The sequence below is a fragment of the Myodes glareolus genome, chromosome 9, assembly GCF_982192425.1.
Source record: "Myodes glareolus chromosome 9, mMyoGla1.1, whole genome shotgun sequence".
In the NCBI taxonomy this organism is placed as follows: Eukaryota; Metazoa; Chordata; class Mammalia; order Rodentia; family Cricetidae; genus Myodes; species Myodes glareolus.
Window position 1 is genome coordinate 75,437,183 of NC_142034.1, and position 72,089 is coordinate 75,509,271.

General features: G+C 40.6%; 3 protein-coding genes across 3 annotated transcripts; all 3 read right to left on the reverse strand.

Annotated features, from left to right (window-relative positions):
• Positions 1-28,588: 28,588 nt before the first annotated feature.
• On the reverse strand, positions 28,589-29,581 carry LOC125401545 (olfactory receptor 2Y1B-like). The gene has a single exon (XM_048435860.3). The coding sequence runs from the start codon at positions 29,522-29,524 to the stop codon at positions 28,589-28,591; it is 936 nt and encodes a 311-aa protein (XP_048291817.3). The 5' UTR covers positions 29,525-29,581.
• A 10,268-nt stretch (positions 29,582-39,849) lies between these two features.
• On the reverse strand, positions 39,850-40,916 carry LOC125401546 (olfactory receptor 2Y1B). The gene has a single exon (XM_048435861.3). It carries the CDS (start codon positions 40,894-40,896, stop codon positions 39,949-39,951), a length of 948 nt encoding a protein of 315 aa, XP_048291818.3. The 5' UTR covers positions 40,897-40,916; the 3' UTR covers positions 39,850-39,948.
• A 5,018-nt stretch (positions 40,917-45,934) lies between these two features.
• Positions 45,935-47,251, reverse strand: LOC146892895 (olfactory receptor 2Y1B). The gene has a single exon (XM_085694883.2). It carries the CDS (start codon positions 47,161-47,163, stop codon positions 46,216-46,218), a length of 948 nt encoding a protein of 315 aa, XP_085551009.2. The 5' UTR covers positions 47,164-47,251; the 3' UTR covers positions 45,935-46,215.
• Between the last annotated feature and the right edge of the window lie 24,838 nt (positions 47,252-72,089).

Below are 72,089 nucleotides of genomic sequence, written 5' to 3' on the forward strand. Positions count from 1 at the left end.
GAGTTCCACGTTTCTACACTCAAGCCAGGGACACCACAGAACCTTGCATAACTGCTTAATGCAAGGCCTAATATTTTCTGATTTTGTCTGTGGGTGCTGAAGTACCACTGAGTCATTGCTCACCCACAATTCCAACGAAGAAACTACCGCACTTGCTTCTTTTGATACTGTCGGCATCAAAGGTGAGGGGAGACCCACATGGCACAGTCACCTAAGAGCCAGGGAGAATCACCTGCTATTTCAGACCTGACTTCCTCTGTAGGTGGAGAGCTTGACAGAGAGCGACTGTCCTGGAGAGCTTGTGACAATACGCGGTTTCTTCCTTCAGCAGGGGAGGTTGCTGAGCTTCATAACTCGGGGTGAGGAGCCATCACCTCCACTGTTCTTCCTCACTCAGCCCAAGTCAGACTGGGAAGCTGTTATACCTCATGTCAGCTTTTGTTCCTAACACCGAGCCCTTCTATTCTGTCCTGGGGCATCACCTCCTTTAAAAATCACGAAAGTGAGAGTTGTTTATGAGTTAAGTCCCTAGAGACCTGCATGCCCCGTGAGGACATTAAAATCAGCTGATGGACTCCCAAGACCTGAATTACAGGCCTCAATGTTCCCTACTCCCCATACACTGTTCAAATATAACTGATCATTATTTAGTATCCTCAATACATAAATTCCAAAGATCAGGACATGCTAGACCAAAGTTGCCTTATTTAAATCAACGAGAGCTGAACAGCTGCTGCATCTCCCTTAGAAAGAATATGCTATGTCTCCACTGAATCACCCCTGTTTCTGGCTACACAAACCTCCATCCTGCAGGCATTCTTTCAATCCTGAAATTTTTAAATTATTTACTGCACTTCCTTCTTCTTCTTCTTCTCCTTCTTCTTCTCCTTCTCCTTCTCCTTCTCCTTCTCCTTCTCCTTCTCCTTCTTCTTCTTCTTCTTCTTCTTCTTCTACTATTTCTTCTTCTTCCTCTTCTCTCTCTCTCTCTCTCTCTCTCTCTCTCTCTTTCTCTCTCTTGGTATGGAGGTCAAAGGACAACTCTCAGGAGTGTACTCTCTCCTTCTACCACGTGGGTCCGAGGGATTGGATGCAAGCACATTTATCCTCTGCTCCCGATCCTGAGTTCTTAAGAAGAGGACAGACGGGAAAGACTGGGGAATCTAGGGCAACATACCAGATTTGGCAGCAAATTTTGAAGTCCTTGTCCAACTCACAGAACTCTGAATCTGTATACAAATGTTGTCACGCAGCCTGCTCTAACGTCTCAGGGAAGTGAACCACCCCCTTACATAATTTTCAGCTCTTCCATTATAAACTGTCCTTTGAGATTCAATATTCACCTTGATTTTTCCCTTCTCTATCACAAGGAAACTCATCTTCACCATACAAAGCAGCTTCTCAAATATTGAGGGTATGATGTTTTTGAGAACTCAACTTCATATGGTATAATTTATGTATAAAATAATATAGACATTTTGTGCATGAGTCCTGTGAACTTCACTTTTTAAAACAATGTATTTAAGCGGATCTTTATGAAAATAATAGAGGAACTTAAACAGGAGGTGAAAATCAGCCGTAAAGAAATGGGAGATAAGTATAACAAAAAGATTGAGGAAATGAGTAAAGAAATGGAAGAGAAATATACCAAAAGGTTTGAAGAAATTAGTAAATCTGTAAATGAAATCCTGGAAAACCAAGAAAAAACAATCAAACAGGTAATGGAAACAGTTCAAGAGTTGAAAACTGAAATGGAGTCAATGAAGAAATCACAAGCCGAGGGCCGGCTGGCTATGGAAAATCTAGGTAAACGAACAGAGACTTCAGAATCAAGCATAACCAACAGAATACAAGAGATAGAAGAAAGAATCTCAGACTCTGAGGACACCATAGAGAAATTAAACGCTCTGACAAAAGAAAACAGAAAATCCAACAAATTCTCATCACAAAACATTCAGGAAATGTGGAAAACAATAAAAAAACCAAATCTAAGAATAATAGGGATTGAAGAAGGAGAAGAATTGCAGATCAAAGGTCCAGAAAATATATTCAACAAAATTATAGAAGAAAACTTCCCCAACCTAAAGAACGATATCCCTATGAAGGTTCAAGAAGCATACAGAACACCGAATAGGCTGGATCAAAAAAAAAAAACCATCCCCTCGCCATATAATAATCAAAACACAAAACATTCAGATTAAAGAGAGAATATTAAGAGCTGCAAAGGAAAAAGATCAAGTAACTTATAAAGGTAAACCTATCAGACTTACACCAGACTTCTCTATGGAAACCATGAAAGCCAGAAGATCCTGGATAGAGGTACTGCAGAAGCTAAGAGACCATGGATGCAAGCCCAGACTACTTTACCCAGCCAAGCTATCGTTCACTATCAATGGAGAAAACAAAATATTCCAGGATAAAAACAAATTTAAACAATACATCGCTACAAATCCAGCCTTACAGAAAGTATTAGAAGGCAAATCACAACCCAAGGAATCCAACATTCCTCACAATGCCTACAATAACTCAGGCATCTAGCGACCCTTCACAAGCAGAACTCATAGAAGGGAAAAACATACACTCCACTACCCCCCCCAAAAAATAACCGGAGTCAACAACCACTGGTCATTAATATCACTTAATATCAATGGACTCAATTCACCTATAAAAAGGCACAGACTTAGAGATTGGATACGAAAACAGAATCCAACATTCTGCTGTTTACAAGAAACACACCTCAACCACAAAGACAGACATCTACTCAGAGTAAAGGGCTGGGAAAAGGTTTTCCAAGCAAATGGACCTAAGAAACAAGCAGGTGTGGCCATTCTAATATCTAACAAAATTGACTTTAAACTAAAATCTATTAGAAGAGATAGAGATGGACATTTCATACTCATAACAGGAACAATTCATCAGGAGGAAGTCTCAATCCTGAATATCTATGCCCCTGATATAAAGGCACCCACTTATGTAAAAGAAACACTTCTAGAACTCAAGGCAGTCATCAACCACACGCACTAATAATAGGAGACTTCAACACACCTCTCTCACCAATGGACAGATCAATCAGACAGAAACCCAACAGAGAAATAAGAGAATTATTGGAGGTATTGACTCAAATGGACTTAACAGATATCTATAGAACATTCCACCCAAATAGGAAAGAATATACCTTCTTCTCTGCTGCCCATGGAACCTTCTCAAAAATTGACCACATACTTGGTAACAGAGCAAACTTCCACAGATACAAAAAAGTATTAGTAACCACCTGTGTCTTGTCAGATCACCATGGATTAAAGTTAGAATTCAACAACAATGCTACACCCAGGAAGCCAACAAACTCATGGAAGTTGAACTGTCAACTATTAAATCACCCCTGGGTCAAGGAAGAAATAAAGAAAGAAATTAAAGTCTTCCTTGAATTTAATGAAAATAAAGACACAACATACTCAAACCTATGGGACACTATGAAAGCAGTGCTAAGAGGAAAGTTCATAGCACTAAGTGCCCAATTAAAGAAAATGGAGAAAGCACACATTGGAGACTTAACAGCACACTTGAAAGCTCTAGAAAAAAAAGAAGCTGATTCACCCAGGAGGAGTAGAAGACTGGAAATAATCAAACTGAGGGCTGAAATCAACAAAATAGAAACACAGAAAACAATCCAAAGAATCAATGAAACAAAAAGTTGGTTCTTGGAGAAAATCAACAAGATCGACAAACCCCTAGCCAAACTAATCAAACGGCAGAGAGAGAACATGCAAATTAATAAGATAAGAAATGAAGAGGGGGACATAATCACAGACACAGAGGAAATTCAGAGAATCGTCAGATCTTACTACGAAAGCTTATATGCCAAAAAGTTGGAAAATGTAAAAGAAATGGACATTTTTTTAGATACCGTCTAAAGAGGATATGGAAGAAGGTGAGGGTGCAATCTTATACAGCCGTTTTGCAAATCAGTAAGGCAATATCTCAAAAAATTGGGTATCAATCTACCTAAAGACCAAGCTGTACCACCCTTGGTCATATACCCAAAGGACATGTGTGTCTCTGCCTCTGTATGTGTTTCTTGTGATTTTTCTTTAGTTTTTTTTCTCCTGTTTGTTTTGTTTTATCCTGTTCCATTTTGTTTGTTTTAGTTGCCTGTTTGTTTCATAATGACAAAGAGAGAGAAAAGGGTGGGTTTGGGTGGGTGGAGAGATTACAAAGATCTGGGAGGAGTTAGGAGAGGGGAAACTTTAATCAGGATATATTGCTTGAAAAAAATCTATTTTTTATTACTTTATAAACATACCAATCAAAATTTCCACTTCTTCCCCTCATTCCACTTCCCTCCCACTTCCCCCCCCCCTCCAGTCCTAAGAGAGAACAGAGTACCCTGCCCCGTGGGAAGTCCAAGTCCCTCCCCACTACATCAAAGCTTAGGAAGGTGTGCATCCAAATAGACTAGGATCCCAAAAAGCCAGTACATGCAGTAGAGACAGATCCCAGTGCCATTATCATTGGCCCCTCAGTCTGCCCCAATTGTCAGTCACATTCAGAGGGTCCAGTTTGATCTCATGCTCATTCAGTTCCAGTCCAGCTGGAGTTGGTGAGCTCCCATTAGATCAGGCACACTGTCTCAGTAGGTGAACCAACCCCTCGTGGTCCTGACTTTCTTGCTCATATTCTCCCTCCTTCCACTCTTAAACTGGACCTTGGGAACTCAGTCCAGTGCTCCGATATGGGTCTCTGTCTCTGTCTCCATCCATCACCAGAAGAAGGTTCTATTGTGTTACCCTAATGTAACATGAGGGGCTGGCTTGTTGGTGTATCTGTTCCCGCCCAGTACCCCACAGCTGGCAAGTCCCAGAGAAAATCAATCACACAGAGATCTCTATAGGTTATAAAGATGATTGGCCCATTAGGTCAGGCTTCTTATTAGTCCTAGTAACTTATGTTATCCCATTATCCTTATCTACATTAGCCACGTGGCTCAGTACCTTTTCCAGTGGGGCAGCTTACATTTTTCCTCTCCGGTGGTCTGGGCAGAACTGCGGAGGGAGCTTCCTGCTTTCCAGAATACTCCCAGTCTCTTCGCCCTGCCTCTACTTCCTGTCTGGTTGACCTGCCTATACTTCCTGCCTGGCCAATCAGCGTTATATTAAAACACATAATTGACAGAATACAGACAATTCTCCCACACCACCCTAAGATATTTTATGCTATTTGTGGCTATTGTGAAAGGATGTTTCTCTGATTTTTCTCTCAGCTTCTTTATCCTTTGTGTATAGGAGGGCTACTGATTTTTTTTAGTTGATCTTGTATCCTGACACATCACTAAAGGTATTTATAAGCTGTAGGAGTTCTCTGATAGAGTTTTGGGGGTCACTTATATACACTATCATATCATCTGCAAATAATGAAAGTTTGAATTCTTCCTTTTCAATTTGAAACCCCTTGATCTCCTTATGTTGTCTTATTGCTATTACTAGAACTTCAAGGACTATGTTGAAGAGATATGGAGAGAGTGGACAGCCTTGTCTTGTTCCTGATTTTAGTGGAATGACTTTGAGTTTCACTCCATTCAATTTGATATTAACTGTTGGTGTGCTGTATGTTGCTTTTATTATATTTGGATATGATCCTTGTATCCCTAACCTCTCCAAGACCTTTATCATAAAGAGGTGTTGAATTTTGTCAAATGCTTTTTCAGCATCTAATGAAATGATCATATGGTTTTTTCTTTCAGTTTATTTATATGATGGACTACATTGATAGATTTTTGTATGTTGAACCAGCCCTGCATCTCTGGGATGAAGCCTACTTGACTGTAATGAAGTATTTTTGATGTGTTCTTGGATTCAGTTTGCCAATATTTTATTGAGAATTTTTGCATCGATGTTCATGAGTGAGATTGATCTGTAATTCTCTATCTTTGTTGAGTCTTTGTGTGGGTTTGTTATTAGGGTAACTGTAGCTTCATAAAAAGAGTTTGGCAATGATTCTTCTGTTTCTTTTATGTGAAACACCTTGAGGAGTATAGGTATCAGCTCTCGGAATTTCTGGTAAAACTTTGCATTAAAACCATCTGGTCCTGGGCTTTTTATGGTTGGGAGGGTTTTTTATGACAGCTTCTATTTCCTCACGACTTATAGGTCTATTTAAATTGTTCACCTGGTCTTAATTTAATTTTAGTATATGGTATTTATCTAAAAACAAGTCCATTTCTTTTACATTTTCCAACGTTGTGGCATATAGGCCTTTGTAGTAAGACCTAATGATTTTCTGAATTTCCTCAGTGTCTGTTGTTATGTCCCCCTTTTCATTTCTGATCTTGTTAATTTGCACATTCTCTCTCTGCATTTTGATTACTTTGGATAAAGGTTTGTCAATCTTATTGACTTTCTCAAAGAACCAGCTCTTTGTTTCATTGATTCTTTGGATTGTTTTCTGTGTTTCTATTTTGTTGATTTCAGCCCTCAGCTTGATTATTTCCAGTCTTCTACTCCTTGTTGGTGAGTATGTTTCTTTTTTTTCTAGAGCTTTTGGGTGTGCTGTGAAGTCTCTAATGTGAGCTGGGTTTTTTTTCCCACTTATTGCTATGAACTTTCCTCTTAGCACTGCTTTCATAGTGTCCCATAGGTTTGGGTATGTTGTGTTTCTTTTTCTTTGAGTTCAAGGAAGACTTTAATTTCTTTCTTTATTCTTTCTTGACCCAGGGGTGGTTCAGTAGTTGATCATTCAGTTTCCACAAGTTTGTAGGCTTTCTGGGGGTAGTATTGTTGTTAAATTCTAACTTTATTCTATGGTGATTCAATAAGATACAGGTGGTTACTACAATTTTTTTGTATCTGTGAATGTTTGCTTTGTTACCGAGTATGTGATCAATTTTCAAAAAGGTTCCATGAGATACTGAGAAGAAGGTACATTCTTTCCTATTTGGGTGTAATGTTCTATAGATGTCTGTTAAGTCCATTTGATTTATTACATCTGTTAGTTCTCTTATTTATATGTTAAGTTTCTGTTTAATTGACCTGTCCATTGGCCAGGACAACTACCATTATCTTCTACCATTAGTGTGTGAGATTTGATGTGTGAGTTGAGTTTTAGTAATGCTTCTTTTACATATGTGGGTGCCTTTATATTAGGGGCATAAATATTCAGGATTGAGACGTCATCTTGATGAACTGTTCCTTTTATGAGTATAAAGTATCCTTCTCCATCTCTTCTGATTGATTTTAGTTTGAAATCAATTTTGTTAGATATTAGGATAGCCACATCTGCTTGTTTCTTAGGTCCGCTTGATTGAAAAACCTTTTCCCAACCCTTTACTCTGAGTAAATGTCTGTCTTTGTGGTTGAGGTGTGTTTCTTGTAAACAGCAGAATGTTGGATCCTGTTTTCGCATCCATTCTCTTTTTTTTTGAGTAAATTTTATTAAATTATAAAAGTTTCCAATTTCTGCCCCTCTTCCCAACACCCTTCCACTCCCCCCACTCCCTCTCCTCCTCCCTCTTCATCCCTTAGGGCAGTCAGGGTTTCCTGCCCTGTGGGAAGTTCAAGTTCCTCCCCCCTCCCTCCAGGTCCAGGCAGGTGAGTATCCAAACAGACTGGATCCCCAAAATCCAGTATATGCAGAGGAAACAAGTCCCAGTATCATAGTCAATGGCTTTTCAGAAAGACTTCGGGCCAGCCACATTCAGAGAATCCGGTCAAATTCCGAGAATCTGGTTAGATCATGTCCTCGTTCAGTCCCAGTCCAACTGGCCTTGGTAAACTCTCATTAGATCCGTTCCCTTGTATCAGTGGGTGATAGCATCCCTCGCAGTCCTGATTTTCTTTTTCATGTTCTTCCTCCTTCTGTTCCTCATTTGGACCTTGGGGGGCTCAGTCCGGTACTCCAATGTGGGTCTCCGTCTGTATCGCCGTCCTTCGCCAGATGAAGGATCTATAGTGATAAGCAAAATATACATCAGTATGGTTATGGGCCACGGTCGGTTCAGGCACCCTCTCCTCTGTCCAGAGAACAATCTGGGGATCTCTCCTTGGACCTGGGATCCCATATATAATCAAGTCTCCTGTAAACCCTAAAATGACTCCCTTAGTTGAAATATATTCTTCCCTGATCCCATATTCATCCTTCCTCACTCTCCCCCTCCCAGGCCACCGAGCTTTCCCCATTCCTCCCCTACTCCCTTCTCTCTAATCCTCTCCCCTTCCAACAACCCTCCCCCTCCATGCACCCGAGGTTACCTGGGACTCTTGTCTATTTCCTACCTCCTGGCGGATAGGTAAATAATCTTCATCAGGTTCGTCTTCTTATTTAGCTTCTCTAGGATCACGAATAATAGGCTCAAAGACCTTTAATTATGGCTAGAATCCACTTATGAGTGAATACATACCGTGTTCCTCTTTTTGGGTCTGGCTTACCTCACTCAGTAAAGCGTTTTCTATTTCCATCCATTTGCATGCAAAATTCAAGATGTCATTGTTTTTTACCGCTGAGTAAAACTCTAGTGTATATATGTTCCACACCTTTTTTAACCATTCTTCTATTGAGGGGCACCTAGGTTGTTTCCAGGTTCTGGCTATTACAAATAGTGCTGCTATGAACATAGTTGAACAAATGCTTTTGTAGTATTTTGGGCATCTCTTGAGTATATTCCCAAGAGTGGAATTGCGGGGTCCTGAGGGAGGTTGACTCCCAGTTTCCTGAAAAACCACCACACTGATTTCCACAGTGGTTGCACAAGTTTGCATTCCCACCAACAATGGATGAGTGTTCCCCTCATTCCACATCCTCTCCAGCATAGGCTATCATTGGTGTTTTTGAGTTTGACTATTCTGAAAGGTGATAAGATGATACCTCAAAGTTGTTTTGATTTGCATTTCCCTGATCGCTAAGGAGGTTGAGCATGACCTTAAGTGTCTTCTGGCCATTCAAAGTTCATCTGTAGTGAATTCTCTGTTCAGTTCAGTACCCCATTTTTTAATTGGGTTAATTAGAGTTTTATTGTCTAGTTTCTTGAGTTCTTTGTATATTTTGGAGATCAGACCTTTGTCTGATGAGGGGTTGGTGAAGATCTTCTCCCAGTCAGAAGGCAGCCTTTTTGTCTTACTGACAGTGTCCTTTGCTTTACAGAAGCTTCTCAGTTTCAGCAGGTCCCATTTATTCATTGTTACTCTTATTGTCTGTGCTACTGGGGTCCTACTTAGGAAGTGGCCTCCTGTGCCTATATCTTGTAGACTACTTCCCACTTTGTCTTCTATCTGGTTCAAAGTGGTCAGATTAATGTCGATGTCTTTAATCCATTTGGACTTGAGTTTTGTGCATGGTGATAGATATGGATCTACTTTCATTTTTTTACAGGTTGACATCCAGTTATGCCAGCACCATTTGTTAAAGATGCTTTCCTTCTTCCATTGTATACCTTTAGCTCCCTTGTCGAAAATTAGGTGTTCATAAGTTTGTGGGTTAATATCTGGGTCTTCTATTCAATTCCATAGGTCGACTTCTCTGTTCTTATGCCAATACCAAGCTGTTTTCAATACTGTAGCTCTATAATAGAGTTTGAAGTCAGGGATAGTAATGCCTCCAGAAGTTCTTTTATTGTATAAGATTGTTTTGGCTATCCTGGGTTTTTTGTTTTGCCATATAAACTTGATTATTGTTCTCTCAAGGTCTGTGAAGAAGTTTGATGGGATTTTGATGGGGATTGCATTGAATCTATAGATTGCTTTTGGTAGAATTGCCATTTTTACTATGTTGATTCTCCCAATCCAAGAGCAGGGGAGGTCTTTTCATTTTCTGGTATCCTCCTCAATTTCTTTCTTCAAAGACTTAAAGTTTTTGTCAAATAGGTCTTTCACTTCCTTGGTTAGAGTAACCCCAAGATATTTTATGCTATTTGTGGCTATCATGAAAGGTGATGTTTCTCTGATTTCCCTCTCTGCTTCTTTATCCTTTGTGTATAAGAGGGCCACTGATTTTTTGGAGTTGATCTTGTATCCTGCCACGTTACTAAAGGTGTTTATCAGCTGTAGGAGTTCTTTGGTAGAGTTTTTGGGGTCACTTACGTAAACTACCATATCGTCAGCAAATAACGAAAGTTTAACTTCATCCTTTCCAATACGAATCCCCTTGATCTCCTTATGTTGTCTTATTGCTATTGCTAGAACTTCAAGCACTATATTGAAGAGGTATGGAGAGAGTGGACAGCCTTGTCGCGTTCCTGATTTTAGTGGAAAGGCTTTGAGTTTCTCTCCATTCAGTTTGATGTTAGCTGTCGGCTTGCTGTATATTGCTTTTATTATATTTAGGTATGATCCTTGTATCCCCAGTCTCTCCAACACCTTTATCATAAATGGGTGTTGAATTTTGTCAAATGCTTTTTCAGCATCTAGTGAGATGATCATATGGTTTTTTTCTTTCAGTTTATTTATATGATGGATTACATTGATAGATTTGCGTATGTTGAACCAGCCCTGCATCTCTGGAATGAAGCCGACTTGATCATAATGGATAATTTTTCTAATGTGCTCTTGGATTCGGTTTGCCAGTATTTTATTGAGAATTTTCGCGTCGATGTTCATGAGTGAGATTGGCCTGTAATTCTCTTTCTTGGTTGTGTCTTTGTGTGGTTTTGGTATTAGGGTAACTGTAGCTTCATAAAAGGAGTTAGGCAATGACTCTCCTGTTTCTATATTGTGGAATACGTTAAGGAGTATAGGTATTAGCTCTTCCTGGAAGTTCTGGTAGAATTCTGCATTGAAACCATCTGGTCCTAGGCTTTTTTTGGTAGGGAGATTTTTGATAACAGCTTCTAATTCTTCGCGACTAACAGGTATATTTAGATTGTTCACCTGTTCTTGGTTAAACTTTGGTATATGGTACTTATCTAAAAAAATGTCCATTTCTTTTACATTTTCCAACTTTGTGGCATATAAACTTTCATAGTAAGATCTAATGATTCTCTGAATTTCCTCTGTGTCTGTGGTTATGTCCCCCTTTTCATTTCTGATCTTATTAATTTGCATGTTCTCTCTCTGCCGTTTGATTAATTTGGATAGGGGTTTGTCAATCTTGTTGATTTTCTCCAAGAACCAGCTTTTTGATTCATTGATTCTTTGGATTGTTTTTTCTGTTTCTATTTTGTTGATTTCAGCCCTCAGTTTGATTATTTCCAGTCTTCTAGACCTCCTGGGTGAATCAGCTTCTTTTTTTTCTAGATCTTTCAAGTGTGCTGTTAAGTCTCCAATGTGTGCTTTCTCCGCTTTCTTTAATTGGACACTTAGTGCTATGAACTTTCCTCTTAGCACTGCTTTCATAGTGTCCCATAGGTTTGAGTATGTTGTGTCTTTATTTTCATTAAATTCAAGGAAGACTTTAATTTCTTTCTTTATTTCTTCCTTGACCCAGGGATGATTCAGTAGTTGACTGTTCAACTTCCACGCGTTTGTAGGCTTTCTGGTGTTCGAATTGTTATTGAATTCTAACTTTATTACGTGGTGATCCGACAAGACACAGGTGTTTACTAATATTTTTTTGTATCTGTGTAAGTTTGCTTTGTTACCGAGTATATGGTCAATTTTTGAGAAGGTTCCATGAGCTGCAGAGAAGAAGGTATATTCTTTCCTTTTTGGGTGGAATGTTCTATAGATATCTGTTACGTCCATTTGATTCATTATCTCTAGTAATTCTCTTATTTCTCTGTTGAGTTTCTGTTTTATTGACTTGTCCATTGGTGAGAGAGGTGTGTTGAAGTCTCCTACTATTAGTGTGTGTGGTTTGATGACTGCCTTGAGTTCTAAAAGTTTTTCTTTTACATAAGTGGGTGCTTTTATATTAGGGGCATAGATATTCAGGATTGAGACTTCCTCCTGATGAATTGTTCCTGTTATGAGTATGAAATGTCCAGTTTCTGTCCTTCCCAGTACCCCAACAGCCGGCAAGCAACAAAGAAAAATTACACACAGGACTCCATAAGGTTATAAACTGATTGGCCCATTAGGTCAGGCTTCTTGTTAACTCTTATAACATATATTACCCCATTATCCTTATCTATGTTAGCCACATGGGCTCAGTACCTTTCTCAGTGTGACAGCTTACATGTTGCCTCTTCGGTGGTCTGCGCAGGAGTGCTGAGGGAGCTCTGCTTCCAGAATACTCCCAGTCTCTTTGCTCCACCCCTACTTCCTGTCTGGCTTTCCCGCCTATACTGCCTGCCTGGCCAATCAGCGTTTTATTAAAATATGATTGACAGAATACAGATAATTCTCCCGCACCATTTCCCTCTCTTTTTTTTTTAAACAAAGGAAAAATACCCATAATCCATTTGTTGGGAATGTGGGCGTAGTATTTCAGGCTACTTCCTGCTGGTTGGGGGCGCTGATAGTCTTAAGGGGACCTAAAGAAAATTTAGAGTTATAGTCAAGTCCTGACTGAAGTATCCTGGGAGTCTTGATCATCTCAGGCAGCAGTCTTGAATCAGTTCTGGATGTAGAACTCTGTCATCTGGGCCATCTGTTCCTGTCGATTTCTCAGGTGGCCTCCCTTGGTCAAAGATGATTTTTCTTAACTCTGAATAAATCCATAGCCTCTCATTTTCTGTGGAAACAAAAGCAGAATCTCTTCTCCAAAGTAACATACCTTTTGACTTCAGTTTTGAAGCCAAGGTATTTTCAAAATGTCTATCTTGGGTTAGTTCAGCAGCATTTATAAACAAATGTCTTTTGGTGACTGTTGCTCCTTCCTCAGCATTCAAACAATTAAAAGAGAGCATAACACACAGTATCAAGATTCTCTGTGTATTTTCCATCTTTATGCAGCTTTATTTTACTTCTATTTCTTTTATTTTTACTTTTACTTTTTGAGACAGGCTCTCTGTATATCTTTGTCCTGGAATAACTCTGTAGACCAGGCTGTCCTTGAACTCAGAGATCCTCCTGTCTCTGCCTCCCCAGTGCTGGGATTAAAGGTGTATGCTACCACACCTTGAACTCACAGAGATCTGTCTGTCCCTGCCTCCCAGGCATTGGGATTAAAGGTGTGCACTACCACACCTTGAAGTCACAGAGGTCAATCTCTACCTCTGTCCCTTGAAGTCACAGAGGTCAATATGCCTCTGCCTCCCAGGCATTGGGATTTAAGGTGTGTACCACCACACCCAACTATTCTCTTTCTTCCTTTTTTTTACATTAAGAACTTTAACTTTTAGCCTGCATATATTTTTAACACACTGTAAAATATTTAGAGGTTTTCTTCCTCTTTGAATCTCTCTTTACTGTATATCTCTCTTTTTCTGACCACATGAGCCTTTAATTTACTAAGCAATATGGAGAGCAGTGGCTTTGACGGCTAAATCCTCGTGGCTGAGGTACCAGCCAGAGCTATGTTTACTGCCACAACTCTATGGCGTTTCAAGGTCCTTGCTAGCAAGCAAGCTGCAGCATTCTGCTCACAGACCACACTCAGTCGGACTGCCTGCCTGAAAGAGTCAGAGATTGCCCTGGCAGGACAGCCCAGAAAGCCGGCATTTTAAAACAGCGCAGCGTTTTTCCTGCTACGACTGAAAACCGAAAAGCATGCGTTCAGCTTTTCATCAATACCATTTAAGTGTTTCGCGGCAGGACCTCTTAAAGGAGCTACAAAGTTTTGCAGCTAAAGCTGAGTTAGGAAGCCTCTCTTAGATGAGAGCATTTGCTTGCCTCTAGCAAGCAGAACAGACCCGAGAAATTGCTGCCACCAAGAAACCATGCAATGCTGTTATTTTGTTCTAGAATTACTTCCCAAGCTGTCTCAAGCTTTATGTGGATACAGTTGTCCACACGTTGGCGCCATATGTAGTATGAGGGCTGGCTTGTTGGGGTTTCTGTCCCACCCAGTACCCCAACAAGCCAGCAAGTCCCAAGGAAAAATCACGCACAAGACTCCATAAGGTTATAAATTGATTGGCCCATAGGGTCAGGCTTCTTGTTAACTCTTATAACTTATATTAACCCATTATTCTGATCTATGTTAGCCATAATGGCTCCATACCTTTTTGAGCTGGGCAGGTTACATGCTGTCTCTTCGGTGGTCTGTACAGGAGTGGCTGAGAGAGAGCTTCTGTTTCCAGAATACTCCCAGTCTCTTTGCTCCACCCCTACTTCCTGTCTGGCTTTCCCGCCTATACTGCCTGCCTGGCCAATCAGCGTTTTATTAAAATATGATTGACAGAATACAGATAATTCTCCCGCACCACATCTCCATTTCTTCTGATTGATTTTAGTTTGAAGTCAATTTTGTTAGATATTAGAATGGCCACACCAGCTTGTTTCTTAGGTCAGTTTGCTTGGAAAACTTTTCCCAACCCTTTACTCTGAGTAGATGTCTGTCTTTGTGGTTGAGGTGTGTTTCTTGTAGACAGCAGAATGTTGGATCCTGTTTTCTTATCCAATCTCTTAGTCTGTGCCTTTTTATAGGTGAATTGAGTCCATTAATATTAAGTGATAATAATGACCATTGGTTGTTGACTTCGGTTATTATTTGTGTGTGTGTGTGTGTCTTAGAGTTTGTGTGTTTCTCTTCTTTGAGTTATGGTTGTGAAGGGTCGCTAGATGTCTGAGTTATTGTAGGCAGTGTTGGCAATGTTGGATTCCTTGGGTTGCGATTTTCCTTCTATTACTTTCTGTAAGGCTGGATTTGTGGCTACGAATTGTTTAAATTTATTTTTAGCCTGGAATATTTTGTTTTCTCCGTTGATAGTGAACGATAGCTTGGCTGGGTAAAGTAGTCTGGGCTTGCATCCATGGTCTCTTAGCTTCTGCAGTACCTCTATCCAGGATCTTCTGGCTTTCATGGTTTCCATAGAGAAGTCTGGTGTAAGCCTGATAGGTTTACCTTTATAAGTCACTTGACCTTTTTCCTTTGCAGCTCTTAATAGTCTTTCTTTAATCTGTATGTTTTCTGTTTTGATTATTATATGGCGAGGGGACTTTTTTTTGATCCAGTCTATTCGGTGTTCTGTATGCTTCTTGGACCTTCATAGGAATATCATTCTTTAGATTGGGAAAGTTTTCTTCTATAATTTTGTTGAATATATTTTCTGGACCTGTGATCTGCAGTTCTTCTCCTTCTTCAATCCCTATTATTCTTAGATTTGGTTTTTTTTTTTATTGTGTCCCAGATTTCCTGAATGTTTTGTTAAGAGATTTTGTTGGATTTGCCGTTTTCTTTGACCAGAGCATTTATTTTCTCTATGGTATCTTCAGAATCTGAGATTCATTCTTCTATCTCTTGTATTCTATTGGTTATGCTTGATTCTGTAGTCTCCGTTCATTTACCTAGGTTTTCCATATTCAGCCGGTTTTTGGTTTGTGTTTTCTTCATTGCTTCCATTTCAGTTTTCAATTCTTGGACTGTTTCCTTTACCTGTTTGATTGTTTTTTCTTGGTTTCTCAGGGTATCATTCACAGATTTACTTATTTCTTCAAACTTTTTGTTATATTTCTCATCCATTTCTATACTCATTTCTTCAAACTTTTTGTTATACTTCTCATCCAATTCTTTAAAGGAGTTATTCATATCCTGTTTATGGGACTCTATTGCTTTCATAATGGCATTTTTTCCACTTCTTCTGGGTTAGAGTGTTCAAGTCCTTCTATTGTAGGGTTATTGGGATCTGGTGTTTTCATGTTGTTTTTCAGATTGTTGGAGGAGGTCTTGCCTTGGCGTCTGCCCATCTCTTCGTTCAAATGCTCTCTATTGGAACTTCTGGTAGCAGGTCAGGTTCCCTTGTTGGGCAGGGAATTCACTGATAGAATGCCTACCTTTCCTCAGGCAGGCTATTGAAGCACAGGCACTCCCTCTTTCCGGGATGCACCTTCAGAGCAGGCCCAGCGTGCAAGGCAGCTGAGCTGGGGAAAAATATGGCTCCAGTGGGAAGTGAGAAATATAGGAATTTGTACCTGGATGGAAGCTGGGATGGCAGGCGGGAGAGCTTAGCAGGGTGGAGCCAGCACTGCAGGGTGACCTGGGAGTCTATGGGGTCGGGGAAAGTCTGAGCTCCTCCTCGCCGGGCCCCTGCCGTGGGCCCGAAGCAAACTCACCCCTCTGATGGCCCTCTGGATGGAAGCTGGGATGGCTGGCGGGTGGAGTTTCTGTCTTATGTCAAGAGCCATGATATGAGACAGAAAGAAATATGAGTTTAGAGAACATCTTTGCTTTTCTTCATATCTATCATACTTTTCATTGAATATATGTTTGTATATGTCTATATAATTAATGTTTAAGTTTTCCACAATGAACAATGAGTTTTTCGTGCACTGACTTTTGAAGTTTCCAGGAAGAAGATGGGACCCCCATAACAACAACTCCATTTGGTTGATATGACGTCATGATACTGATAGTGCTACTACAAGTCCTGTTTTGGGTATCAGCTGCACAAATGATTCCAACTTGGTTAGCTGAAATGGTGCGCATCTTGTACAACATTCTGGCCAGACCTCCACAAAATACTCAGAGACTGTTTGCAATTTTAAAAGACATTGACCTTGAAATTTAACCATCATTTTACTTTCACAGGATCCTCCAGAAAGAACCATACCCCCATGACAGCTGGAAGTAATTCTAGAGGACGATGTCCCCTCTCTCAGCAAAGTTTGTCCTCAGGTTTAGGAACAATATTTAGGGATTGATTATAATTAGTATACGGTTGAGAGTTGGGAAAGGAATTTTATAAGCTCGGGGATCTTTTTGGAAAAAAAAGGGGGATAATTGGATAGATAATAATGGTATTTGGGAGTTATTGTTTATAGATAATTATATCGGCGTATATTGAATATTGTATGTATGCATGCTTCTACCTGTTTAAAACATTTTTTATGTATTGATATATATTGTATTGATATATGTATACCATATTGCAGTGTACATTTCTACCTCTGATTAAGATACTCATATATTGTTTATGTATTGATATTTATTGTTTACATTTGGAGGTCATTGTCCTCATTTATTGCACAGTTGTTTATTCTCTTAGTCTTTAAGTTAGATACATGTTAAGAATTGTAGATCAATAGTCATCTATGTCTGTCATATTTATGGTTAGACTAATCAGGTTCTTTAGATACATAGAGATTATATATAAATAGTCTTCAACCTCTTCGAATACCTGTAGAAAATGGCATTTAATTTAATCTTAGAGTTCTGTGTAGTGAGACACAATCACTCCTGGCAACACCGACCTATTCCCGAGAGATTGTTGAGCACCAAAGACATTCCACTTGGAGCTTGTCTTCTTGACAAAACTGGCCTCTGGGTAAGGAACTGCCCATACCTCAACTACTGACAAATACACAGTATCCAGAAATGGATAAACAGAACTGTTAAATCTTGCCAAGACAGGGTAAGACGGTTTTGAAAAATCTCTTGCCTGTTAAAATCCAGAAATGGATAAAATCCAGAAATGGATAAACAGAACTGTTAAATCTTGCCAAGACAGGGTAAGATGGTTTTGAAAAATCTCTTGTCTGTTAAAAATAATCTGTCAGTTATTCTAGGCCTTAGTCAAAGTTGGTTGCTTCAACGCTGCAAACAGGTCTTTGGTGATTGCCCAGGTAGCCAGTTGTCTCTGTGATTTGTTGCATGTTTTGGAAGTTCTTTGATTGCACTTCCTAATTACTCAGGTAACATTATTTCTCTTCTTGGATCTTCTATGGGGTTGAAGACTAGATAAATGTAGCTACTTTCCTCTCATGACTTGGCCAAGTTATTTATTATACAAGACTTTAGCTAGTTGGAATAGGATATTTGTACTTATTGTATATAATTGTGTAGGTTTGTACTTACTGTATATAATTTCGTAGTAGGCTTAGAACTCTCTTACTTAAACAAAAGGGGGAGGTGCTGCGGGAGTACCTTCTGCTGCTTCAGCCAATAGTCGCTGAAGCACGAGCCCACAGTGTTGCAGGAGCGCCTTCGGCTCCATCAGCCAATAGTCGCTGAAATACTAGCCCACTGGGGCGTGGTATATTTCTCTTTAAAAGAAGAGCAGCAAGCTTGGCTCAGCCTCTTGGTTCCGGCGCTTGGTTCCGGCTCCTGCTCCCGGCTCCTGCTCCAGCGACTAGGCTCCCTTCCTGAGGGTTTATCGTGTATGTAAGTTTTACCCCCCAAAATAAATAACCCCTTAAAACATAACTGGTGTGGGATTGATTCGCCATTATCTTCCCAGAATTTTCTCTGTCCCTGGAAGTCCCACCTAACCTCTTCCTAGCTATTGGCCATTCAGCATTTTATTACACCAATCACAGCAATACATTTCCACACAGTGTACAAATGCCCCACAATGAGAAAGTGTGTGTGTGTGTGTGAGGGGGGGGGGTAGTGAGGGAGGGAGGGAGCGTCCTACCAACACTTAGATTCTTAAGCACAGGCTCATGCTATCTGTGACCAAGAAATTAGTAAGTAGGGCAAGCCATGATTAAAATGAGATACCTTCTGTTCTGAGCATGACAATCTTTCCCACTCACTCCTAAAAATATAGACCAATGCAGATAAACTAGAAGAAATGAGAAAAAGTAAAAGTGGCTGTCTTCGAGATGGTTCTCTTGTTAACTGCTGTATAGGATTTCATGACATCAAGATTCTAGAGTTTAACCTTTATGTTCTGAGAAAGAAGTCACTGAATCACTTCTGATAATGTTCCTTTCCAGACAAGGTGACAGAGAACATGTCTAGACACAGCTCTAGCGCTTACATGAAAGTTTCTCTAGCTTTTCAGAGTCAAATCCTGGGACAGAGGAGAAGAGCTTCAGTGCCAAAAGACCTATCATACTGATGGAACCTTTTTTTTTTTTGCTCTTATTATTAAAAGCAATGAAGAATGAGGTTACTAAGTTAGCCATTTAATGTTTGTTACTAAAGGGATTATGGAAATGTATCTCATTACTATTTTAATTTGTGTTTCATTGATTGTAGGCAAGGTTGATCATTTTTTGCATTTAAAAAACATTAGTTCTTTAATAGTTTTTAAATCATATTCACTGCACTCACCTCCTCCCAGACTCACTCCCTTCCCTACTCACTGATTTTTGTGTCATTGCCATTAACTCCACAGCTAGGGGTGAGATTGTGTCCTCAGTTTCCCTCTCCATGCTGGCATTTCATCTGGCTTGGGCTTGCGCAAGTGTCACACATGCTATCACAACTGGGGTGTCCAGGAGATACTGTTTCCTTGTAGTCATTCACCACCTCTGGTCCTTACACTCTTTTGGGCCCCTTTTCCACAGCAATCTCTGAGTATTTGGAGGAGGGGTATAGTACATATGCTTCAGTTAGGGTTGAAAATTCCTCAGTCTTTTGTTCTCTATGTCTTGACCCGTTGTGGGTCTCTGCCTTCATCACCATCTACTGAAAGGCTGTTTGTTACTCATTCAGGTTATTCTGGAAATAACTATTCATATACTTGTCTGTTTTACAAGGGTCTTTGTGCTTTCCTGAAAAAATAGGTTGGATGGGTTTCACATTCTGCATACTAACCTTCCGTGAGTCATGTACACTGCAAGAACCTCCTGATCTTTATCTTGATGTTCACATTATGAAGTGTGTTGTACAGCATGGAGCAGTGGGGAGGAAGAGCACACATGTATAACATGGGCATTTAATACCTATCCTTTCCTTACTGTTCTAAGTTTTGTCTTAAATATATTCTCAGGATAAGATCGTATTACAAATTTCTATGTTCTGAATTTTTTAGTCTCTTGCTTTTTACAATGAGACCATGAGTCAACTTGGTAGATAATGCCACTGCTATGCCATGTTTATTAGATTCCTAGGCTTGTCCAAATATTTGGCCTTTATCATGTACCAAAGTTTTATATGTGTTTGTTTCTGTTTCTGGTGGTCTTTTTATCCTGTTATTTCATCTTCTCCTCCTGTATCAATAGCCTTTGCACTTGTTACCACAGATCTGCAATATCCTGAAGTGTTGGGGCTCAATTCTCCAAACATTTTTATTTTTTAAGGTTTTTTTTTCTTGCTCCGAAACAAAAAAAAAGCAAATTTACCCAGGAGGACTAGATGGCAGGAAATAGATTGAGAGCTGAAATCAACAAAATAGAAACAAAGAAAACACAAAGAATCAATGAGACAAAGAGTTGGTTCTTCGAGAAAATCAACAAAATAGACAAACCTTTACCCAAACTAACCAAAAGGCAGAGAAAGAATATCCAAATTAACAGAATCAGAAATGAAAAGGGGGACATAATAACAGACATGGAGAAAATACAGAGAATCATCAGGTCATACTTCAAAAACCTATACTCCACAATATTGGACAACTTAAAGGAAATGAACAATTTTCTGGATAAATATAACTTACCAAAATTAAATCAATACCAGATAAACAAATTAAATAGACCTATAACCACTAAGGAAATAAAAACAGTCATCAACAATTTCCTAACCAAAAAAAGTCCAGAGCCACATGGTTTCAATGCAGAATTCTACATGATTTTCAAAAAAGAACTAATAACAATACTCCTCAAATTATTCCACACAATAGAAACAGAAGGAATATTGCCAAACTCTTTTTTACGAGACTACAGTTACCCTGATACTCAAACCACACAAAGACATTACTAAGAAAGAGAATTACAAACCAATCTCATGCATGAACATTGAGACAAAAAATATTCAATAAGATACTGGCAAACTGAATCCAAGAACACATCAGAAAAATCATCTACCACAACCAAGCAGGCTTCATCCCAGAGCTGTAGGAATGGTTCAACATATGAAAATCTTTCAATTTAATCCATTATACAGACAAACTGAAAGGGAAAAAACACATGATCATCTCAGTAGCTGCTGAAAAAGCCTTCGACAAAATTCAACACTTCTTCATGATAAAGGTCTTTGAGAGAGCAGGGATACAAGGAACATACCTAAACATAATAAACGGAATACAGAGCAAGACAACAGCCAATATCAACCTAAATAGAGAGAAACTTAAAGTGATATCATTGAACTCAGGAATAAGACAAGGTTGTCCACTCTCTCTCCATATCCACTCAATATAGTACTTGAAGTTCTAGCTCAAGCAATACTAAGACAACAAAAGGAGATCAAGGAGATAAAAATCAGAAAAGAAGTCAAACTCTCACTATTTGGAAATGATACGGTAGTATAATTAAGTGACCCCAAAATTTCTATTTGGAAATGATATGGTAGTATAATTAAGTGACCCCAAAATTTCTACCGAGGAACTCCTAAAACTCATGAATAACTTCAGTAATGTAGCAGGATACAAGATTAACTCAAAAAAATCAGTAGCCCTTCTTTATACAGATAATAAAGGGGTTGAGAAAGAAATCAGAGATACATCACCCTTCACAATAGCCACAAATAACATAAAATATCTTGGAGTAACTCTAACCAAACAAGTGGAAGACCTGTATGACAAGAACTTTAAATATTTGAAGAAAGAAATTAAGAAGACACCAGAAAATGGAAAGATCTCTTGGTTAGGTAGAATTAAGGTAATAAAAATAGCCATCTTAACAAAAACAATATACAGAATCAATGCAATGCCCAGAAAAATTCTTCACAGACCTCGAAAGAATACTCAACTTCATATGGAAAAACAAAACAAAACAAAAAACCCAGGATAGCCAAAACAATCCTGTACAACAAAAGAACTTCTGGAGGCATCACCATCCCTGACTTCAAACTCTACTACAGAGCTACAGTACTGAAAACAGCCTGGAACTGGCATAAGAACAGACAGAAGGACCAATGGAATTGAACCAAAGACCCAAATATTAATCCACGTACCTACGAACAACTGATGTTTGAAAAAGAAGCAAAAAAAAAACATAAAATGGAAAAAGAATGCATATTCAACAAGTGGTGCTGGCATAACTGGATATTAACATGTAGAAAAGTGAAAATAAATCCATATCTATTGCCATGCACAAAACTCAAGTCTAAATGAATCAAAGACCTCAACATAAAACTAATCACACTGAACCTCATAGAAGAGAAAGTGGGAAGTACACTTGAATGTTTTGGCACAGGAGACCACTTCCTAAATATAGCACTAGTAGCACAGATACTGAAAACAACAATCAATAAATGGGACCTCCTGAAACTGAGAAGCTTCTGTAAAGTAAAGGACATGGTCAACAAGAAAAAAGCACAGCCTACAGATTGGGAAAAGATCTTCACCAACCCCTCATTGGAAAAAGAACATTCTCCAAAATATACAAACGACTCAAGAAACTTAACATTTAAAGCATAAATAGCCCAATTTAAAAATGGGGTACAGACCTAAACAGAGAATTCTCAAAAGATGAATCTCAAAGGACTGGAAGATTTTTAAGGAAATGCTCAACATCCTTAGCCATCAGAGAAATGCAAATCAAAACCACTCTGAGATTCCATCTTACACCTGTAAGAATGGCCAAGAACAAAAACACTGATGACAACTTATGCTGGAGAGGATGTGGGGTAAGGGGAATGCTTCTTCATTGCTTGTGGAAGTGTAAACCTGTAAATTGCCTTGGAAATCATTATGGTGATTTCTCAAAAAATCAGGAAACCATCTATCTCAAGACCCATCAATACCACTTTTGGGTATATACCCAGAAGACACTCAATCATACACAAGGACGTGCTCAAGCATTATTTGTAAAAGCCAGAACCTTAAAACAAGCAAGATTCCCCTCAACCAAAGAATAGATAAAGAAAATGTAGTACATTTGCACAATGGAGTACTACACAGTGGAAAAAAATAATGACAGCTTGAACTTTGTAGGAAAATGGATGGAACTAGAAAACATTATTTTGAGTGAGGTAACCCAGACCTGAAAGACAATTATCACATGCACTCACTCACAAGTGGTTTTTAAACATAAAGCAAAGAAAACCAGCCTACAACTCACAATCCCAGAGAACATAGACACGAATGAGGATCCTAAGAGAGACATCCATAGATCTAATCTACATGGTAAGTAAAAAAGACAAGATCTCCTGAGTAAATTGGTAGCATGGGGATCTTGGGAGAGGGTTGAAGGGGAGGGGAGAGGCAGGGAGGGGAACAGATAAAACTGTAGAGCTCAATATAAATCAATTTTTAAAAAAAAGAAACAAAAGAGTACATCCCAATCAGATTAAGTTTATTTACATAAGAAAATTTCAGACTTTTCTCATCCTACTTTTCATCTCTTTGGAAACTTACTGTGTATTCTGTTTCTATTCTTAGCTCTGTGTAGCTTAGGTAAGTGGAATTATGCTGTATTTGTTTCCTTATGGCATGTGCATTGCACATAGCTAATATATTCAAGGTTCATTCATGGTATAGCATGGATCAGCTTCTACTTTCCTTTTGAAGACTAACACACACACACACATACACACACACACACACACACACACAGAGAGAGAGAGAGAGAGAGAGCTCTGCATTTTGTTTACCATTCATCTGATGATGGATGATAAACTCCTTACCACCTTTGCCGTCACCATATGGCTACTGTGAACAATTCTACTACAAATGTGAACACACAGATATCTCCTCAAAGCCCTGCTTTCAACTCTCTTTAATATAAACCCAATTAAGTTGACAGATCATACAGTATTACATTTTTAATCTTTTTGAGGAATCTCCATCTGTTTCCCATAGTAGAAGTAGCACCATTTTCCAAAGTGCCCATGCAATTGATTTTTATGCTTTTTTTCACAAACATTAGAAAAAAAAAAAGCTTTCTAAAATCCCATTTGTCTCGATGCCTTACAAATTCCCTTGTATAATATGTACAGAGGTTAAGTAATCGGATAGAAAGTACAATTTCACCTACTGTTTTCTAATTCTGATATCACTTACTCTTTTTATCAGTTGTAGTTTTCAATACAGAGTTGGAAAGAGGAAAGTGCTCTACCCTGTTTATCACATGAAAGACGCCAGCACTTCATCAGTACGCCGGTGGGAAATGTTAGACGCCGTCTGAGCTCACCAACAGCATCTCTTCTAAGCTTGTTGTGACTTTTTGTCATGAATTGGTGCTGACTGTTCACAAAGGATTTTTCTTCCCCACCCTAGGTAATGCTGTGGGGAAGAAAACTATGTCTACTGGTGTCACAAGTTACATGTAAGGTCTAATGCTGATGTGTCACTTTATTGTTGTGATAAATGCATTTTAGCTGTTTTTAAAGTTGGTTTATATCTATCTGAATTCAGCTTACTAACATCTTATCGAGGACCTTGCTTCTATATTGAAAATAGATTGACTTACATTCTGGTCAGTAGTCTTTTATATTGAAAAATAGCTTGATCTACATTTTGGTCGGTAGTATCCTTGATTTGTTTTTCCCTGGGGTTAGAAAGACACAAGAAAGTGAGTTGAGTAGTTTTCACTTTCTGTTCTCTGAAAGGATTAGAACAGAGTAGTTGTTTTGTTCCTTGAAAATTGATGACATTCAGTTGGGATTGGTCAGAATAAAAGACATTCAATTACCAATTCTAGGTCTATTGGTTTATTCTTATACATTATTATTACATCTTATGTAATACATGCTGTATTATGTAATATAAAATTATTAGCTTATAATATAAGTTCTTATAAATATCTAGTTAACTATTTATTATTTTATTATTAAATTTTATTATTCAATTAAATATTATTTAAATATTAAAATTTTTATTATTCAATTGTGAATTATTAACAATTCCAAACATGTGCATAATATAATCTGATCACATTCACTCTCTCTACTCGTGTGTGTGTGTTTGAGAAAAAAGATTCTAGGCTATTTTATTTTCCCTTCAACAAGAACAAGAAGTGGGAATTAACATTTATTGCACACACACTACACATCAAGTGCTGATAAAGTGGTTGATGTCATGCTCATTTCAGGAGAGGAAACCAAGATTAAGGTAAGGTTGATGCTTTGACCACTCAGAGCACTAGAAAGGTGTAAGCTTAAGTATCTGTGACAGTAAAATCCTAGGATTTTCAGCACCAAGGTCATCAATGGGAAGGTATGGTGTGGCCTTGGTTGCCTAGGTTCATAAGTTTGAATATATGGTCTGAAGTTGATGGAACTGCTTGGGGAAAGTTAGGTATGGCCTAACAGGAGGAAGTGTGTTACTATAAGAAGATTTTGAAGTTTCTCTGCTTAAATAAATAAGCCTGTCTGAAAGTCACATACTCTATAAAACAACTCTGTTCAAAATCTGATAATTTTCAGTACCATAGAACAGTAAACACTGCAAGAAACCTTTGAAATGGACTCTGATACATCAAGAATTTGACAGGATCACCAAAAAATGAGAAAAAGACAAAACCAAAAAACCAATAAACTCATGTCCTCTGCCTTGGATTATACTGTCAAATATTCAACAGCATATTAGGATCTGACTTTGCAAAGAGTCATTCAGAATTAATTCTCATTCAGAATTAATTCTCTTCTGTTTTGTTTTTTTAATATTCAATTTAATATTACTTAAATATTAAAATTTTTATTATTCAATTGTGAATTGCTTTTTGCTTTTCCACGTGAAGTTGAGTATTGTTCTTTTTGAGGTTTGTGAAGAATTTTGCTGGGATTTTGATGGATATTGCATTGGATCTGTAGATTGCTTTTGGTAATACTGCCATTTTTACTATCGTAATTCTACCTAACCAAGAGCATGGGAGATCTTTCCATTTTCTGGTGTCTTCTTCAATTTCTTTCTTGAAAGTTTTAAAGTTCTTGTTATATAAGTCTTTCACTTGTTTGGTTAGAATTACTCCAAGATATTTTATGTTATTTGTGGCTATTGTGAAGGGTGATGTTTCTCTGATTTCTTTCTTGGCCCATTTATCATCTGTATAAAGGAGGGCTACTGATTTTTTTGAATTAATCTGATATCCCGTTACATTATTGAGGGTGTTATTAGTTATAGGAGTTCCTCGGTAGAAATTTTGGGGTCACTTATGTAAATTATCATATTATCAGCACATAGTGAGAGTTTGACTTTTTCTTTTCTAATTTGTATCCTCTTGATTTCCTTTTTTGTCATATTGCTCTAGCTGGACCTCAAGTACTATACTGAACATGTAAGGAGAGAGTGGACAACTTTGTCTTGTTCCTGAGTTCAATGGTATCATTTTGAGCGTCTCTCCGTTTAGTTTGATGTTGACTGCTGGTGTGCTATGTATTACCTCTATTATGGTTAGGCATGTTTCTTGTATTCCTCCTCTCTCCAAGACCTTTATCATGAAGAAGTGTTGGATTTTGTCAAAGGCATTTTCAGCATCTAATGAGATAATCATGTTTTTTTTTTGCTTTCAGTTTGTTTATATTGTGGATTAAATTGATAGATTTTTGTATGTTGAACCATCCCAGCATCTCTGGGATGAAGCCTACTTGGTAGTGGTAGATGATTTTCTGATGTGTTCTTGGAGTCAGCTTGTCAGTATTTTATTGAGTATTTTTGCATCAATGTTCATACATGAGATTGGTCTGTAATTATCTTTCTTAGTAATGTCTTTCTGTGGTTTGGTATCAGGGTAACTATAGCCTCATAAAAAGAGTTTGGTAATATTCCTTCTGTTTCTATTGTGTGCAACAATTTAAGGAGTATTGGTATTAGTTCTCCTTTGAAAATCTTGTAGAATCCTGCTCTGAAACCATCTGGTCCTGAGGTGTTGTTTTTTGGGTTTTTTTGTTATTGTTGTTGTTGGGAGACTTTTAATAACTATTTCTAAGCAATCGTGTACAATAAAGGAACTTCTGGGGTATCACAATCCCTGACTTCAAATTTTACTACAGAGCTATAGTACTAAAAACAGACTGGTATTGGCACAGAAACAAGAGAATCAATGAAATCAAATCGAAAACCTGGATATCAATCCACACACCTATGAACCTGATTTTTGAAAAGAAGCAAAAAAACCTGTGAAATGAAAAAAGAAAGCATATTCAACAAATGGTTTTTGACATAACCGGATATCAACATGTAGAAGAATGAAAATATATTCATCTCTATTGTCACGCAAACTCAAGTCCAAATAGATCAAAGACCTCAACATAAAACTTAACACACTGAACCTCATAGAAGAGAAAGTGGGAAGTACACTTGAATGCATTGGCATAGGAGACCACTTCCTAAGTATAACCCCAATAGCACAGACACTGAGAGCAACAGTTAATAAATGGGACCTCCTGAAACTGAAAAGCTTCTGTAAAGCAAAGAATGCAGTCAACAAGACAAAATGGTAGCCTACAGAATGGGAAAAGATCTTCACCATCCCCCCCACATCAGACAGAGGACTGATCTCCAAAATATACAAAGAACTCAAGAAATTGGTCATCAAAAGAACAAATAATCTAACAAAAACTGGGGTACAGACCTAAATAGAGAACTCTTAAAAGACAAATCTAAAATGGCTGAAAGACACTTAAGGAAATGCTCGACATCCTTAGCCATCAGAGAAATGCAAATCAAAACAACTCTGAGATTCCATCTTGTACCTGTGAGAATGGCCAAGATCAAAAGCACTGATGACAACTTATGCTGGAGAGGATGTGGGGTAAAGGGAATACTCCTTCATTGCTGGTGGGAGTACAAGTTGGTACAGATGCTTTGGAAATCAGTATGGCATTTTCTCAGAAAATTAGGAAACAACCCACCTCAAGACCTAGCAATACCACTTTTGGGTATATACCCAAAGGATGTTCAATTATGCCACAAGAACATGTGCTCAACTATGTTCGTATCAGCATTATTTGCAATAGCCAGTACCTAGAAACAAACTAGATGCCCCTCAACTGAAGAACAGATAAAGAAAATGTGGTACATTTACACAATGAAATACTACACAGTGGAAAAACATAATGACACCTTGAAATTTGCAGGCAAATAGAAAACCTCATATTGAGTGAGGCAACCCAGACCCAGAAAGACAAATATCATATGTACTCTCTCATAAGTGGCTTTCAGACATAAAGCAAAGTAAAAGCAGTCTACAATTCACAACCCCATAGAATCTAGAGAACAAAGAAGACCCTCTGAGAGACACAGATAAATCTAATCTAGAAGAAAATGAGATCTCCTGAGTGAATTGGGACCATGTGGATAGTGGGAGAGGGTAGAAGAGGTTTGGGGAGAAAGGGAGGGGAGCAGAGAAAAATATATAGCTCAATAAAAACAATAAAGAAGTATGACTTTAAAAAATAAGAATTATTTCTTTCATTCCAAACCCGAGTCTCCATAATTGCTCACTGTGTACTCTTGTCCAGCTTGTAGTTTTGTTTTGGAAAGCTATGATGCAATCAGCACTTAGCCACTGCTGAGCAGTGTCCAGAGAGTGACCTAAAGACACTGCAGAAGCGCCTCACTCCCAGCTTCCCACAAGGAAGGCACCAAGTCTTGCTGCCTACTGAGAATGTATTTATTATTTTTGACAACTTCATAAATACATATACTGAATTTTGATCACTTTTACCCCTTGTTATCTTCTTTAATCTCCCTCTCTTTTCCAGTGAAACTTTTCTTCTTCAACAAGCCCATTGAGATTGCTTTCTAGAGACCAATGGGTTCAATTATGCTGGAGCCATCACAGAAAGAAAATGCTTTTTACTACCTTGATTCTATGCCTCTTCCGAGTACCTTCCACAGAGCCCCCTTCACATCCTTGTTTCTCAGGGTGTAAATCAGAGGGTTGAGCATGGGAGTAATTATGGTATAAAAAAGGGCAACAAACTTTCCCTCATTCTCAGAATAACTGTCATTTGGCTGCAAGTATGTGTAGATGGTTGAGCCATAAAACATAGAAACCACCAGGAGGTGGGACCCACAAGTCCCAAAAGCTTTTCTGCGGCCAGATATTGACTTGACTTTTAACACAGCCCTAGCAATGTGTGCATAGGATCCTAGAATCAGTGTCGCAGGAAAAACCAAGATTATGGCTCTGGCCACAAACATCTTGGCCTCTGTTCCAGCTGTGTCCTTGCAAGCCAGCTTGAGGAACACAGGCATCTCACAGAAGAAGTGATTCAGTCGATAGCCACAGAGAGGCATGGCCATCATGAGGCCTGTCTGAATCAGAGAGTTGACAAGGCCTGCTACCCATGATGAGATAGCCAATGCCTGGCACAGAAGTGGGTGCATAATGGTTGTGTAGAGGAGTGGACGACACACAGCAGCGTAGCGGTCAAAGGCCATCACCACTAGAAGCATACTTTCTGTGGAGCCCAGGGCAAGGACACTGAAGAGCTGAGCCACACACCTTCCATACGTGATGGTGTGGTCATGTCCCTCAATATTGATCAGGAGCTGGGGCACGGTGCTGGTGGTGTAGCAGAGGTCCAGGAAGGAGAGGTGGGAGAGGAAGAAGTACATGGGAGTGTGCAATCGGAGGTCCACATGTGACAGAGCAATGATGGTGGTGTTGCCGAAGAGAGTTAAGGAGTAGAAAATCAAAATGTAGATAAAAAGAAGGAGTTCCAATTGAGGCCAGTCAGAGAAGCCCACCAAAATGAAGCCTTTGCCCAGACTGGCATTGAAGTCGCCCATAACCTTTGACCCGTATAACAGTGGAACACAATTCAGTGTATCTGTTGAAGAAAATGCATTAAGACATTGTTCAGAGCATTCTTCCATCAACCCTAAGTGATCTGTTTTATTATTCAATTCTGTTTTTTTCAGCCTTTTATTCTTACTTTTCTCTTCTATAAAATAAACCTCTCTGGACTTACATAGATCTAATCTACATGGGAAGTAGAAAAAGACAAGATCTCCTGAGCAAATTGGGAACATGGGGACCTTGGGGGGGAGTTGAAGCAGGGATGGGGAGGCAGGGAGGGGAGCAGAGAAAAATGTAAAGCTCAAAAAAATGAACTTCTCTGGATTATGAATGATGTCATCTTTATCTGAATTATAACTCAACTAATTGTTACAAGACTTTAGCCTGGCCCTTCAGTCTTACGGATCCAAGCTTTCTTATTCCAGAGTAATGAAGTGCTTTGAAAATCTAAGGTCTACGTCATACCATAAGTGTTCTGTGTTGTTATCTTTGGTTCCTTCTTTTGGCCTATTTGTTAGTTCATTTCAGATTTGAATTCAGGCTCAGCCAGGTGGCAATCACAATTTTGACCCTTGGGTCCTCATTTGCCTCGTTCTGCACCGTGGATAGAAGCCCCACTCACAGTATCCACCATCTGTCACAGAAGACTGAGAAGCAATTTCCTTTCTTTGGAGAGAAGATACAAAGAAATTTATTCCTTATGATTAGTAAGAAGAATGGCCTCCCTTGACCCTGCTTCTTCGACTAAAAATGTCCATAATTCAACTCCACAGAAAAAGCGGTTTTCTCCTCTCTACCCAAGCCCTTTTTGAAACTATCTCCTTCTAGTTCCTCCTGTTCATTTGATGACATTCATGCCACACATCTTTGTCTCTCTAGGAGCTCCTCTGTGGTAGAGGACAAGCTAAATATAAAAATAAGTATTAGTGTATATCACAGAAATAACAAATAATGAATAAACATTCTCATGCCTTTATGGCACTGAGGGTGCCAAAGTGAATGCTGCTTTCATTCATGATGCACCATGGCTGTTGAATAAACTTTCTTCAGTGCAACATGTGCGTTTACCTTTTTTAGAGCTCATGAGAGCTAATTTCCTCTAAGCCTGCAGATTAACTGCTAACACGCCGATCAGTGGTGGAGGTGTGAGAGGCAAAGATTATCGCTTTCCTCAAAGGATGGGTGCTTCTTATAGAAATTTAAGTAAGGTTCTATGAAAGCTTGCCAAGGAGAGAGAAACAGAGTGCCCTTCCAAAGTCTAGCCTACAACAAGTATGAGGCGATTTTGTGTACTTAACTAGTCCCTTTTGTGTCAAGTTTAGTGAGGTGGAATATTACCATCAATGGGTCAATGTGATACTCAATGTCTTTAGGTCTATATCATGGCCCCAAAGAACAATGCTAGCATGGGCAAGTTGGGCCTTCTGCTCTGAAATACTCACTTCTGGGAGTCTGAGCTTAATAACCTAAAGTAAAAAAAGTAAAACAAAGAAAATAGCTTGGGTGGTGGCGACATGAAATAATGCATCATGTATATTACAAACATTTGTTTGTTCTCTCTGTTAAACCTGTTCTGCCTTCATAATTAGCAGTTAACTTGTGCAAATTAGGCTGCATAGTTCACTCGGCATAGTGATGTCCAACCTTCGCTGCAGAAACTGGAAAACAACGATCTTATTGACAAACTGATTGGATGAATGAATGAATGCATTTCTAACCCTAGCACCATGTCTGATGTACACAAATATTCCTCACTTAGTGGCACAGGGTTTTCGTTCACTCCCATTGTATACTTCTAAAAATGATTTTATATTGTGCATATATAAATGAATACCACTTTTCATTTTTTAATTGTGTGTGTGTGTGTTGTCTGCATGTATTTTCGTACATATGTTATGTATGGGTGATGCCCACAGAGTTCAGAAGAGGGCACTGAATTCCCTGGAGCCAGAATGACAGGTGACTGTGGGTACTGGGAATTGAACCCAGGTCCTCTGTAAAAGCAACAAGTGCTCTTAACCACTGAGCCCTCCAACTAATATCCTTTCAATCAACAAAGCTTAGTGCTATTTCTAATATGATAAACAAATGAACAATGAGCCAAGATATTTCAATATGATAAAGCTCAGAGCCTTACTTACATCAGTAATGATCATTTTAATGAATAAAAACTTGGATAATTTTGAAGCAGAGGCATGAAATTTAGTTTTCAGCATTTCTGCTGTCAGCTAGATGCTCTACCCAGGGCTGGCAACACTCGGGAGAAGCCAGGGACTAAATGGGCAGACCCAGAAACATAGAGCCCCAAACCCTAAAACCTAGGAACTCCGGGCTTCAGAAGTCAACCTATGGCTTCTGGGTTAGGGATAGGGGCCACTTAGAAGCCATCTTCAATTAATAACCACTTGCAAATGAAAATTTAGTTCTCTCCAAGGGAGTCTCTCTGGGGAAACAGCCACTCTTAGGGGAGGCTGCGAGCCCAGCAATGGATGGCCAGCAGAAAATGAACTCAGTGGCATCTTTGGAGGTTCTTTGACTCCTAATGTCGTGTCAGAGAATTTTTTTAATCTTATTTTTATTTTTAATTTCATTTTGTGATAAATATATATTTATATATATTTGTCTATTTTCTTACCCTACAGGTTCTTTGTATATATTTTATGACTTCAATTTCGTGTTTTTAAATGATTCCTGAGTGTGGTTTCTGTGCCTGTCTCTGTTTCTTGTGCCTTGCACTCTTTTCCTTCTATTTATCTGCTGTATCCTATTCTGGTGAGTTAGTTTTTGTTTTACCTTATTATATTATGTTGTGTTTTATTATTATCCCTGAGGAACCTGTTTGTTTTCTAAAGGGAGACAGAAAGGGCACAGTGGATCTGGATGGGAGGGGTGGTGGAGAAGAACTGGGAGGAGTAGAAGAAGGGGAAATCATAAGCAGAATATATTATGTGAGGAAAAAAACTATTTTTAATAAAAAGTGGGAAAAGAGAATCTGACCTTATAGCTATGGATCCCGTGATTGGAATCTAGTGCCCTGGGCTTTAACTACCAGTGGCCCCGGCGCTTCATGCCTATGCAATCCTTAGCTTCCAGCACCAGCGAGCAGCAGTGGGAGGCAGCAGCAGGCTGCAGTAGGGAGCAGAAGGCAGCAGCAGGCTGCAGTAGGAAGAAGGCAGCAGCAGGCTGCAACTGCTCTTCTTGGGGGTGACCAAGGGAAATTTGTTTCTTCCTCCCTGAGTGAAAGTGATTGGTAGATTTTTCCAAGGCTTGAGATGACAAAAATACAAAATCTAGTTTAAGGTTCTTAAAGAAATAAGCCGGGAATAAGCAGCAGGAACAGTGGTATGGCTTCCTCGAAGCATCTGTGGTGTGTTCAGAACAGCTGAGCTGCCGTGAAGGAAGTCTGACTCGCGGTCATTGAGTCACAGCTTGGCTGACTGTCCTCTGCTCAAGGAAGCCAGGAGCCAAGAAAGGGTCTATTATCTCTCTACCGGGGCTTTAAATTTCTCCAGCATCCAACATCTTGTTTATTTAAAGCAAAAATAAGCATGGAAAGGTTTGTTTACTACATATATGCAAAGAACACCAAAAAGACCCAGTAGAGTGTACGTGTGTGTATATATAACAACAATAATTAATGGATAAGAGGTTATGAATTTGAGAGGGAGTGGGGGCACAGAAGAAGTTGGAGTGGGGAAAAAGAGAGATGGAAATGAAATAAATACATTACTCATTTGTGAAAGTCTCAAAAATAGAAATTTAAATTGAAAAGGGAAAATAGGTTTTTTTAAGTGCATATACAATAAAGAGTTATTATTAGCATTGACAGTACTCTCCTCTCCAACAAATACCCACAGAGACAGCTGGAACACTCTACCTCTCTCAGTCACAGTTGGGCAACTGCATAATGGAACACACCCAACTGCAGAACTTCCGACTAGTTCACAAGAATGCAGACGGCAACCCCACATAGCCACATTAACTCCAAGAAAGCAAAACAGTTAGATATGCCACACTTCCAAGTACATCACAAAGCAACAGTAGTTTTAAGAACTATAAAGAACACATCAGTCACTGGAATGGAAGAGAGAGTCTAGGAACAAATCTTAGTGCACAGCCAACTGCTATTTTCTAAGGACACCAGGAAGACACAGAGAATAAAGGATAGTCTCTCACATAAGCAGTGCTGGAAGAAATATATTTCCACAGGCAAAGGATAAGGCTGCAACTCTCAAACACCCTTCACAAAACAGTTCAACAATGGCAAGAGCAGACACCACCACTGGCAACTGAGAGACACTCTCAGAGAAAGAAGCCAGATTTGGAGAATGGGATAATTGATCTTCAGAACTAAACATCCAACATCAGCTGTAGTATCTTAAAGCCCTCATTAAACTGATGTTAAGGACACCCTGTGTCCACCACAGGTGACTTCACCGTGCCTGCATGTCTACTGCTTAGGAACCGGTGATTACATTTATGACATAGTACAAATGCCTCCGCTCTTCCCTGGTATCTGGGAACTGCTCACATCCACTTACACTGCTCACAAAAAAAAGACCTCAGCTTAACCAATTCCCATGATGCTCGGAGTCTTTCACCTTTCTTGAATAGTTGCACATTACTCCTCATTTGTACGTGGCATTGGACTTCTGGCAAATTCCATAGAGTGAAACCTATCACTCACAAGCCAGGAGTTGTGAGCACACTAGTAGGCTTCACTCCAGACAAAATAAGTGAGAGGTGGGCAGAATTTGGCTTCCTGCCAATAGCTCTAGTGTACACAGCTGAGAAGGGTGGGAAAGTTCTCACGATGGGATCCTACACAGTTATCACAGGGCTCCTTCCAAAAAACAGCAGTCCTCCCTGCACTGAAAGAAACAATACGTAAACTATAACAGATCCGATTGTCCTCCAGCGGAGGTAGGGCTTTCAAAGTGACTATTTCCTTAAGAATTTTCTATATCTCATTCCAGCAAAAGGAGAAAATTAGGTCAGGCTGATATAACTAGGTCCTGGTGGCTCCTGAGCAGCTATCTAAGATTGACAGAGGATCCCTCTGTATTTTTATATTTGTTTTAAAGTATGTTACCCAATGCTTCTATGATGGTTGAAGGATATCACACAGACTAGCCATATGAAAGCTTCCTGGATGAGAACTGGATGTCTTCATTGCACATTTTAGATTAAAAACCAGGATGATTAAAAGTGGGAGTGTGGCTTATCTACAAGCTTAAATATTTCTCATACAGAAAAGGGGATGGCCTTTCTTTGTTCTTCACAGGGCAGAATGAAGCCCAATGCCTGAAATATAGCAAAGATCAAACTGTGGCTAAATATAAAACAAGAAAACAACCCTAAGAAATTCTAAGAATGGCAGTCTCAAAGTGCACATATTTCTGCTTTTAAATTGTCTTTTAAAATGCAAACCTTAAAAAAAATAAAATGTACACCTTATTCGTCATCTCTTGAAGGACCACGAAGAAACTTGACATTTGCGTGTTTGAAACTCTTGACTGAGATCCTCAAGAACCTCTGTTTATCTCCCAGTGTGTCTACCTGGATATGTGTGTGGATGTGTGTGTGGATATTTGTGGCTTCCATAAATAATAAACTAGTTTGCAGTGCTGGGAATCAGTCCCAAGACTCCCTACACACTTGGCAGGGATTCTACGAGCACCTACACTGTCAGTAGTAAAGTACTTGATATCTGATAAGATGAAAACATCCTTCATACCAATGCACTGAGTTAATGACATTGTCTAACTGTTGTGGAGCTATCTTTGAGAAAAAATAACCAACAGAGTCCTATGTCTGAAGGCAGGAGGGGTCTGGCAGACTCCTTGGTCATCACCCTCTAAAGATTCCATCTTTTAATTTGAACTCAGTGCTGTCCCTCCTTTTACACCTCTATATATGACTCTCTCCTTAGCCTCTGGAGAACCAGAATCTCAATGAAAACTGAGCAGGCACCAAATCATCCTACACTCCTTCTGCACCAGTCTGTGCTTCTACAGACTCAATCACTCTCTCCTGCCCACACCACCTGAAAAATCACACCACATCCACTCTATCCCATAGCATTTAGGCTGATCTTCAAACCCCTCGATAAAATATTTAATAATAACACACTAACATATTGCATTAGAAGACCAGAAAATAAAGGGTCTTGTCACCTTAACTAAAATTCAAAGACTTAATGAACTAATTCCATTTTAAACTCTGACTCCGCACACAGAACACTGACCCCAGATAAGAATCCTCTTTCATCCTCAGCTACTCCAACAAACTGTTCTTCACTTATTTTCAGCAGCTCTGACCCTGGCTGTGATCTGTCTCCTTGTTCTGATGTCTACAAATTGGTTTGCATCTTAGATCCTAGGCATCAAAATATTGAGATTTAGAAGGTCTATGAATTCAGAGAATCCCACCAAGTCTTACTCACCACAGTCCTGGGGAGGAAAATTGGGTTTACTTCCCTCAACCCAGCTGGCTTCTAGTAAATACGAAACCCATTCCACACGATATCATCTAGAAGTGTTTGAGGAAGCCTGTTTCTCTTCGGTCCCAACTGCGTCTGTGGTATGGTAGGCTGGATCACAGCTCTGCTCCTAGAGAATCCTTCTTTCTTGAGGCCACCTCGCCCAGCAGGCTCACCTGCTGAGGCCCATAACTAAGGGGCAGGAAATAGCCTGTGCTGTTCTCTGACTCCCTCACCATAGAAAACTGGCCCTAGACAGCACCTGACCTTAAGGCAGACTATACTATGCTCACCCTTGGGATATTGCCTGGGCCTCCTTAATAGAAGTAGAAACATGACTGTTTACTCAAGTGTGGCCTTGGAGACCTCTGGGGCCCCCTGAGCCAATTACAGTTAGTTAACTGGTTCTCCAGGATCTATCTGCTCTCCTCAGCTCTTTTTGTCCCTCATACACTGCCCAATCCAAAGTGACCAAAGAGGTCCTCAAAACATCTTTCATATGACTTGTGCAAATCTGAGTCAGTATATTATATTCCTCATACTTTCCGTACTTTGACCCAAATTGAATCAGCCTTTCTGTCAGACCATATTCCATGTCTTCCATAACCCAAACAAGTTTACCATCATCCGAATGTCTTCTATCCAAGGAATTTTCGTTTTAAATTTGTTCACATGAATGTGGATTATTTGTTCAACTAAAATCTGATGTTTTGTGTTGTTCTCATGCAAATTCTACTTCAAAATTAGCAGTTCTTCTTTTATAGCCTGATTTTTCCCAAAAACAAAGGTAAAAATTGAAGACATTGATTTTTTTTTTTGTCATTGTATGTCAACTGGAATGCCTAGGTGAAAAGTTGACAAACAGCCCAATGCTGTGCTGGGGAGCTTCTAGAAAATGTAAAGACTACCACCACTTCACAGGAGAAAATGAATACTAAACCTGTCCTAAAGTGGACAGACATCCCCAAGTACATGAAAAATAAAAGTCATAGATAGTTCACCCTCTCTAGGGCCCTTGCAGCAGACAAATGGAAGCAAAGGACAACAGTGCTGACCTGTGGCCTGTCGGATCTGAGGGTTCAGCTCAAGATGCAGGCATTACAGGTCAGAATGCAGCACTCCGGACTGAGCCAGCATGAGTATCACAAGTTGGCTCTGCCAAGATCACCATGGGAAGTGCAATGCACAGTGGCCTTGTGTCAGCAGGGTACCCCAGGATGAGGATGGTTTGTGGGTTGGTGCCTTCTATCCACACTGCTGTCCCCAACAATCAAATGATCAGCAGCCGTGATGAGATCCGTGTGTACTGTACTGCACTTTACCAGTATATCTCACTAAACATCCCACTAGACGCTCAACACCACCTGGCACTCACTAAAAACGGATGATGGTAGACCTTCAGAGATCCTGCCCACTCTCTGTAAAAGGGTTTCATTGCATATTGTTAAACTCTTGAGCATCTCACTGGTTTGTAAAGACATCTGTGAGAACTATACAGATATTACTTAAAGAGCTAGACAAAAACACCACACAAAAGTGAAAAAAGGCATTCCTAGGAGCCTTGAGGCTGTTGGGTAAAAATTCCAATAAGAAGAATGGGCCACTTCTCTGAGTTGATGGCCCGAGAAGGTCCTTGAGGCACCATACATTATAGCACTATTGCTGATGGTGTTGGTGGATGCTAGATGTAGGTGGCGCATCATTATTGCTGAAGACATCGCAGGTTTAGGCTATCAGACATGGAAAATAAAGCGAGGACTAAACTGGTGGCTCCTCCTTTTCAGTTGCCTTTTGTAGAGCTAGAAGGCACCACACTGATGTCTGGAGGAAGAACCTCTGGAGGAGGTTCCTTAAGGCTCTGAAAGTAAACCCAAAAAACAAGTCTCAAGAAGTTCCTGAAAATAATAAGATTTACAACAGTCTTCCCCAAGTTTACATGAGCAGAGACAACTGCTAGGGAGAAGAAACTGTATCTGACTGGCTCAGACACCTGCACGCTGCACTGGGAAGTCCAGAATGCGGTTTCCTGAGACATCATGCATACTGGGGTGGGCTTTTTGGTAATGCCTTTGAGCCAGCCATGTACCTGTAAGTAACCCCAAATAAATTCTCTGCTTTGCTAAGGCAGACTTGGGTGAAACAACGTCTTTGGTTTGCCATGGTTGCTCTAACTTAGGTTAACAGATGTTTGCTCACATCTGCCAAAGAACTTCACAAGACACCTTTTGAGTAGAGAACATATTTTTTTTCATCAGCAAAGACTACAACAAAATATAACAAAATCAGTAATGCTGAGAAGGGATTAATGACATGGTATGTAAAATAAGTTCCAAACATAAACAAAATTAGTGGAATATTACTATAATAAAATGTGACTCAGTTAACACAAACTTTATCATGCTTACAGAAGTCACTGCACTTTTAAACAGAAACCACTATTTAAATACATAGAGGTAAACAAAGTAACGAAAATCTGGTTCTTACAGAAAACAGAGATGAAGAGAAGTGAAACGAAGTCCCAAATCAATTTTCACGTGTCTGATCAAACAGTAAATAGAAGCCTCTTCCTTTGATTATTTTTTAACTTCAATTACTAATTTTCATGGAAATACAGATTTTATTCCCTACAAATTTATGCATCAGGATATATATATATATACTATTGAGTTCTTTGAATATTTTTCTCTTAGTTTACTCTTTGTATAATCATTTTCCCTATTCTCATCTGTATCAAGCTGGAGAGGAATGTTGGCAGTTGCTGTAACAGATACAGTTCTAGGAGATCGTTCTTGCCTTGCTCTGTTGGAGTGTGTGCAATACATGGTTTTGCTTTTTCTCCAAGAGGATAAGTGAGCCCATCTCTGAAATTCACTCTACATGAAGTAGCTCTGCTCATCATCAGCTTCTTTATTGCAAGCAAAGAATGGTGAGCCTGAATGTGAGAGCCTTCAGAGAGACCCTGAGTATGACTGAAGCCAGAGGGGTCATGATACAGAAGGAAGATGGGGTGATATTGATGTCCCACTTAGTTCTGAGGTTCACATCCATGCACATGCATGGGGCCCTACATGGACACACTGTGCTATACATGTTTTATAAAGGCATTAAGTTAGGAGAGAAAAGTGGTGTTGAGGAAAAGGGGAGAAATTGGAAGGAAGAACTGTGGATAGATTTGATCAAAGTACAGCACATAAATGTATGGATATTCAATTAAAAATGAACATACAGAAAGGATGGAAAGTCAGAGTGAAGTCATGCCCTCGGCCTGGGCTCACAGTGTCCACTGTGTGACACAACAGGGGGAATCTGACTTTGAGTGTGGCACTTCAGAATGAAAAGTCCTCTGATACTACACTTGCCAGGAACCAATCCGGTTCTCATGAGGGCTCACAGTACACGCTTCCCTGCCAAGAACCCAGTCCCTTTCCTCAAGTGCTCACAGAAACCTCTCCGATCTGTGGGAAGCTGTGCCTGAATGCACCCTTATCCTTGCTGAGCAGAGATGACAGACAGTAACCCAGAGAGCAGATCCCAACTCCAACTTCATAACTAGGGAAGTCTTGTGCCTCCGAGGGAAAATTTTATTTTGCTTTATTTTATTGCGTTAATTTTTTTATTGTATATATACACACACACACACACACACACACACACACAGAGTCAGAGGACTTATCTATCCCTTTCCACTACGAGGAATTCAGGAATCAAACTCAGATCAGCAGGCTTGGCAGCAAGTGCCTTTGTCTGTTGAGCCGACTTTGCCAGCCGAGGATTGTTTTTGTGTTTCTGTTTTATATGCTTTGAATGTGCATATAATTAATGTGCATGAATGTGCATAATTAATTTTACTTGTTTAACACCCAGCCCCTTCCTCCCACTGAAACCCTCTTGACTCTCATCGTATAAAATGTTTCACTGATCATCTTTCCCTTTCTACCCCGTGGCTGTGGCTCTCCCTAGCACCCTCCACAGAGCACCCTTCACATCCTTGTTCCTCAGGGTGTAAATCAGAGGATTGAGCATGGGGGTGATGATGGTATAGAAAAGGGCAACAAACTTTCCTTTACTCTCAGAATAGCTGTCTTTGGGTTGTAAGTATGTGTAGGTGGCTGAGCCATAAAACAGAGAAACTACCAGAAGGTGAGACCCACAGGTTCCAAAAGCCTTTCTGCGTCCAGCCATCGACTTGACCTTCAGCACTGCCCTGGCAATCTGTACATAGGAGCCTAGAATGAGCATGGCGGGAACCGCGACAATCACCACTCTGGCCACAAACATCTTGGCCTCTGTTCCTTCTGTGTCCTCACAGGCCAACTTGAGGAACACGGGCATCTCACAGAAGAAGTGATTCATTCGATGGCCACAGAGGGGCATAGCCATCATGAGACTTGTCTGGATCAGAGAGTTCAAGAGGCCTCCCATCCAGGAGACAATAGCCAATGCCTGGCAGAGAACGGGGTGCATGATGGTTGTGTAGTGCAGGGGACGACACACAGCAGCATAGCGGTCGAAGGCCATCACCACCAGGAGCAAACTCTCTGTGGAGCCCAGAGCAAGAGATATGAAGAGCTGGGCCACACACCCACCATAGCTGATGGTTCTGTCAAATCCATGGAGGTTGATCAGGAGCTGGGGCACAGTGCTGGTGGTGTAGCAGAGGTCCAGGAAGGAGAGGTGGGAGAGGAAGAAGTACATGGGAGTGTGCAGTCGGAGGTCCATTCGGGAGAGAGCAATGATGGTGGTGTTGCCAAAGAGAGTCAGAGAGTAGAAAATCAAAATATAAATAAAGAAGATGGGTTCTAGTTGAGGCCAGTCTGAGAAGCCCACCAAAATGAAGCATCCTCCCAAGCTGGTGTTGAAGCTTCCCATGGCCTTTGACATGAGCAAGTGCCAGAGGGTAAATCAGGGCATCCTAAGAAAAGACAGGGTTCATGTGCTGTTTAGAGTATTCCTTAGGTACTCCTAAATCATGAGTTCTATTATCTGTTCTGCTATTCAGTTCACATCCCTCTAACCTTCTGGTCTTACTCTTTCCTACTTTAGGCAGAATATCTCTGTACTAGGAATGATACCATCTGTGTTTGAGCCATATCACTGCTGCCTCCTTGTTCCTAGACTTTAGCCCTGCCTCTCCATTGTGTTCTCATTACACTGAGATTTCGATCTATTCAGTATCATGAAAATTGCTTTAAAACTAGTGTGAAACCAGTTGTGGTAAAAGCAGAGGCATAGCATATGCCACATGAAGGAGGACTGGAATTTAGACCCACAATATCCAAAGAAACCCCTCTTCTGCTCAGAAACATCAGTAAGTTATCAGATTCAAATGTGTCTTTGTTATCGTAGGACCGCATCAACAACTTACTGCACCAGCACTGAGGTTCTATCTGGAACCTCATCCAACAACTTTATTACTGACTTGGAGATAGAAGTGGTATGAAAATTGCCTCTTATTGGGGAAACCCCGGTTTTATTGTCAGAACGGTAAACATATTACATTATTGATGAGACCTTCATATACAGAGACACTCAGAAACACACAGAGAGATGAACATAGATACTCACCAGTCTTTGCGATGTGGAGCATCAGCAGTATCAGATATGTCAGTGCCTAAATGCTTGGAGCTTGACAAAATGAGTAAGAGCAACACTGGGTCATTAAAAGATAATTTGAATATAAAAAATATGCTAAATCACACCCAATTTCCCGTCCTTATAGTGCATATTCCACCTTCTCATTAGCCTCTGGAGAACTGAACTCTCAACAAAAGCTGAGCAGGCACCAAATCATTCTACACTCCTTCTGCACCAGTCTGTGCTTCTACAGACTCAATCACTCTCTCCTGCCCACACCACCTGAAAAATCACACCACATCCACTCTATCCCATAGCGTTTAGGCTGATCTTCAAACCCCTCAATAAAATATTTAATAATAACACACTAACATATTGCATTAGAAGACCAGAAAATAAAGGGTCTTGTCACCTTAACTAAAATTCAAAGACTTAATGAACTAATTCCATTTTAAACTCTGACTCCGCACACAGAACACTGACCCCAGATAAGAATCCTCTTTCATCCTCAGCTACTCCAACAAACTGTTCTTCACTTATTTTCAGCAGCTCTGACCCTGGCTGTGATCTGTCTCCTTGTTCTGATGTCTACAAATTGGTTTGCATCTTAGATCCTAGGCATCAAAATATTGAGATTTAGAAGGTCTATGAATTCAGAGAATCCCACCAAGTCTTACTCACCACAGTCCTGGGGAGGAAAATTGGGTTTACTTCCCTCAACCCAGCTGGCTTCTAGTAAATATGAAACCCATTCCACACGATATCATCTAGAAGTGTTTGAGGAAGCCTGTTTCTCTTCGATCCCAACTGCATCTGTGGTATGGTAGGCTGGATCACAGCTCTGCTCCTAGAGAATCCTTCTTTCTTGAGGCCACCTCGCCCAGCAGGCTCACCTGCTGAGGCCCATAACTAAGGGGCAGGAAATAGCCTGTGTTGTTCTCTGACTTCCTCACCATAGACAACAGGCCCTAGGCAGGAGCTGACCTTAAGGCAGACTATACTATGCTCACCCTTGGGACATTGCCAGGGCCTCCTTAATAGAAGTAGAAACATGACTGTTTACTCAAGTGTGGCCTTGGAGACTTCTGGGGCCCCCTGAGCCAATTACAATTAGTATTGGTTCTCCAGGATCTATCTGCTCTCCTCAGCTCTTCCTATCCCTCATACACTGCCCAATTCAACGTGGTCACAAACACATCTTTTCATATGGTTTGTGCAAATCTGTGTCAGTTTATTCCTCATACTTTTCCTATTTTGACCCAAATCGAATCAGCCTTTCTATCAGACCATACTCCATGACTTCCATAACCCAAACAAGTTCACCGTCATCTGAAGTTCTTCTTTACACGGAATTTTTGTCTTAAGTTTGTGAAGTTGTTAAGTTCCATGGAAGAAAGACATTCGGATGATGGTGAACTTGTTTGGGTTATCGAAGACATGGAATATAGTATGATAGAAAAGTTTGTTTACATGAATGTGGATTATTTTTCCAACTAAAATCTGATGCTTTGTATTGTTCTCATTCAAATTCTACTTCAAAATTCGTCATTTTCCTTTATATCCTGATTTTGCCTTAAACAAAGCTAAAATTTGAAGATATTGATTTTTTATCACTGTGTGTCAACTGGAATGCCTAGGTGAAAAGTTGACAGACAGCCCAATGCTGTGCTGGGGAGCTTCTGAAAAATGTAAAGATTACCAACCCTTCACAGGAAAAAATAATAAGCCTGTCCTAAGGTGAACAGATATCCCTAGAACATGTAGTAATGGGAAATAAAGTTAGGACTAAACTGGTGGCTCCTCCTTTACAGTTGCCTTTTGTAGAGCTAGAAGGCACCACACTGACGTCTGGAGGAGGATTGTCACCACCAGTTCCACTCAGCTATGGACACCATGTGTTTCATTACCCGTATGCCAGACAAGCTGTGTCCTCGGGTGCAATGGTAACTTGACTATTTTGCTTGAATTGCTTGTCAGTTGAATTTGAGGTCCATTCCTAAGCACAAGAGGAATCACAAATGGTGCTTTAAGCCAGAAGAAGGATGTCAGAGGTTCCAATCAGGATGCTCCTACTATTATTTTCTTAAGGGAATATAAAGCAACTGACAAATTATCTTTAAACATTTGTGTGTGTGTGTGTGTGTGTGTGTGTGTGTGTGTGTGTGTGATTACAGATCATTACTACTGTTAAGCCTCAATTGTTCATGGAGGGAGACTTCTCTTTTGCAGCAAGAAGTACAAAGTAGATACACAACTTCACATGCTTCTGAAACCAAGTAACCGTTGCTCTGGCATAGTGGCCCAATACTGTATGTAAATGGAGAAAAACTTCCAAACATTCATATCACTCCCTTCAAGGTTCAGGAACAGCTGCAGATGAGGGAGTAGGATGAATGTGAGCCCCCAAAGAGAAGGTCTAGTCTTTTTGTAGTTATTCCCTCTGCTTTTAAACTTTCCCTCCTTGAATACAGAAAGAGGTTCCTTAAGATTCAAAAAGAACCCCCCCCCCCAAAAATAAAGATAAAGAAAAAATCTCAAGAAGTTCCTGAAATTAACAAGATTTACAACAGCTTTCCCAAGTTTACATGAGCAGAGACAACTGCTAGAAAGAAGAGACTGTGTCTGACTGGCTCAGACACCTGCACGCTGTGCTGGGAAGTCCAGTATGTGGTTTCCTGAGTCATCACGCATACTGGGGTGGGCTTTTTGGTAATGCCTTTGAGCCAGCCATGCTCAAATAAATTCCCTGCTTTGCTAAGGCAGAGTGTCACGGTTGCTCTAACTTAGGTTAACAGATAGTTGCTCACATCTGCCCAGGAACTTCACAAGACACCTTTTGAGTTGAGAACTGTATTTTTTCATCAATCAAAGAATACAACAAAATGTAACAAAACTGGAAATGCTGAGAAAGGATTAATGACGTGGTATGTAAAACAAGTTCCAAACATAAGAAAATTAGTGGAATATCATTATAATAAAAAGTGATTCAGTTAACACAAAATTATCATACCTACAAAAGTCAGTCAACAGAGATACCTACACTTTTAAATATAAACCACTATTTAAATACATGGAAGTAAACGAAAGCGATTGAAATCTGGTTGTCACAGAAAACGGAGATGAAGAGAAGTGAAACAAACGGAGCCCCCAATTCAACTTTCACGTGTCTGGTCAAACAGTAAATAGAAGCCTCTTCCTTTGCTTCTTTTCAATTTCAATTACTAATTTTCTTAGAAATATAGATTTTATTCTATATAATTTATGTATCAGGATTTTATTGAATATAAATATATGCATATATAAACTACTGAGTTCTTTGAATATTTTTCTCTTAGTTTACTCTTTGTATAATCATTTTCCCTATTCTCATCTGTATCAAGCTGGAGAGGAATGTTGGCAGTTGCTGTAACAGATACAGTTCTAGGAGATCGTTTTTGCCTTGCTTTGTTGCAGTGTGTGCAATAAATGGTTTTGCCTTTTTCTCCAAGAGGATAAGTGAGCCCATCTCTGAAATTCACTCTACATGAAGTAGCTCTGCTCATCATCGGCTTCTTTATTGCAAGCAAAGAATGGTGAGCCTGAATGTGAGAGCCTTCAGAGAGACCCAGAGTATGACTGAAGCCAGAGGGGTCATGATACAGAAGGAAGATGGGGGTGATATTGATGTCCCACTAAGTCCTGAGGTTCACATCCATGCACATGCATGGGGCCCTACATGGACACACTGTGCTATACATGTTTTATAAAGGCATTAAGTTAGGAGAGAAAAGTGGTGTTGAGGAAAAGGGGAGAAACTGGAAGGAAGAACTGTGGATGGATTTGATCAAAGTACAGCACATAAATGTATGGATATTCAATTAAAAATGAACATACAGAAAGAATAGAAAGTCAGAGTGAAGTCATGCCCTCGGCCTGGGCTCACAGCGTCCACTGTGTGACACAACAGGGGGAATCTGACCTTGAGTGTTGCACTTCAGATTGAAAAGTCCTCTGACACTAAACTTGCCAGGAACCAATCCGGTTCTCATGAGTGCTCACAGTACACGCTTCCCTGCCAAGAACCCAGTCCCTTTCCTCAAGTGCTCTCAGAAACCTCTCCCATTCGCCTTCTGTGGGAAGCTGTGCCTGAATGCACACTTATCCTTTCTGAGCAGAGATGACAGACAGTAACCCAGAGAGCAGATCCCAACTCCAACTTCATAACTAGGTAAGTCTTGTACTTCCTAGGGAAAGTTTTATTTTGCTTTATTTTATTGCGTTAATTTTTTATTGTATATACACAGAGAGAGAGAGAGAGAGAGAGAGAGAGAGAGAGAGAGAGAGAGAGAGAGAGAAAGAGAGAGAGAGAGTCAGAGGACTTATCTATCCCTTTCCACTACGAGGAATTCAGGAATCAAACTCAGATCAGCAGGCTTGGCAGCAAGTGCCTTTGTCTGCTGAGCCATCTTGCCAGCCCAGGACTGAATTTTTTCTGCTTGTTTGTTTTTATTTTCCCATTTTTATAAATTGTACAGTTTCATGAATGTTTATAATTATTGTACTTGTTTTGACACCAAACACCCCTCTCCCACTGAAACTCTCTGGACTCACATACTATAAAATGTTTCACTGATCATCTTTCCCTTCCTACCCCGTGGCAGTGGCTCTCCCTAGCACCCTCCACAGAGCACCCTTCACATCCTTGTTCCTCAGGGTGTAAATCAGAGGATTGAGCATCGGGGTGATGATACTATAAAAAAGGGCAACAAACTTTCCTTTACTCTCAGAATAGCTGTTCTTGGGTTGTAAGTATGTGTAGGTGGCTGAGCCATAAAACAGAGAAACAACCAGGAGATGGGACCCACAAGTCCCTGTAGCCTTTCTGCAGGCAGTCATCGACTTGACCTTCAGCACTGCCCTGGCAATCTGTGCATAGGAGCCTAAAATGAGCATGGCGGGAACCGCAACAATCACCACTCTGGCCACAAACATCTTGGCCTCTGTTTCTTCTGTGTCTTCACAGGCCAACTTGAGGAACACGGGCATCTCACAGAAGAAGTGATTCATTCGATGGCCACAGAGGGGCATGGCCATCATGAGACTTGTCTGGATCAGAGAGTTCAAGAGGCCTCCCATCCAGGAGACAATAGCCAATGCCTGGCAGAGAACGGGGTGCATGATGGTTGTGTAGTGCAGGGGACGACACACAGCAGCATAGCGGTCGAAGGCCATCACCACCAGGAGCAAACTCTCTGTGGAGCCCAGAGCAAGAAATATGAAGAGTTGGGCCACACACCCACCATAGCTGATGGTCCTGTCCAGTCCACGGAGGTTGATCAGGAGCTGGGGCACAGTGCTGGTGGTGTAGCAGAGGTCCAGGAAGGAGAGGTGGGAGAGGAAGAAGTACATGGGAGTGTGCAGTCGGAGGTCCACATGTGACAGAGCAATGATGGTGGTGTTGCCGAAGAGAGTTAAGGAGTAGAAAATCAAAATGTAGATAAAAAGAATGAGTTCCAGTTGAGGCCAGTCAGAGAAGCCCACCAAAATGAAGCGTCCTCCCAAGCTGGTGTTGAAGCTTCCCATGGCCTTTGACATGAACAAGTGCCAGAGGGTAAATCAGGGCATCCTAAGAAAAGCCAGGGTTCATATACTGTTTAGAGTATTCCTTAGGTACTCCTAAATCATGAGTTCTGGTGTTCAGTTCACATCCCTCTAGCCTTCTAGTCTTACTCTTTCCTACTTTAGGCAGAATATCTGTGGACTGGGAATGACACTATCTGTGTTTGAGCCATATCACTGCTGCCTCCTTGTTCCTAGACTTTAACCCTGCCTCTCCATCATGTTCTCATTATACTGGGATTCGGATCTACTCGGTATCATGGAAATTGCTTTAAATAGCATGAAACCAGTTGTGGCAAAGACACAGACTTATAACCTATGCTACACAAGTAAGAACTGGAATTTTGACCCCCAATATACACATAACCTCCTCTTCTGCTCAGAAACATCAGTAAGTTGTCAGGTTCAAATGTCTTTGTTATCGTAGGACTGCATCGTCAACTTATTGCGCCAGTATGGAGGTTCTATCTGGCCTTTCATCCAACAACTTTATTACTGACTTGGAGATAGAAGTGGTACAGAAACTGCCTCATACAGCGGGAGCCCTGGTTTTATTGTCAGAACGGTAAACATATTACATTATTGATGAGACCTTCATATACAGAGACATCAGAAACACACAGAGAGATGAACATAGATAGAAACGAACACAGATACTCACCAGTCTTTGCGATGTGGAGCATCAGCAGTATCAGATATGTCAGTGCCTAAATCCTTGGAGCTTGACAAAATGAGTAAGAGCAACACTGAGTCATTAAAAGATAATTTAAATGTATAAGAATATATTAATCTAACCCAATGTCCCCTTTCACTTGCATATTCAACCTTCTCGTTACCCTCTGGAGACCTGAGCACTCAACCAAAGCTGAGTGGGTACCTGAACTCCTTCTGCATCGGTCTGTACTTTCTCTGACTCAGTCATTCTCTCATGCCAACACAAACGCCCACTCTAGAGACATTACGTCACATTTATTTGTTCCTGTAAATATTTATGGCTATCTTCAAGACTCCTTGATGAAAGATTTAATAATAACTCACAAACATTCTGTAGTATAGAACCAGAGAATACAATGAGTACAGTCTGCTTAATTGAAATTTCCACGCAGTACTTTGCCTCAAATTAAGGGAAATCTTCTTCCATCTTCTGCCTGCCCCTCGAATAAATTGTTCTTCATTTAGTTTCCACAGTTTTAGACATGGTTCTGTTTTCTGTCTCCTGAATCTGATGTCTTCAATTTTCTTTTCATCTTAGATACTAGCCATCTCAGAGATTGGAAGGGACTGGAAAACCTGCATAGCTTACCAACTCTGTACTCACTAGAGCTCTGGGTAAGAAAATAATTGTGCTTACCTTCCTCAATTCTATCTGGAAGGTCATGTGAGACCTGTTCCTCTTTGGCCCTGATTTCATCTGTGATGTGGAGGATTTGGAGGCCTGCTGTGACTGTAAATAAGTCTTATTTATATGTTTGGCTGTCTTCCCCAGCAGTCTTTCCTGCCCAGGCACATAACTATGAAGAAGGAAGTGTCCTCTGCTGCGCTCTAGCTCACGTACCTAACCAAGACTAGGAAGGACCTTGTAAATTATTAAACCATCTTTTCCCCTCTGGACATTGTCTATACCTCTTTAACAGCAATGGCAACAGAATTATTTATCATCTGTGACCTTTGAGACCTGTGAGCCCCAATGTGGCAATTATAACTGACTGGCTGATTCTCCAAAATGTTCTTGCTATCCTCAGCTCCCTCTATTCCCCACACACTGCCTAGTCTCAGCCCCTCTATTCCCCAAACACTGTCCAGTCTCAGCCCCTCTGTTCCCCATACACTGCCCAGTCCAAGCCCCTGTATTCCCCAAACATTTTAAGCTCTGTTGGTAAAGGGATTGCTTGTTTGTTCCTGCCCACCCAGCTAGCTTTGACTCAAAATAATCACACAGAAACTGTATTAATTAAATCACTGCTTGGCCCATTAGCTCTAGCTTCTTATTGGCTAACTCTTACATATTAGTTTAACCCATTTCTATTACTCTGTATATCACCACAAAGTTGTGCTCTACCAGCAAAGTTTCAGCACGTCTATCTCCAGCAGCGGCTCCATGGCATCTCTTGACTCTGCCCTTCTTCCTCCTAGCATTCAGCCTAGCTTTCCCTGCCTACCTAAGTCTCAGCTCCTCTACTCTCCCCACACACAATGCACAGTCTCAGTTCCTCTACTCCCCTCACTGCACATTCTCAGTTCCTCTACTCCCCTCACTGCACAGTCTCAGTTCCTCTACTCCCCTCACTGCAGTCTCAGTTCCTCTACTCCCCTCACTGCAATCTCAGCTCCTCTACTCCCCACACTGCACAGTCTCAGCTCCTCTACTCCCCACACTGCACAGTCTCAGCTCCTCTACTCTCCACACTGCACAGTCTCAGCTCCTCTACTCCCCACACTGCACAGTCTCAGCTCCTCTACTCCCCTCACTGCAGTCTCAGCTCCTCTACTCCCCACAATGCACAGTCTCAGCTCCTCTACTCCCCACACTGCACAGTCTCAGCTCCTCTACTCCCCTCACTGCAGTCTCAGCTCCTCTACTCCCCACACTGCACAGTCTCAGCTCTTCTATTCCCTCACACATCCACTGCACAGTCTCAGCTCCTCTACTCCCCACACTGCACAGTCTCAGCTCCTCTACTCCCCACATTGCATAGTCTCAGCTCCTCTACTCCCCTCTCCTCTATTGCTTTGGGTCTTAGCTGGGGCTATCCTTGTGGATTCCTGGAAATTTCTCTAGTGCCAGGTTTCTTGCTAGCCCCATAATGGTTCCCTTAATCAAAATAGCTCTTTATCTGCTCTCATCTCTATTCTTCCTCTATCTTGACTATCCCATTCCTCGAGTTCTCTTTCCCCCTCTTCTTCTCCCCTCATCTTCCCCTTCTGCCCTCACTACTCCCCCATCCCCATACTTCTGTAAAGCAAAAGACACAGTCAACAAGACAAAAAGGCAGCCTACTGAATGGGAAAAGATCTTCACCAACCCCATATCAGACAAAGAACTGATCTCCAAAATATATAAAGAATTCAAGAAATTAGACATCAAAATTTCAAATAACCCAGTTAAAAATGGGGTACAGAACTAAACAGAGAATTCTCAACAGAAGAATCTCAAATGGCTGAAAGACACTTAAGGAAATATTTGTTGCAAGGAACAACTTGCTTGTCCTGGCCACCCAGAACCAAAATAATCACACAGAAACCATATTCATTAAAACACTGCTTGGCCCATTAGTCAAATATTCAACATCCTTAGCCATCAGGGAAATGCACACCAAAACAACTCTGAGATTCCATCTTGCACCTGTCAGAATGGCTAAGATCAAAAACACCAATGATACCTTATGCTGGAGAGGATATAGAGCAAGGGGAACACTCATCCATTGCTGGTGAGAATGCAAACTTGTACAACTACTTCAGAAATCAGAATGGTGGTTTCTCAGAAAATTGGGAATCAACCTACCTGAGGATCCAGCAATACCGCTCTTGGAAATATACTCAAAAGATGCCCAATCATACTACAAAGACATTTGTTCAACTATGTTCATAGCAACACTATTTGTAATAGCCAGAAACTAGAAACAACTAAAGAATGGATAAAGAAAATGTGGGACATTTGCACATTAGAGTCCTACTATGCAGTAAAAACAAAAAATGACATCTTGAATTTTGCATGCAAATGTATGGAATTAGAAAACACTATCCTGAGTGAGGTAACCTAGACCCAAAAATATGAATATGGTATGTACTCACTCATAAATGGATACTAGCTATAAACAAAGAATATTGAACCTATAGTTCATGATCCCAGAGAAGCTAAGTAACAAAGTGAACCCTAAGAAAAACATATCTACATCCACCTGGAAAGTCAAAATAGACAAGATCTCCTGACAAAATTGGGAGCATGGGGGTGGGGGGAAGTAGAGAGAGCAGAGGGGGAAGATGAAGTGAGAAGGGGAGGGGTGAGGAGAACTTGAGGGAATGGGATAGTCGTGATGGAGGAAGTGCAGAGATGAGAACAAGGAAAGAGATATCGTGATTGAGGGAGCCATTATGGGGCTAGCAAGAAACCTGGCACTAGAGAAATTCCCAGGAATCCACAAGGATGACCCCAGCTAAGACCCTAAGCAGTAGAGGATAGGGTGCCCAAACTGGCCTTGCCCTGTAGTCAGACTGATGAATGTCTTAAATATCACCATAAAACCTTCATCCAGCAACTGATGGAAACAGAGACAAGAGACCTGCATCGGAGCACTTGACTAAACTCCCAAAGTCCAGTTGAAGAGTGGGAGGAATGAGAATATGAGCAAAGAAGTCAACACCATGATGGGGACACCCACTGAAACAGTTTACCTGAGATAATGGGAGCTCACCAAGTCCAGCTGGATAGGGAAGAAACAAACATAGGACCAAACTAGTACCTCTGAATGTGGTTGAGAGTTGCATGGCTGAGGCCACGAGTAGTGGCACCAGAATTTATCCCTACTGCTTGTACTGGCTTTGGGGGAATCCATTTTCTTTGGATGGATACCTTGCTTAGCCTAAATATAGCAGTGAGAGCCTTGGATTTTACCCAAAGCAATGTACCTTACCCTCTGAGGAGCACAAGTAGAGGGATTGGGAGGAGGTGAGGGAGTAGGAACTTGGGTTGGTATGTATAATGAAAAAAGATAGTTTGTTTTCTTTTAAAAAATAAAATAAATGAAAAGGGGCATATCTACAGACAGAGAATCATTAGATCATACTTCAAAAACCTATACTCCACAAAATTGGAAAATATAAAATAGACATTTTCTGTATAGGTACCACATACCAAAATTAAATCAAAATCAGATAAACAATTTAAATAGACCTATAACCACTAAGGAAAGAGAAGCAGTCATCAAATTTCTCCCAACAACAACAGCCCAGGGCCAAATGGTTTCAGAGCAGAATTCTACCAGAATTTCAAAGAAGAGCTATGTGTGGAACAAATACTCCTCATATTGTTTGACACAACAGAAACAGAAGGAACACTGACAAAATTTTTCTTTCTCTCTTTCTTTCTTTCTTTCTTTCTTTCTTTCTTTCTTTCTTTCTTTCTTTCTTTCTTTCTTTCTTTTTGAGGCTGTCATTACCCTGATACCCAAACTACACAGACACAACTAAGAAAGAGAATTGCAGACCAATCTCACTCATGAACATTGATGCAAAAATACTCAATAAAATACTGGCAAACCAATTCCAAGAACACCTTTAAAAAAATCATCCACCATGACCAAGTAGATGCAGAAATGGTTCAACATATGAAAATCTGTCAATGTAATCCACCATATAAATAAACTGGAGGAAAATCACATGATCATCCCATTAGAAGCTGAAAAAGCCTTCTACAAAATCCAACACTCATTCATGGAAAAAGTTTTGGAGAGGTCAGGGATACAAGGAACATTAATAAACAAAATAAAGGCAATAGACAGAAAGCCAACAGCCAACATCAAACTAAATGGAGAGAAACTCAAAGTGAATCCACTAAAATCAGAAACAAGACAAGGCTCTCCATTCTCTCCACATTTATTCAATATAGTACTTGAAATTCTAGCTAGAGCAATAAGACAACAAAAGGAAATCAAGGAATACAAATTGTAAAGGAAGAAGTCAAACTTTCACTATTTGCAGATGATATGATAGTATGCATAAGTGACTCCAAAATTTTTACCAGGGAACTCCCGCAGCTGATAAACACCTTCAGTAATGTGGCAGGATACATGGTTAACTCGAAAGAAAAATCAGAAGCCCTCCTATACACAAATGATAAATGAGCTGAGAAAAAAATCAGAAAAAACATACTTTATAATAATAACAAATATCATGAAATATCTTGGGGTAACTATAACCAAACAAATAAAAGACCTGTATGACAAGAACTTTAAGTCTTTGAAGAAAGAAGATATCATAAAATGGAAGGATCTCCCATCCAAGAGAATCAACATAGAAAAAATGGCAATCTTACCAAAAGCAATCTACATATTCAAAGCAATACCCATCAAAATCCTAACACAATTCTTTACAGGCCTTGAAAGAACAATGCTCAACTTCATATGGAAGAACAAAAAACCCAGAATAGCTAAAACAATCCTGTACAATAAAGAAACTTGGAGGTATCACTATCTTTGACTCAAGCTCTACTTTAGAGCTATAGTAATAAAAATGTTTGATATTGGCATAAAAGCAGACATGTGCATCAATGAAATCAAATAAAAGACCCTGATATTACTCACACTGGTAACACCTTATGCCGGAGAGGATGTGGAGTAAAGGGGAGATTCCTTCACTGTTGATGGGAGTGCACACTCATGCAACTACTTTGGAAATCAGTGTAGTGGTTTCTCAGAATATTGGGACTCAATCTACCTCAAGCCCAAGCCCAAGCAGTGCCACTCTTGGGCATAAACCCAAAGAATGCACATTCACACCATAAGGACATGTTCTTAACTATGCTTATAGCAGCATTATTCATAATAGCCAGAACCTGGAAACAACCTAGATGCCCCTCAACCAAAGAATGGATAAAGAAAATATGGTACATTTACACATTAGAGTACTACTCAGTGGTTTTAAAAAAATGACATCTTGAAATTTGCAGGTAAATGGATGAAACTAGGAAAAAAACTGAGTGAGGTAACTCAGACCCAGACAGACAAACATGGCATTTAGTCACTCATAAATGGATATTAGATGCAAAACAAAGGATAACCAGGCTACAATCCACAACCCCAGAGAAGCTAGGCAAAAAGTAAACCCTAAGAGGAACACTCATGGATGGCCCCAGGTAGGAGATATAGTTAGGATCTCCTTGGTAACCTGGGAGGGAGGTAGAAGGCAGGGGATAGGATTGGAAACATGAAGGTTCAAGATGGCTGAGCTGGGGGAGGGGTAGAGAGGGAGAGCATTGAAAGAGATACCTTGATAGAGGGAGTCATTATGGGATTAGGGAGAAACCTGGTGCTAGGGAAATTCCCAGGGATCCACAAGGATGACTCCAGATAAGTAAGACTCCTAGCAAGAATGGAGAAGGTGCCTGATCTGGCCTTCTCTTATAATCAGATTAGTGACTACCCTAATTGTCATTATAGACCCTACATTCAGTAACTGATGGAAGGAGATGCAGTAATTCACAGCCAAGCATTGGATTGAGCTCTTAGAGTCTAGTTGAAGAGAGGGAGGAGGGATCATATGAGCGAGGGAGTTCAAGACCATGATTGGGAAAACCACAGAGACAGATGACCTGGGCTAGTGGGAGCTCGTGGACACTGGAATAAAAGCTGAGGAAACTGCATGGGACCAAACAAGGCCCTTGAATGTGGGTGATGGTTATGTGGCCTGACCTATTGATAGGGCCCCTGGCAGTGGTACCAGTGCTTATCCTGAATGCATAAACTAGAGTTTTAAGAGCACATTCCTTTGATCAATCTTGATGCAGCGGGGAAGGGCTTGGTCCTGCCTCAACTTGCTAAGCTAGACTTGGTTGACTCCCCAAGGGAGGCCTTACGACCTCTGAGGAGTGGACAGGGGGTGGAATGAAGGGAAGTGGGGGTAAAGAAGGGGAAGGAGGGGGAACTGTAGTTGGTATGTAAAATGAAAAAATTGAGTAAAAAAAAAAGTTGATAATTGCCTTTAACCTGCTCAAACATTGAATAGAAAATCATCTTAAGCTGACTTGTGCACACTGCACATTCTATACCTGTGTTAGTACACTTGTTACCTTTAAGCTTGTATGTTTTCATAACAAAGGACTAGACACCAATGAAGAAAGACCACTACCCCAGATGATCCAGCCTCACAGAATGCCTCTGTTGCCATTTCCTCCAAAATCTGCTTAGGATAACTTTAAAGCAGCTAGCTAATATGGTTCAGCCACACAGACTACTCCAGCCAGGACTTCAGTTAAGCCCTGGACTTTCCCATCACACTGAGACAGGACAACAAATGATGCAGCTAACTCTCCCAGGACTTGACCAATATCCCAATTTTCTCCCCTGACAACAAGAAGTAATTTTAAGAACATGATGCCTGCAGTCCCAAGAGGTGGGGTGGGTGGGTTTTGGCCATTCAGTGGGTTATGGATGTTTGTCACTGTTTAGGGGAGTTGATTTCAAGTTTTTATTGGTCATGGTCAGGGAGGAAACTAAACAAAGGTTGTTAGATTAAGGGATTCCTTTCTTTCTTTTTCTTTCGTCTACTCTTTTTCTCCTACCTAGTGTTAAAAAAGGGGAGGGATGAAAAGAAAGGAAAGGGAGGATATAGGGATGATAGGATAAAAGGGTAGGTTACTGAATTTACTTTTAAGCTAAAAAGCAACTGCTAGTCTCAAAAATTTTTACTTTGGTATGGATTTTTTATATATAGATACAAATTTAAGGTTATTTTTGTTCTCACACACTATATATATGTTTCTACTCTTGTTTAAAGTATTTTACCTATGCAACTCATTTAAAAGTGTAATACAAAGTTCTAGTCCTTGAAAGCTACTATTAAAACTCTTTAGGATAATTAAGAAATGCAGGTTAGCTAGGCAGTGGTGGCACTATGCATGCCTTTAATCCCAGCACTCGGGAGGCAGAGGCAGGCAGATCTCTGAGAGTTTGAGGCCAGCCTGGTCTACGAGAGGTAGTTCCAAGTAGGCTCCAAAGATACAGAAAAACCTTGTCTCAAAAAAAATAAATAAAAATAAATAAGAAAATAAATAAGTAAATGCGGGTTAGTAGTTAGTCATCCGTAACAACCAAACTTGCGGTCATGTTAGGTATGCTTTTATGGTTAACCAGGGATAGACATTTTAGATAGACAGGTAGTCTTCAAACACTTCAGAGATCTAAAGAATATGGGATTTAAGATGTTTTAATAACATAAGGCTTTTCATGTCAGTGAGACACATCCTGGCAGTACCAATCTACTTCAGAGAAGATGATGGGCATCAAAGAACCTCCACATGGAGTTTGCTTCAAATATGCAAAGCTAGCCATTTGGGCAAGAAGCTGCCCTTGCCTCAACTGCTGACAGAATGCTGTCCAAATTGGATAAGCAGGGCACAAAGGAAGTCAACTGCCAAAATTTGCCAAGATAAGGTGGGATACGTTTTCAAAATTCCTGCCTCATAGAAAAGTCTGTCAGATATTATAGGCTTGTAGGCTGAAGATAGATGCCCCGATATTGCAGAGGAACTTTGGGTGACTGTCCAGGAAGCCAGCTGTCTCTGTCATTTCTATAGTTTTGCAAGTTGTTTTCTCTGCACTTCCTGTTTACACAGTTAATATTTATCCTTCTTGGGTTTCTGATGGGGTTAAAGACTAGAAAGTTATAGTTCTACAGTTTTCCTTGTTACCAAATTCAGAAAAAAAAACTCACAAAAAATGTGAAGTTTATAAAGGTTGAGAGACACAAAAGTTTAATTTGTTTACCTAAGAAAATATTTTAAGGTCTAAAAATATTTTTTAAGGCTGGTAATACAAGCTATGATAGTGATTTAGGGTAAATTATAGAGTACTTTCTCCAAAGTTGCCAAATACAAATGGACTAGACGTTGTGAATGTAATTCTTACCTGATAATTGTTTTTATTGTATATAGTTCACTGATATTGGAGAAAGAGTCTTTTATTGGACTAGAAAGGGGAGATTTGGGATAATCTTTTTATACACTGTGTGAAGATGTCTCTGTCCTTCCTCACCTGCCTATGGCTTCTGATTGGTTTAATAAAGATCTGAATGGCCAATAGTTAGGCAGGAGAGGATAGATATGACTTCTGGGCAGAGGCAGGAGCTCTGGGAAAGAATCTGAGGCAGGAGATTCACCAGCCAGATGCAGAGGAGTCAGACGGACGGTACTAAGGAGTGGTAATGAACCATGTGGAAGAACATAAACTGATATAAGTAGGTTAATTTAAGTTTTAAGAGCTAGTTGGGAATAAGCCTAAGCTAAGGCCAAGCTTTCATACTTAATAAAAAGTCTCTGTGTCATCAATTCAGAGCTGGTGGTCGAAGAAAGACCCATTACACACAGCTCTCCACACGGAGCTCCACATATGACACTTTTTAAAAAGTATTCTATGCACTTCCATTCTGTGCCTGCAGCTGGAGCTAAGAGGTGGGAAAGCAGAGAAAAGAAAGAGAGAAAGCAACAGAGCTTTGTGGATGGAAGATTGTTCCAGTCTCACAAGATATGGATTCCATGGACTCTGTAGCAGGCTCCCTCTCCTTCAGTGTTGTTTTCACCAAACACTTTTTTGGGGCCCTTGGGCACAAAAGACTGAGAGAATGTGCTGGCCCATAGTCTCCCAGAGTATACAGATTCCCTTCTCTTTCTTGAGACAGAACTACAAGTTTCTCCTGGAATAGTCTGTGCCCAGTGTCCACTTCTAGGATTCAAACCACATTGTACCAAGGCAAGTGGGTAAAAAATGGAGAACAAGATAAAAATCACTGCTGGTTTGTTCATTTTAAAATATGTTTCCCCCTTAATCTGCCTACTTAAATGTCAGATGTATGTAGGAGAATGTGAATAAAGTAGTCCCACACTAGCTCAGAATTGAGTATAATAAAGGGTTTTTTTATTTAGAAGGGACTCACAGATCACAGTCCTCTGTACAAATGGGGAACAGGAAAGGAATCCATCAGCTAGGCGAGAGAGGAGAGAGAGCATGCGGGCAAAGAAAGGCACATGAACGCTCACTGTTGGTACCCAAGGCCATGCCCAACCTGGTCCAGTCTCTCAAAGGCCAATGATAAAGGAGGCTCCCCAGCACCTTCTCCTTTTGTCTAAATAAGAGAGTTCCAAACCCAATACAAAACTATATACAATAAGAACAGATATCAAGTATAAAAATTAGAATTACAACCAGCATAAAACAATATTAAGCAAGAAAAATATGCTAAATGTTTTAATAATTATTTTATCCTAAGGAGTCTAGGTCTTGTATTAGAAATGGCTTGGCTAAGTCATAAGAGGACAGTAACTATCTAGTCTTTAACCCCACTGCAGATCTAAGAAGGGGGAGAATATTAACATCTTAAAGGCTATTAGCTGAAGGAACTGAAGGAGCTCCCATAGCACCTCCCCCTTTTGTTTAAATAAGAGAGTTCTAAACCCAATACAAAACTATATGCACTTGAGCAGATATCAAGTATAAGATTAGAATTACAACCAGCATAAATAACATTAAGCAAGGAACATATCTTAATGTTTTAACAAACATTCTATCCTAAGGAGTCTAAGTCTTGTATTGGAAATGGCTTGGCTAGATCATAAGAGGACGGTAACTAGTATTCTAGGACTGTCTAATCGTCAACACCTTCAAAGGCCTGAGAAGGGAGATAATATTACTTGAGTATATAGGAAGAGCAATCAAGCAGCTTCCAAAATGTGCAGTAGATAACAGACACAACTGGCTACCTGGGCAATCACCTAAAGTCTCATTTGCAATGTTGGAGCAACCAACTTTGGCTAAGGTCTAGAGTAACTGACAGACCATTTTTCAGGGGCGGGAAATTTTTCAAAATGGTCTTACCCTGTCTTGGCAAGGTTTGGCAGTCTTTTTTTCTTGTATCCTGCTTGTTCTGTCCAGATATTATACATTTTGTCAGTGGTCGAGGCATGGGCAGTTCCTTGCCCAAAGGCCATTTTTGCCAAGAAGAAAACAAGCTCCAAGTGGAGTGTCTTCAGTGCTCAACATTCTCTTAGGAAAAGATCGTTGCTGCCAGGAGCAATTGTGTATCACATCAACAAAACACTGTTATTTAAATGCCATATTCTACAGTTCTTTGAAGTGATTGAAGATTACCTATCTATGCAGAATACAATCTCTATGCATCTAAAGAACCTGATTAGTCTAACTATAAGTATGACAAACATGGATGACTGTTGACCTATAATATTTAATACCTGCATTGCTTAAAGACTAAGACTTCATGTTGGAATATTAAACAATATTTAAATAACTGTGCAGCAAATAAGGACAAACTGTAATCAATATATAAGTATTTTTATCAGAGGTAAAAATGCATAGTGCAATATGATAAATATATCTTTTTTATTTTTTGATAAATACATCTTAAAATTGTATCAATATACAAAATGTCTTAAACAGAGGTATAAGTATGCATGCATACAATATGACAAAATAACTTTGCATAGGTGCACAAATATTGCAAACAGAAATAGGAGCATATTCAATATAACAAATATAATTTGAATTTGTATCAATATACAAGAATCTATACTAATGTAAATTATCTATAAATAATAGCTCACAAGTAATCTCACTATTACTCACTATTATTATCTACCTATTATCCTACTCAATTCCGCCCCCCCGCCATTTTGTTAAAGTGAGATCCCTGAGCCTACAAAACTTCCACCTCAACCCCCAACATTATACCCGTTATAATCAACCCTTAATTGATGTCCCTAACCCTGAGGACAAACTTTGTTGGGAGAGGGGATATCGTCTTCTAGAATTACTCCCAGCTGTCATGTGGGCAATGTTCTTTTTTATGGAATTCTGTAAAACTAAAATGATGGTTAAGTTTTAAGATTACCTGTCTGGTATAATTGAAAATGGTCTCTGAGTAGTCGATAGAATTTTTTTTTAGTTATTATTTGGAGTTTTGGTCAGAACATTGTAAGAAGGTGCACCATTTCAGCTAACCAAGTTGGAACCACCTTGAGCAGCTGGTACCCAAAGCCAGTCTTAAAGTAGCGCTATCAACATCATGATGTCATATCAGCCAGGTGGAGTCATTGTTGTGGGGCCATGCTCAGAGCATCCAGTTCTTGTTTCCCCGTGTAAGCCTCTATATCCTTTAGCTGTGGCCTCTTCCGCATTCTAGAACATCTTACTACCCCTTCTGCCTCTGCAGACTGCACTAATGGAACTATCACTTGGCAGCCTACGTCTGAATCTTGCAACCTCCTGGCTAGTCCATCCCTAATGGAAGTCAAACCCTCTGGTAAAACACCCCTCAGAAGCCTTCTCCAGAAAGTCTGTGGGGGCCTTTCTTGTCGGACAGTTACCGTTTGCTCTCCCTTCCCACCACTCACCAGGATCAAGGTAAGGAACTGTCACAGCAAGAACATTTGGGCAACTGGCACTGAGCCCTGCCTGAACACATACTCATTGCCATGAAATATGCTTGTAAATTTAGAGACATTGGTCAATTTTCCCACCAACCCAGCAGGAAATTCTTCCATCGATGGATCATGAAGATGAGATTCTGAAAGGCTGATTTGCCCAAGACAGTATTCATAACTCAATTCCATCAACCCTGAAAACTTGTTTCATTTTCCATGTACCACACTGGCTGGCTGGGCACACTGAAAGCACCGTGGAAACCCACCCCTGACCAGGAAACAAGTGTGGTGACAGGACAGCGCTTCTATCTCTGCCACTTTCCTCCCAGCCGAGGCCCCAGTAAGGCTAATAATTCACCGTCTGATTCAGCCAGAGATCTGGCCAGCACTGAGCCCGGGAAAGCTGATAGAGTCACAGTTACCTATCTCGTCAGTTGTCGAGGTAAGGAAAGGGTCTGGAGAGTGAAAAAGTACCAGACAGTAAGCAGGTGCAGAGGAGAGCGGTCATCTAATCCTGAGATGTTAGTCGAGGGCACCCTACTCAAAGCCCTATCACAGGGCCAGCAAAAGATCAACATGGGTATTAGATAATAAAAAATGCCCAAAGTCCATCCACTTCATAGCACATTTCAGTGACCACTGAACCAGCGTCCAAGGTCACTTGGGAAATATGGAAGGAAATCAGGTCGTGCAGCGCTGACCTATCTGCTCACACCCTCACACATTGCCACCTAATGCCACCAGCAAGGAGGCAAGAGAACATGCAGTCCCTTACAGCCAATATGGCAGACACAACGCTCAGCCTACCCGCTGGAACGAAAGGCCTCACTGAGAGTATTTATAGACTTGCTAGACACAGAACCTCAGCCAGAACACATTCTAAGAAGTGAAATTATTACAAAGGAGTCCAACCAGTGTGTTCCTGAGAACGGGAGGCGGGGGCTGGGGGGAGGGCAACATGGATTTCTAGGGAGAGGGTTTCCTCAGTCAGGGTTATTCTAAAATATATAAAAAGCTGAAAGTGCCTATGAGAAAGCTTCCTGTTTTCTCTTTATATAGGTTTTCCATCCTCAGATTTTTGTTGAAACTGATGATAAACTGTGTGTATAGGTCAGGGTGCAGCTCAGTTAGAGAGAACTCGCCAGCATGTGAGAGGTCTGCACTCAGTCCCAGCATCAATCAGTAAATAAATAAACCACAAGAGAGACATACATAAATCTAATCAACATGGGAAGTAGAAAAAGACAAGATCTCCTGAGTAAATTGGGAGCATGGGGATCTTGGGTTGAAAGGGAGGGGAGAGGCAGAGGGGAGCAGAGAAATATGTAGAACTCAATAAAAATCAATAAAAAGAAAATAAATAAATAAACAAACAAACAAACCCTTGCATGTGCAGAACATGCTAAACAGTTAAGACGAACACCAATTCTAGGACCTAGTATTTGCCACAGGTTTTCCTAAAAGGCAATGAGTGATTAATAATTAAGTATAGTAGTGTGTGCTAAATTTTCATCTTATTTTGAAACACCAGAAATTAAATAGGCAATTAAACACATTATTTCTTGAAAAGTAAAACATACTTTACTTTATGTATAGCAATATAACTAACACATTAAATAAACTATAATAGAAAGATTTGCTATAGTTTTTTGTTTGGTTGGTTTGTTTTGGGTGTTTTGTTTTGATTTGGTTTGGTTTGGTTTTTCGAGACAGGGTTTCTCTGTATAGCCCTGGCTGTTCTTGAACTCGCCCCCATAGACCAGACTGGCCTCGAACAATTTGCTATAGTTTAAAGCAGAAGAAAAGAGGGGGAAATTTCAGGTTACAAACTCCTCCTCCCAGAACAAAATCAAATTGATTCACATTGTTTTAAAACTCACTTGTGGGTGCTGGGATCAAATCCGGGTCCTCCGGGCAACAGCCAGTTCTTAACCACTAAGCCATCTCTCCAGCCTCCTTGTTTCCAGTTCTGTATGATGTTGTCAAGGACTAAAAAGTTTTGATTTTTACATCTCAAATGGTACCACACAAAGCGGGCGGTTTAGGAAAAAAAAAAAAGTTCCTCTTCACGGAAAAATCGAAGACTTAAACAAGGATGAGATATTCAAGGACATGCTTAAACGCTGGCCCAGGCTTACAGGGAATGCAGGGAATCGATTCCTCCAGGGAGAGGCTGGCATGAGCATTTTGGGGGATGAGGTGAATTCTAAGGAGAGTATCTTGGGGGAGTCTCAAGAGAAAGCCTCGTCGGAGAAAGCCGACAGTCATCAGCACAGAGTAGTCCATTTCTCTTTTCCCAGAATCCCCTGTTGGATGTTACGGGGGTAGTTGGTGGAGGGATGGAAATGGAACAGGACAAGTCAGTTGAAGAACAGTAAATTAAACACGTGTCAGTCGTGGGCAGTGTGGGGTCTCTAGGGAACAGCAGAGAGGCTGGCTGCAGTTTTAGTGAGGGAAAATCCAGGGACACAGAAAGCTCACCCACACAGCAGTCAGCTGCCCAGCCTTGCCAACTTGCTTGGAACTAGCACATGCGACTGACCCAGTATCAAAATACCGCTTTCCTCCGTCTCACGGCTCGACTTGGCTTGCTTTCTTCCGCAAGAGAGAAGCTTGCTAATGATTCGATGAACAGTCTGAATGTGCTTCGAGCCACTGGCGCCCTTGTTCACAACGTATAAATTACGTGAGCCACAGTTTTGCGGAGGGGGTGTTGGAGACAGGTTTTTACTAGGCAGCCCTGGCTGGCCTAGACCTTGCTAAGGAGATCATGCTGGCTTCAAATTCACAGACATCCGCTTGCCTCCCTCCTGCCTCCTCCTGCCTCTCGCCCAATGCTGAGACTGAAGGCAGGCACCTCCATGTTCCAGCGCTGCTCTGTGTTTTCCTGTTCTTAGTATGCGAGCCTATATCCCTAAGCATTCCCACACTAACTCACCAGCACCGATCAGCTTCCTTGAATCCATGCAGACCTACAGTGAATAGAGGACTCTGGGGAAAAGAACTTTTTTTTTTGTTGTTTGTTTGTTTGTTTCATTTGTTCCTTGTGGAGAAAGGTCCTGGGGTGGCGTCAACTGAGAAAATATGGGTGTTCATATTTGTGTAGATATATTCTTTTAACTTCATGAGTGGCTTCTCCCCGTCTTCCTTTTGTATGAGGTTCTCACGTACGCTTGGAAAAAACGATTTAGCGTTCACTGCTGCTTCTGAACAGCTCTAATCTTGGTTCTGTGGCAGTTGTCCTGGCTGAGCTTCCCGGCTCCTCCCTGTGTAGTGTGTCTTTGTTCCCGTATAACAAATGTGTCACCCATAAAGAGCTTTTCTCATAAGAAAAAAAGTATAATTAACTATGCAATAATGATAACTGTATTCATTTAAAAGTTTTGATTATGTGCATATGTCTGTGTGTGGGTATGTGCATGTAACTAACTGCAGGTACCCACGGAGTCCAGAAGAGGGCATCAGATTCCCTGGAGCTGGAGTTGCAGGCAGTTGTGAGCCACTCAGCACAGTAATGGGAAGGGACTGGGTCCTCTGCAAGATCAGTACATTTTCTTAACCTCTGAGCCATCTCTCTAGCTCCCATGATAGCTGCCCTTAAATGTTTGCAGAGAACTAGTGGAAAGACAAAAATATTAACAGTAATTAGAGTGCCGGGAATATGAGTGACCTTTTAAAACTCTTTTCCAAAGTGTTTCTAATGTGCATACATTTCATTATTAGGAACAAATAGGGGACAGGGTGGCTCCTGTTTAGACTTTGAGGGTACTACAATCTCTCTCTCTCTCTCTCTCTCTCTCTCTCTCTCTCTCTCTCTCTCTCTCTCTCCCTCTCTCTCTTTCTCTCTCTCTCTCTCTCTCTCTTTCACACACACACACACACACACACACACACACACACAGCCTCCTGCTCAGTGCTGGGATTGAAGGCAGGCACCTCCATGTTCCAGCTAGTAAAATAAAGCTTTTGGGGACTCATGGGTCTGCGGTTAAAAGTCAATGTTATCCTGTCTCGAATTGCCTTTCTGTCTTGCCCTCCTAAGGGGCCACATACCACTTGAATGATAGGATTCCATCAATATGGTTTTCAACCTCCACTTTGACCAGTTGGTACACTATGTGGTGATGAAGGGTAGAAGGCAGAAACTGTTTCCAGACAAATTCAGCAGGCGCATTTGACCCCCTGGCCCACAGTGGGGCAGCCTGGGCTTCTAACAACAAAGACTTGTGTTCCTTCCCTAAGAAAGCCTGTTCCTGAGCTGGCAGCAGGACTTGGAACAGAGTGAATACAGAGGACAGGACACACTATGTGAAGGGAACCAGGCAGATATCGGAGTTCTCCAGTGCAAACTGAGGTTAGATGTACAGCTGGCCCTCTTAAAGGTAATATCAAATCACAGCCATTCCCACTGGAGACCAATACACCTCTTCAGACACCGACAGCTAGACAATCTGTGAGTGCAATGCCTGGCTCACTACAAAGGATCCATAATCTCAGAGGTCTGGACATCTGGAGCCCTCTTTAACAGATGTAGGTTTTGTTTTTTGAACCCTTCTGTTGCTGTCTATCTATAAGGAAACAGCCAGGATGTGTGTGGCTATGAGGTGCTGAAGAAAGGCAAATCAGGTGTGAGGTCTAGGGCTGGGTCAGCCTGGAGGCAGGACAAGGTATGGTCAAATTGGTAGGACTACAGATAGTGGTCAGGGAATGGTATGGGACAATGGTCTGTATTCTGTCAACTATATTTTAAATAAAAGCTCATTGTCCAGTATAGGCAGGACAACCAGACAGGAAATAGAGGCAGATCAATGAGAACAGGAGAATTCTGGGAAAAGGAAAGTTTATTCTGAAGTCCTAACCCTGTCACAGAAGAAGCAAGATGTGACTGCCTCACTGAATAAGGTACCGAGCCACGTGGCTAACACAGACAAGAATAATGGGTTAATATAAGTTATAAGAGTTAATAAGAAGCCTGAGCTAGTGGGCTAATCAGTTTACAACTAATGTAGACCTCTGTGTGATTTCTTTGGGAATTAATGATCGCGGGAACCTGGCAGGACAGAAAACTTGGTCAACAAATGGTGCCCAATGTGTGGACAACTGCATCCACATAAAGCCTGAGAGAGCTTGGGAAGTAATTCTAGACATAAAATAACAGCATTATGCATGGTTTCTTGGTAGCAGCAATTTCTCAGGTGTGCTCTGCTTGCTAGAGGCAAGCAAGCATTCTCATTTAAGAGAGGCTTCCTGACTCAGCTTTAGCTGTAAAACCTTGCAGCTCTTTTAAGAGGTCCTGCCACAAAACACTTAAATGGTGTTGATGAAAAGCTGTCTGCATGCTTTTTGATGGTGGCAGGGACCTTGAAACACTGTAGAATTGTGGCAATAAACATGGTTCCAGCCAGTACCTCTGCCATGAGGCTGGAATCTCAGAAAGCTAAGGAATGGGCTGGATCCAGTCGTCAAAGCCACGGCTTTAAATCTAGCCATATTAGCAAATTAAAGACTCATGTGGTCAGAAAAGGAGAGACATACAGTAAAGAGAGATTCAAAGACAAAGAAAACCTCTAAATGTTTTACAGTGTGTTAAAGATATACGCAGGCTTGGGAGAAAAAAAGGAAAATGTTAGAGTCCTTAAAAAAAGAGAGAGAGTAGTTGGGTATGGTGGCACACACCTTTAAATCACAACACTTAGAAGACAAAGGCAGGCAGACTTCTGTGAATTCAAGGTATGGTGGTATGCACCTTTAATCCCAGCACTTGGGAGGCAGAGGCAGGCAGATCTCTGAGTTCAAGGACAGCCTGGTCTACAGAGTAAGTCCCAGGACAAAGATACATAGAGAAACCCTGTCTTAAAAAATTAAAAATAGGGCTGGAAAGATGGCACAGAGGTTAAGAGCATTGCCTGCTCTTCCAAAGGTCCTGAGTTCAATTCCCAGTAACCACATAGTGGCTCATAACCATCTGTAATGGGGTCTAGTGCCCTCTTCTGGCCTGCAGCATACACACACACACACACACACACACACACACACACAATATTGTATACATAATAAATAAATAAATATTTTTTAAAAAATTAAAAATAAAAGAAATAGAGGTTAAAATAGAGCCACATATAGATGAAAAATATACAGAGAGTCTGGATATTGTATGTAATTATGTTCTCATTGGATTGTTTGAATGCTGAGGAAGGAGCAACAGCTGCCAAAAGATATTTGGTTATAAATGTTTCTGAATTAATCCAGGATGGGTATTTTAAAAATACCTTGACTTCAAAATTGAAGTCAAAAGGTATGTTACTTTGGAGAAGAGGTTTTGCTTTTGTTTCCACAGAAAATGAGAGGCTGTAGATTCATTCTGAGTCAAGAAAAATCAGGTTTGATCAAGGAAGACCACCCGAGAAATCTCCAATAGGAGCTGATGGCCCAGTTGTCTGAGTTCTACATCCAGAACAGATTCAAGACTACTGCCTGAGATGATCAAGCCTCACAGGATACTCCAGTCAGGACTTTATCATAATTCTAAATTTTCTTTAGGTCCCCATCAGAGTATCAGTGCCCCCAACCAGCAAGAAGTAGCCTGGAATACTATGCCCACATCCCCCAAAAATGGACTATGGATATTTTCCTTTGTTTAGAATATTGGTTGTAAGTTGTTATGGCTAATGGTCAGAAGAAAAGCTAAACAAAGGATATTAGATTCAGAGTTCTTGTTTTTTTTCAAAAAAAAAAAGAGGGGGAAGTGGTGTGGGACAATTGTATTCTGTCAATTATATTTTAAATAAATGCTGATTGTCCAGTAGCCAGGCAGGAAGTATAGGCTGGACAACCAGACAGAAAGTAGAGGCGGGTCAATGAGAACAGGAGAATTCTGGGAAGAGGAAAGCTTATTCTGAAGTTCTGACCCAGCCACAGAAGAAGCAAGATGTGATTGCCTCAATGAATAAGGTACTGAGCAACGTGGCTAACATAGACAAGAATAATGGGTTAATAGAAGTTATGAGTTAATAAGAAGCCTGAGCTAGTGGGCCAATCAGTTTATAACTAGTGTAGACCTCTGTGTGGTTTCTTTGGGACTAAACAACTATGGAACCTTGTGGAACAGAAAACCTCGGTCAACAAAGGAATCCTCAGGAAAAAGTCCCAAGTTGTTCTGTAAGCCTCACTGCCAGGAGGCCCTCCTTGTCACTTGGTTCTCCCAGCCTACCCTTCTGCTGAAACCCTGACATAGTGTTGTCCTGCTTTTCATGAGAAGCTTTGCCCACTGAACTTCTAAGTGGCCACCCACAACCTGTGCTGAGAAGACCACCGGGAATCTGGGTGAGGGGAACCACAGTCCAAAGTACAGGCAACGCTTAATATTATTAAAAATGCTTGCAACCACAAATACTTCCGAATTGCCCCTCACACTTTTGATGGGACCCAAGTCTACTATTTCATATATGCCCTGTACATAGATACACTAAAGGCAGATACATATGTATGCACAGATGAATACATATGTATACGTTTAGTGTACCTACAATTTGACTGTGATCCTTCATATGAAGTCAGATGCAGAATTCCCCATTTGTGGTGTCATGCTGATAGAATGTTTTTGAGTTAGTAGCATAGATCTGTCTATATGCCTAGCATCTGGGTGGCAGAGGCAGGAGGACTCTGAATTCCAGGCCAGCCTGTGTTATATAGTGAGTTCCAGCCCAGTCTAGGTTATATAGAAAAAGATTTAGATTTTGGAGTGCTTGGACTTTGAATTTTCAGATTAGAGATGCCCAACATATATATTTCTAACAATTGTCATTATACTATTATCATCTCAATAGGACTTTAATACATAATATTTATTCAAATAGCTGTTTCCAGTCTCACTTATTCTCATTGGGAATGTTAGCTTCGCTTGCCATATTAAACAAAGCAATGGGGAGTTTTACATGCACTGGCTAAGAAAATTTCCCTACCTACTAATAACTATGCTTGCTATTGTTTTAAATTCCAGCCCCCTCTTTCTGTAAAACATATATGCACTTCATGTATTGTGGCCATTTTATCCCCAACTGTTTCTTTTATTGAGAATCTATGAAAACAAAGTTCCTTAGATATTATTCATGAGACACTGATTTATGCATTTATCTTTACTAACACATATAATTTTGGCCAAATATAAAATTTAGGAAAGCAGATTCATTTTCTGAAACTTTTGAAGATGCTAGTCCACTGTCTCATGGACATGAGGAGAAAGTCCCTGGTGCCATTATCATGTGTGTTTATTCTGGATTTTTTTTAAAAGATTTTTATTTATTATATACAGTGTTCTGTCTGCATGTCTGCTTGCAGGCCAGAAGAGGGCGCCAAGTCTCATTACAGATAGTTGTGAGCTACCATGTAGTTTCTGGGAATTGAACTCAGGACCTCTGAAAGAGCAGCCAATGCTCTTAACCACTGAGTCATCTCTCCAGTCCCTCTGGATACTTTTATTTTTTATACTTCACCAAAGATATGTCTGTCTTCTTTCTTTTCTTTTTTTGGTTTTTCGAGACAGGGTTTCTATCTTCTTTCTTACTTATATATTGTTGCTATGTGTTCACAGAAAACAGGTTCTCAAAACATTAAGCCACAGAGATGTGAGAAAATTATAAACATGGCAGATAAGAATCTACCTCCGTCTCTCATATAAAATTTCTAACATCCTCCATCGAAAATATCACTGCATTTTTATTCAACACCATACACCATCTCATCCCGGCCCTGGAAAATTCCACTGACTGCCACTGTAGGATTTGAGTTAAAGGTCCTCCTATTTCACAAGCCAGTCACATCACAGTTCTCGGATGTGCCGGGTGAGAGAGGGGCTTGAAGACATTTCACCTTTCCCAGCGCGAGGCTCTTGAGAATCAGCTGTCTACGGCACAGTGATAAGCTCACTGACCCCGAACCCTGAGCTCCACCCAGTTCTGTCTTGCCACTGCACTTCAGGCCACTCTGGATCGACACCTCCCTTTTCTAAATGTCCAAATGCCTGCTCTCCTCTTCAGTCCGGCTCACCACATGCTTGCCACAGAGACAAATGTCCCCACTTCTTCCTGACAGGTTTGTCACAACTACAATAACTTTAGTCATCCCAAGAGAAAGAATTGTTCTTACTCGTGTGTATCAACGGAGGGAGGCACAGTAGACTCAGTGTGTGTGACGTGCGGTTGCTGTCTAAACTGCTTGGGGAGGTATGGAAATACAGCTTACAGAAGTGTGTGGCTTCCTGCCTGTGTCTTCGCAAACAACAGTTTCAAGTGCTATGTGTAGGGTCTTTTTATTGTTCTTAATTTTGTGAGGAAAAAAATGTTCTATTTTGAAAGTATTATAGAGACTTCATTATATAAATGCAGATGCTCGAGTGTGCTAATTTGCAATGAAACCAAAGTTGGTAGGTTAAAAAAAAATATATCAAGAGTAAACTGTATCAGAGTCCTAGAAGGCAGGACACGTACATAAGGCAAGATGTGACTGGAGGAAGGGACAGAAGAACAAACTGAAGGAAGATGGAAAGAACCTTGGAAAATCCAAGACATCCGCTCAGCTGGGGAGGAAAGGTGTTGACTTCAGTGTGTGGGTCATCTGACTGAAGTACAGAGCTACCGGACCAGGAGCAGAGACAGGCAGCCGTTATGATGGGTGGAAGCCCTGGATGTGGTCCGCAGGATCTTCATCAGCTTTAGAAACTCGAGTCTAAACAATCAGGACAACCATGAGACCTTGCTAAGAAAAATTCCCGTCTAGTGCAATTTTACCAATTACCACTAGAGGGCACTCCCGCCTAATGAAGAGCAAATGAAGCACAAAGTATACCCAGATTAAAAATTAATCTAGGGAAAAAAAGTAATCTAGGAAGTGAAATTATTAATGAGTTCTATTTCTTTCCAATTTCCTACATTTTACGATGGCAGAGCAAATAACACATTACTTATATGATTACTAAAAATATTTATAAATAATTGGTGAAAATTAACAGCCCACCATCATCCAATCAATAAATGGGGTGATGATCTTAAAAGATACTACTCTAAAGAAGACTCAATTGACCAGCAAATATTTCAAAGTGTTTGAAACCTCAACATCCTTAGCCAGCAGGAAATGCAACATTAAACTTCTTTGATATCCCTCTTACCACCAGGAAAAGAAATCTGGGGGTGGGGGGAAACAGGACCTTATACAGAGCTTGTGGGAGTGAGTTGAAGTCATTCTAGCAGTAAATATAGCTGCTACTGAAACTATTGAAAATAGAATAAAAATATGACCCAGCTGTGTCCTCCTGGATATTGCCTGAAGGCCTCTGTCGTCACACCGCGGGGATATTTGGAAGCCCAGGTTTGTTGTTGCAGCACCTACAATAGCTGAGAAATGAAACAGCCTAGACGCCCATCCATCAGATGAACACAGGAAGAAAAGGTGGGGTGCAGAAACAAAGGAATTATATCAGCTGTAGGAAACAAGTTAAACCATGGCACCGAGTGGAGCCAACAGCTGGAGAGTGTTATGCAACGGAAAACGAGCCGGGCGCAGGAAGAGAAATACCATGTTTCCTCTCATACAGGGACCTGGATTCGTGTGTGCTGAAAGCAGAAAAGAGGAAGAGCCCTCCTGGGGAGGGAAGTGAGAGTAACAAAATAAGTCCCTGGTTCTCAACCTTCCCAGTGCTGTGACTCTTTAACACAGTTCCTCGTGGGGGTTGTGATGACCCCTCAACCATAAAATTAGTTTATTGCTACTTCATGATTGTAATTCTGCTGCTGTTATGAATTGTCACGTAAATATCTGACATGCAGGATATCTGATATGAGACCCCCGTGAAAGGGCCATTTGACCCCCCCACCCCAGGGAGTTGTGTCCTAGAGGGTGAGAAGCGCTGGAATAAGGGGCCATGAAAACGGAAGAAAGAACTGTTCGGAAGCGGAGGGCAGAGCGGATGTGGGGGTGAGGCAGAGAAGGCGGATGACTAAGAACGAAGTATAACGGCATAAATGTGTGAAAACACCAGAGAAGTCCGTGACCCCAGATGTAACTTAAGCAATTAGTTTAAAAAGATTTGCCCAGTAACCTCCTACTTGATGTGAAGATAAAAGGGTGTGTGTAATGTGCACGTACGTGCACATGACAAAGTATTAATTCTTACATTATCTCTGGAGAAGAAATGTACATCTCCTTGGCACTAATCCCTCAATTTCCCTGTGGATTTAAATTTTCATAATAAAAACTTGAAAAATACTTCAAATACAAAATTGAAAAAAAGTTGGGGGTGGATAAAATAATATTCATATCCTTTAATTCAAAGATAATTTCTACCTAGTAATAGAACAAACACTGTACTCACCCTTGGGTAGTACTGAGTAAGCATTTGGAAATCCTTATCCTCAAAATATTTGCTTAAGCATTCCATTGTGGTTGTGAAGACTTCTCCATTTCAAGGACAGAACACAACAGCCAAGAGTTCCGACCAGTGACTATGTTCACTTATTAACCACTTTCAAAAACTTAGTAGCTAAAAATAACCCCTTATTTGCTACTCGTGGGTTAGAAATTTGAGGAAGGGCTTGGCCAAGTAATTGCTGCTTCCCACCAAGCTGCAGCTCTATGTCAGCCCAAGCTTGCGGTTTCTGAAGGCTCCACGGGACTGGATATCGAGGACAGCTCCCTCACAGGACCTGCAGCTGCTACTGCCAGCCATCCCCGCTGGCCTCGCCAGTGCGAGCTGCTCTCAGGGAAG

Bases quoted from the DNA above. Each gene is read 5' to 3' on its own strand.
- LOC146892895 (XM_085694883.2), bottom strand. From the start codon at position 47,163: ATGTCAAAGGCCATGGGAAGCTTCAACACCAGCTTGGGAGGACGCTTC.
- LOC125401546 (XM_048435861.3), bottom strand. From the start codon at position 40,896: ATGTCAAAGGCCATGGGAAGCTTCAACACCAGCTTGGGAGGATGCTTC.
- LOC125401545 (XM_048435860.3), bottom strand. From the start codon at position 29,524: ATGGGCGACTTCAATGCCAGTCTGGGCAAAGGCTTCATTTTGGTGGGC.